The sequence below is a fragment of the Calypte anna genome, chromosome 1, assembly GCF_003957555.1.
Source record: "Calypte anna isolate BGI_N300 chromosome 1, bCalAnn1_v1.p, whole genome shotgun sequence".
NCBI lineage: Eukaryota > Metazoa > Chordata > Aves > Apodiformes > Trochilidae > Calypte > Calypte anna.
The window spans coordinates 52473767-52542715 of NC_044244.1; the positions used below are offsets into that span (position 1 = coordinate 52473767).

At 51.2% G+C, this 68949-nt stretch overlaps 3 protein-coding genes across 3 annotated transcripts in view; 2 read left to right on the forward strand and 1 right to left on the reverse strand.

Annotated features, from left to right (window-relative positions):
• CDC42EP1 (CDC42 effector protein 1) overlaps positions 1–2278 on the reverse strand; it is a 7902-nt gene extending 5624 nt beyond the window's left edge. Inside the window, exon 1 of the mRNA XM_008495919.2 lies at positions 2075–2278. The gene's annotated coding sequence lies outside the window, so the exon portion shown is untranslated. The remainder of the gene's footprint in view (positions 1–2074) is intronic.
• A 14387-nt stretch (positions 2279–16665) lies between these two features.
• CARD10 (caspase recruitment domain family member 10) lies at positions 16666–34557 on the forward strand. Its single transcript, XM_030446771.1, has 22 exons — positions 16666–16724; positions 16772–16860; positions 19305–19523; positions 19890–20027; positions 20340–20665; positions 22429–22614; positions 22945–23100; positions 23229–23354; positions 23528–23722; positions 23826–23963; positions 24713–24828; positions 25074–25114; positions 25775–25892; positions 26349–26529; positions 27321–27444; positions 27804–28044; positions 28316–28385; positions 28723–28822; positions 29468–29626; positions 32585–32706; positions 33350–33465; positions 33715–34557. The coding sequence occupies exons 1-22, from the start codon at positions 16666–16668 to the stop codon at positions 33920–33922; spliced, it is 3228 nt and encodes a 1075-aa protein (XP_030302631.1). The 3' UTR covers positions 33923–34557.
• Positions 34558–39163: 4606 nt separating this feature from the next.
• Positions 39164–49470, forward strand: MFNG (MFNG O-fucosylpeptide 3-beta-N-acetylglucosaminyltransferase). The gene is made up of 8 exons (XM_008495908.2): positions 39164–40028; positions 43729–43777; positions 44294–44396; positions 44492–44645; positions 45092–45177; positions 47672–47837; positions 48385–48470; positions 49288–49470. Exons 1-8 carry the CDS (start codon positions 39681–39683, stop codon positions 49352–49354), a joined length of 1059 nt encoding a protein of 352 aa, XP_008494130.2. The 5' UTR covers positions 39164–39680; the 3' UTR covers positions 49355–49470.
• The last annotated feature ends 19479 nt before the right edge of the window (positions 49471–68949 follow it).

Genomic DNA, 68949 nt, shown 5'->3' on the forward strand with positions numbered 1-68949 from the left:
GGAAGCCACCAGAGTGGGTCCTGCAGCACAGCAGGGGGCTTAGGACCACATGGAGAGAGATGCAACCCCATTTTTCAGCTGTCCCAGGGTCCCTCAGGTAGGCGTGTAACCCTGGCAGATGAGACGAGTTACAGCTCTCAAGTTTTCTTTTCCCTCTGCAAGTTGGAGCTGCTGAGAAACCCAAAGGGAGGACAGTGCCCTGCAGCAGTGGTGCTCACATGAGGTGGGGTAGGTGCTGCACTAGACAGGACTAACCTGAGGGGTGGGCCCCACACCTCAGGTCCCCCACACTGCCCTGTAGACCCCTCAGACCCCTTGGGAGCAAGTGGGGCTGGCATTACCCTGGGGATGGGAGGGAAGGGAGGCGAGAGAAATGGGGAGGCAGTCCCCATGTTCCCTGACTGGAGAATTATTGAGGTGGGAGCCAAGAGGAGGGAAGTGTTTTCCCTTCCTTGTCCCTTGACCACCATGGCAATATAAACCAGCACCTCCTGGCCCTGGCTCTCCCTGCCTGCTGGCAGGCAGCAGGCAGTGGGAGAGGAGGGAGGGAGGGAAAGGAGGCAGCTAGTGCCCAGCCCTACCTAGATGGCAGGTTTCTGGCAGGCCTGCTGGGCTTTTTTCTCCCTCCAGTCTCCTCCTTTTTTTCTCCTTCTCTCTGCCCCTGGTGCATTTCTGTGCTGGCTGTGCCCCTTTGAGCCCTCCCCTCCACCCAAGCAGACTCCTCCATGCTGGTAAAAACTCGTGATTCTGCAGGCAAAAGGTGACCTGTGTACTCTCCTTTCCTCCACTGGGCACGGGGACCCACTGTCTGGCCACCACTCTATTTGGATGCTGCTTCCGTCCGGCAGCCCGGCCATTCTGCAGCCTCTGGCACAGTGAGCCCACAGCCTCTCCTGACCTCCCCTTCCCCAGCAGCGTCTCCCCACACCTCCCTCCTCACCTCCTCTGGGAAACCCCCCGCCCTAAAACATCGACTGCCAGCATCTCCTCCTCCTCCCAGCCTGGCCTCCCCTGTTTCCCCCCCTAGCTCAGCTAGTTTCCACTGGTTTTCCACTCACTGGGAATGGCCAGAGCTGTTCTGCTTGCTGGGAAGAGCGGAAACCAGAAAGGGGGGGAAAAGAATCCAGATGTCTAGTTGGCTGGAGCTGCTGAAAGCAGCCTCTTCCCTCCTCCTCTTCTTACCCACCCCCACCTCCCCCCCTCCCTCAAAGGGGCATTCTCCAAAAGAGGACAAGGAGATATTTGGGGTGGTCTCAACAGGGGCAAGAGTGGCTGGAAGCAGGAGGCCAGGAAAGCTTCCCCAGCCTTCTGGAGTGCAGAAAAGCCTCCCTTTCCCTAGAGAAAGAGAGGCAAAGCCTCCCCTGTTGGGTAACTTTTTTCTGGGATGGGGAAAGCTGGCAGGGACAAGCCTTTAGGGAAGGGGAAAAGGGGTTCGGCTGGCTGTGGCTGGGCTGGGCCTCTTCCAGCTCCTCTGGAGCAGTGCCGGGCAGTAGGCGGACAAGCCTGAGTCTGACTCCTGCACTTCTGGCTGACATATATATATATATATATAACTATAAATATATATATAGTTAGATCTCTCTGTATAACAAGAATATTTTTCTAAGCAGACATGCTGGGATGTGGAGGGAGGCTGGGCCTCCAAAGGCAAGTGATTTCCAGCCATTGCCTCCCTGTCCCCTTGCCCAATATAACTCACTTTCTTCCTCCAAACCCCACAAACCAGGGTGCTGAGAGGCTGTGGAGCTTCTAGGGGTTACCAGCATAGCAAAGGGGAGGGGTGCTCTGCTGCTTTCTGCCATCCCTGGGACCCCCTCCTTGCCCCCTTTCTCTCTAGGCTCCCTCCCAGCCTGTCTCCCCCCTCCTTGCTCCCGCTTTCCTTCCTCCCGGTTTCCTGTTGCATTCCTGCCTTCTTCTCCCTTTCTTTATTGCCATCCGCCCCGTCTGCATCGCCTTGCCACCCCTCCCTCTTTTCCCCTCTCCTACCACCCTCTCCACCCTTTTTTTTTCTACTCCCAAACCTGCTTCCCACCCCATCTCTACAAACTGAGGAACCAAAACTTTCAGGATTTACCTCTTGTGAGCCGGGGTTATTATTTTTTTTTCCCTGTCCTCCGGTTGAAAAGTTGGGAGACTTTCTCCATGGGCCCCTCCAGCTTCCTCCGAGAGTTGCTGGCTCTGCGTCCTGAAGCAGGAGGGAAGAAAGGGGAGGTGTGGCCCCCCTCCCCTTTTTCCCACGGCTGTCCCCCCAAGGCTGTCTCTCCCAGGCTGACACCCCGATGCCACGGGAGAGAGGGAGGGAAAGCTGTCGGGGAGGGGACGTGGGAAGGAGGAGGGCGGGCTGCAGCACCGCTGAGCCAATCCTCGCTTCGACAAGGCGACCGGAGAAAATGAGATTTATTCCAACTATCCAGGACAGAAAACTTCAGGAACTTCTCTCCCTCACCCCCCACCCCCCACCCCCTACCCCCCCGCCTCCCGCTTCCCCAGTGCCATTTCCCGTCCTCTGGAGTTGGCTGCCTCACACTCCTGGGCGCCCACTTCACTGGATTTGGGGGAAGGGGGAAGCCCAGGTCAGTGGTTAGTGAAGTTAGGGGACCTTGGCTGAGGGGAAAAAGGAAAGGCTATTGCCCTCTGTGTGTGTGACCCCAAATGTATTAGATGGGTTCGCCCCATCCCATGTTGGATGGGAAGTCCCCAGTGCTCGCTGTGTAGTGTGGTCGACCAGGAATGAGGTCTGGGGGTTTGTGGTCATTCCAGAGTCTGTGGGTAGGGCTGGCTTGAATCCTAGCAGGATATCAGCCTCCCCAAAGGCCACGTGAGCCAAGTGGGCGTTCTGGGGTCAGGACAAGCGTAATAGGGTTAGATCAAGCGTCATATCATCAGCATGGTATCAGACCAAGGTGAGGGGGTGGCAGTGGGTGAATTTAAGGAGGTGCTCCTTGGTGACACCAGGGAGAGTCTCTTCCCACACTTGGGATGCCACATCCCTCTGGTATCATGCTCTGTTGCTTTGTCCCTTGATGGTCACAGGGTAGAAGATCGTATCAGTGCCAATGAGGGGCAACCTACTGGTGGGCACAGCATCACCAGCATCATGGTGAGCCTCATGGGCTCCAGGAGAGACTTGCTGGATTTGCTAGGGAGTACTTAGCTGGCCACAAGCACCAATTCAGGGCCCTGTGGAGGAGAAGGGAGGTGTCTCTGCTGAGGAAGGCGAGATGAGACTTGTTGGGGTTAAGCAGGGCCTGGCTGAAGGGATGACAAGATGTCTGCAGAGGAGATGTCAAAATGGCCTCTCTCCAGGCTCACATGGCCTGTGCTGGGGTGCCTGGGCAGGAGCACCATAATCATTGCTTAGAGGCTTGCTAAGCAGCAGTGGGATTTTGACACGGATCTCAGCCTCAGGATTCTCCTCCGTGAAATGGGATAGTTGGATGTTCAGCCTTCTGTGGAGGTCTTCTGCACTAGGGATTAAGAGCACATGGACTGTGCATGTTGGCAGTACTTGTAGTGGGTCTAGGTCTCAAAGGATGACAGGAGCTCAGGTCTGAGGAGGGATGAGCTGTGCCACTTGTGGGGAAAGGAGGGCAGATCCTGACCTGCATACTCTCTGCTTGACAGAGGTATGGTAGGCATCTCTTCCCACATGTCCTGCTAAAAAGGAAGCCAAGAGGGGTGGTGGGAGAGGCAGGGAAAGGTACTTTCTCTGTGTCTCCTCATTCTACACAGCCTACCAAGGCATCTCTCCTCCTGGCCACAGGGCCTCCCCCTCACTCCCCTCACCCTTTCCCCTTGCCCTGCAGTGGGGAGTGGAGCCCGGGCGACGGCAGCCGCCTCCGCTGGGGAATGCAGAACAAATCTCTTCCAGATGGGACAGGGGCCGTGCTCCACTCCTTGCGGGGTGGCTGGCTCTCCACCACCTCCTCCTCACCCCCGCTGCAAGCATCTCTGTGCTCTGGGCCAGGAGAGGCTCTATTTCCAGGAAAGCAGCTGGAAATCCCCCCTTCCTATTCAGCATCCCTCCCCAAGCCTTGTGGTCTTGCAGCCATGCCAGCCAGGCTATGACTTCTGTCCTTCCGGGGCTGGTGTTGAAGTGCTTTGGAGACTTCCAGAGTATGTGCCAGCCCTCGGACTCAGTGTGCATCCTAGATGTTTGCTGCCTGGATAAGAGCAGAGGTGGTGCAGCCCCCCCGGCTGTACTGCAGCAAGGGCTGCACCCTCCTGAAACCCCTTTCTTTTATGTACAGTTGCTTGGAAAGTGAATCCATACAATCCTGCCTCCCAATTTATTTATCTGCCTTGGCTGATACATGAGAGATGGCTCTGGGGCTGGATGGTGCTGCAGAGTCACTGTACCTATCCATAGGTGCCCTGGGCAGGAGCTAATGCATGGACCCCTCCCAGCCTCATCACCACAGACGCCTGGCTACCTAATTTACCTTCTGTCACCCAACCTTTCATTCCAACTGTAACCCTGTGCCCCAGGCAGTGGTACAAATCTCACCATTGCAAGAGAGACCGGCTAGTGGGCTTATCATGGGAGCAGACAAATGGCCCCACAGCCTTACCAGCTGAAGATTTGCTTTGATTCCTACAACATCAAAGATGGCGCTGTGCAAATTGCCCCTCTTCTTCTTCCCAATACTCATCCCTCTGGCACAGGGCCAAGGTCTTATGGATTTCTGAGTGTGACAGAGGTGGAGACAGGGAGGGAGGAAAATGCTGAGGGTGGGGTGGTGGGATGAGGTCTCTGCCCCAAACCTCTAGGTAGTCAGTCTGCCCTCCCACCTTGATTTGCATTCCCTGCTGCTTGCAGGCCAGATGCCTGAAGGAGACTGATTCAGGTCTCTCACTGGAGAAGAAAAACCCCTTTATCCCTTTCCCTGGAATCTGGATCTGGGAGGAGCTGAGGGAAGGTGATGGGGGCAGCCCAATTTGGGGATGGGTTGCTCAGCCCTGGGTTTCTATTCCTTGCTGTTTCTGTTTGCTGCCTTCCTGCTCGCCCGCCGTCCCTGGGAAATTTCCAGGGGAAGGAGGGCAGATTGGGGGCTCGGTGGGAAGGGGGTGCCTCACTCAGTGCACAAGAAGCAGATATCCTGTTGCTGCCCAGGGTCTCCGGCTCATATTTCCTCATTAACCAGGAGTGCTGCTCGCTTGCGGGTGACTTCCAGATGTTTCCATTCTCCTCATGGCAGCTGTGAGGGCACATACTATGCGGGTATGGAAATTACTGCCAGCGGTGGGGTGGGGCACAGACCCCTGGGGTCCATAGGGCCCTCTGCTCCACCACACATCCCAGCATGGCCTCATCCAGGTCCCCCGCACCCTAGTGTTCTCAGGTCCCTCCTCCCTGTGCTCAGCCCACAGCTCTCAATGCTGTCTCCAGCCTGTGTCTCACTGGGGATGAGCTGAAGGCAGAGCTGGTTTTAGGGTGAGCAAGCTGGAGTGGTGGCTGGAGGTGATACCTGAAGGTGAGGAGTAGGTGTGAGGCTCCCAGTGTCTGCCTACTGTATCCCTGGTCTGATGCTAGACCTGGTTTCATGGGCAGTGGATCCCTCATGTCCTATAATTTCTTCACCAAGATGACTTCTCCCCTAGCAGCACTCCAGGGATGTGCTGGACCAGGCTCAGCACACTTTTGGGGATGTGCTTTTGTGATAATTGGGGAGAGGGGTCAAACCAGTGCTGCACTGGCGAAGGAAAGTGAGTGGGTTTTGTGAGCACCACCAGGCAGGCAGCAGCACTGGATTTGACCCACTCATGCTAGAAGTGGGTGGACTGGATTCTGTAAAAACCCATTTCTGATTTCCCTGACTGATTCCTCCAGCTCCTCTCCCTGGAGTAGTGGAAGGCCAAAGGAATGGGACTGACCATGTTCAGATTATGGGCTTTGCAAAATGGGGGGGTGGCCAAAGGAATGGGACTGATCACGTTCAGACCTAGGGCTTTGCAAAGTGGGGGTTGGAGGGTGCTTTCCCCCTGGGAGATGGGCTGGGAACTCAAAGCCTTAGGGTTTGCCAAAGCCCAGGGGGAGGCAAGGATGAGTTCCCAGGCTTGTTGGCGGGCTTCTTCCCTCCCTCTGCTCATCTCTTCCTATCCTAATGTTTTAATCCTTCTTCCTCCTCCCACTTTCCAGGCTTCCTCCTCATATGCTCATCCTGTTTGTTGGCTGGGGATGAGGGGTGCTGTAGGGAGGTTGGGGGGTGTTGTGGGAGGCAGGATAGAGAGACAGAAGCTGGCACTTCCTCAGCTTTCTTTGTGATCTCCCTCAAACTTTGCCCCAGGCACAGAAGAGAGGGAAAGGGGGTGTTTGGGACATGGCTGGGACGGGAGGGAGGATGTTACATAAACCAGAAGCAATCCAGGAACAGCTAGCTGCCTGTGGCCTGGAAACACCTCTGTGATTCCGGGCACTGGCAAAGAAGATGTAAATATATGCATGCATTTATGTATGTACATTACTTCTCCCCAAAACAACCCCCCCCCCAACACCACTTGATCCTCCGGTTCGTTTTCACAGAATTTAAGGAGGGGCAAGAGGGACTGAGGGAGCTCAGATATTAACTTGCTGCTTTGAGAGGCAGCTCTCGGTTTGCAGGAGCATCTGAGGGGCTGTTTGCCCTCTCCCAGATGTTTTTCTTTGGCATGATAAGGAGGGCAAGCACAGTTGCAGGACCTTAAATCCTGTGCAGACTGGAGGGAGCTGGGATGCACGTTGCTGCAGTGGGGAGATGGCAAGGGCAGGAGGGGTGCAACAGGGAGGGAGGATGCATAGGGGTTGGGGGCTAGGAGCAGGAAACTGGGGAGGGGGGACACTGTGGGAAAAGAGTCTTTTGAAGTTGAATTGCATGAGGAGTTGGGGGAGGGTACTTTGGGGAAAGGAAGAGGTAGGGAGGGTGCTCAGGAGAAGGGAGTAGGCCCCCAGGGTTGGCGTGGCATGGAAGAGGGGACTGTCAAAGTATGTGGTATGCGCCCATGGAGCAGAGGGGGAGTGAGGGGCGGGGATGGGGAAGGGCATGATGTGCAGAGAGAGTATGTGGGGATATAGGGAACGAGGGATGTGGATGAAGAGATCAGTCATCCATGGGGTGGAGCAGAAGATCATTCCTGAGCAACCTGTCCTGGCCAAAGGGAAGAGGTGAAAGCCATTGGAGTGGTTAGACACAAGTCCTGGACAACTCTTTTATCCTAATGATTTTGCCTGCCCATCCAACCCGTGTATTTTTGGCCCAGGCACGGAAGGAAGGGGGTGGGGATGAGGAGGCAGCTAAAAATAAGGGAGTCCCTGCCCATTCCCCCCAAGGCGGGTATCCGTCTGCCTGCCTGCCTTTGCCTGTGGGGTTGCTGCAGGATCTGGAGGAGGGGAGAAGGCCCAGCCTCCTCCCCACAGCGTCTGGCTCTGCTTTTGTTTGTCTCGGAGCCCTACAGGGACAGGAAGAGGCCGTGGGGCTGGGGAACAATGGCTCATTCTCTAGGACTCCGGGCCTGCCGAGGAGCGATAGGGGACGCGGGACAGTGGCCAGAAGTTGGGCACAGCCTCCCCATACTGTTGCTGCCGGAGCTCATCTCTTCCAGGAGATGATGGGCTCCACTGGTGGGATGCATGGGGACCTTCCCCAGACCATCCTTCTTCCCCAGATCCTGAACCAGGCTCCTGGGCCTGGGCAGAGGGGATGAGGGGCGATGCAGAGTGGGTGAACTTCATGGGGGAGACAAGAGAGGGCAAGGCCAGCACCTCCAAGAGTGGTGGGAGGACATCTCTGACTGGCACCAAGGAAACCTGTTGTTTTGCAGCCTCTCCTTGAGCCTGTGAAAACTGCAGGAAGGCTGGATGGAGTTGGCATCCCCTAGTGGGAATGTCCCCAGCTGGGGCAAGGGAAGTATTTATTTGGGATCTATCGCGTCCCTCTCTGTCCTGGCCATTCACTTCACTTGCTGAGGCAGTGCCAGTACCACTCGTAGAAGCTCCCTCTATTTTCTGTTTTCTCTGCTGTCTGGGACATGGATAAGGGGTACGGATGGGTGTGCATGTCAGAAGGTGGTGGTGGTTAACCCTTTTATCCCACCTCTTCTTTGTCCAGACCCCCCTCTTTTCTTCTCATGATGCTATCTCTTCCAGTGGCAATTTCCTCCCAGGATGTTAGATCTGACAACTGGGTGCTGGAAACACCTCAGGGACAGTGTCTTCCCACTCTTCTCCAGACATGGTAGGGGTGACAAGAGTCAGTGTTAGCACCTGAGCTAGGGGAAAGGGTTGGAGATATTTTCAGGGGTTGAGCAAGGAGGGGACACAAGAGCCTCCTATCTACAGCCCCCTTTTTTTTTCAAGGTCTTGGATGCTTGGGGCTGAATGCGTGCCAGGGCTCCTCTTGTTTACTCAGCCGGGGAGCTGACACATCCAAGGTCTCTGCTGACTCCACTTTCCCACATGCTGCTGCCGGGCGCATTCCAGGGCAGAGTGGAGATCAGCACAGAGGCATGTCAGAGGTTTCCGTCCAGGATGCCATTCCCCCCTTCCCCAATCTCCATGGGCATCTGGCATCTCCTGCCAGGCTATGCAGAGCAGGCATCACATCTGGGCAGCAGCCTAGGCTTTTACAAGCCGAGTTGCACAGAGCCCAAGCATGGACCAGGCCCCCATGGATGGGGTTTTGTCTCTTAAGCTGAATGTCTGCAGCAAGGCTCAGCTTTTTTCCCTTCTCCCCTTCCGAGACCTCAGTCCTATTCCCCAGGATGACCCATGGGAGAACATGCAGAGGGGCAGAGGATGCATTTTTAGCTTACTTCCCCCTATAAGGACCAGGGCAAAGAGGTAACATTTCTTAGGAATTAGTCACCAGCTTTTTCATCTTAGGAGGTGTACCCTTGGAACTGATGAGCTTAAAGGTCTATTCCAGCCAAAACGATTCTATTCCTGCAGCTGGGTTTAGCTTGCTGAGGGTTAACAGCTCTGGGCTCTGCAAGGGCAGCAGCGTGAGCTTGAGGAGGAGCTGCACCCTTCTGCTGCAGGCACTCGCTCTGACTCTTTCTGGGCAGGAGCCCGGTCTTGGCGTGGCTGCCTTTGGTTTTAGGAGGGAAGGCCACAAAGCTTTTAAAAATAAGTGCTAGGAGATAAAGAAGGGTTCGGAGAGCTGGCTGCTGGTCAGGGCGGCGAGAACAGTCCTCACCCTGTCATTTCGGCTGGAGGCTCCCTGTCCCAGCCATGTTCCCACCTCTCCCGTGGCAGCTGGCATCTTTGCCTTCCTGGGCCTTGGGTTGCTGTCAAAGGATTGCCACGACCCTTCCTCCCCACTGTGAAGGCCCCCTTTACGCCCAGCCCCACCGTCTGGAAGAGGGGGCCTCGTCTCCCTCCTCGCCTGCCACAGGAAACGCGGAGCCTGGAGGTCAGGGGCCAGGCAGCAGCTCCTCCTGTGGAGGCCAAGCAGCCCAACACTGGGGGCTTGTATCACACCAGAGAGGAGGGGAGGAGGGAGGGTAGAAACGTGGAGGGCCAGGCTTTTCCTGTTTATTGTGACTACCAGACCCCAAGAAAGGGAAAGGACTTGGAAAGCTCATTGCTCTTGGGTGGGCTCCAGCTAGCGTCTGTCTGCGGGCTCTCAGGCCCCAGGATCACATCCCTGGGGTTAGGGTGTGACTCCTTCCCGAGGGAAATGGGCATCTATCTCCCAGGGGTAGGGCTAGGGTTATGTTCCTGGGGCTGGCAAAATTCTGGTTTAGTGAGGAAGCTGGGAGCTGGCTTCTGGGAAGGAAGGCACTGCTCCTGCTGCACCTCAGGCTTTGATTTCTCCCATGGTTGTGTCTGACTTTGGCTGCTGCTCATCTCTGCAGGATGGTCTGAAGGGCAAAGGGCCACGGGTGTCCAGCCGAGGAGGTAACTGGGTATCTTGGCTTTGGAACACAGGAATGGGGAGCTGTGGGAATGCCAAGCATGAAGGAGTGCTTAGGGGAAAGTTAGAAATCACACCATGTTCAGCCACAATGGCTCCAGAGGGCAAAGGGCTGCAAGACCTCCCACGTTATCTAGGGTTACATCCTGCAGGGCATCTGCTGTGGCCACAGTGGTATGTGGAGAAGGAAATGAGGTTCAAGATGTCGTGCTCTTACCCTCACCTCTGGCACCTAAGCACTCTGGCTGAGGTCACATCTGTATGCAGCCTGTCAGGTCTTAGCTTCGGTTTGTAGCCCTGGGCCCATGCTTAATGTGGGTTGAGGGGTCCTCTCTCCAGACCCTCCTTGTCCAGGCCTCTTGGAGACCACATCCCATTAGGCACCATAATGGGAGCAGAGGGGAGTTAGAGCCCCTTTGCTGCCCTACACGTACACCTGGGACTGGCTCAGGGCATCACTGATCCCCCAGCAGCTGCCTCAGGAGAATAGCTGGGCCCAGAGTAGATTAGGGCAGAGATGGAGAAGAATGGGTGGATCTTGGTGTGGGTCCAGCATCTTTGGAGTGGAAAGGCTTGGGAAGGGCCTCAGCAGTCAGGAGCAAGGAGTCCTGGCAAGTCTGTGTGGCAGGAACAGGCACAGCCCTTGGCTCTCCACAACCTTCCCTTTGCCAGGGCTCCAGCATAAGGCCACGCTGACCCAAAGCTTTGGGGCTTTGCCCATCCACCTACTTCCATAGGGGGTTGAACGGTAAGGTGGTGCCACCCTATGGTTCTCGAGCAGTGTTACAAGTGCTGGTGGCATTGGCTGTTCATAGCCCTCTCTTGAGAGACTTAGCCTCTTGTTAGCATGAGAGCAGCCTTTTTACCTCTCTGTGTCCTGGAAAGCCCAGAAAAGTCTCAGGCATGCCTTCCTCTCTTATATTTACACTGCCCTCCCTAGAGATGTCAGGTATTCCTGGGGTTAGAAGCCACCAGGCTGGGAGTTGTTACCCAAACCTGAAACTCAAAAGCCAGGAGGTGCACAGGTGAACTGGGATCTACCCTCTGACAGCTGCTGCTGGTGCAGTGTAGGCTGAAAAGTCAACAAGTCTTCCCGTGTGTGTCGCCAGCCCATGCCCTCAAAGACACAATGACCATAGCAGCAGACAGGTTTTTTGGGACTTAATTTATCTTGTGTGTTGCTTTATAGAGCAGATCTGGTGTTGGTCTGAGAGGACAGAATTTTCCTCTCCCTACACATGAACCCTTCCTTTCACATGGCATATGTTCAGTACCATGAATGTTATGGGATGGTATCATCCTCCTGCCTCTCCTCTATCATCATCTGGCCAGTTTTAGCCTGATAGTAACTCAGGGACTCTGTTTTCCAAAGGCTCTGGGCATGCTCAGGAGAGAAGCCATTTGGGACTTTGTTCATTTCAGGGAGGAGATTTGCCTTCTGGTCTGTCCTTGCTCCCATCCTAAACCAGAGCTCACATGAGGTAGTGGAAACATGCTTGGTCTGGGCAGCTGGCTAGGTTTGGGCAGAGGACCACAGGTAACCCTGTAGTGTAGTGGAGTCATCTTGGAGAAGATAACTTCTCTTGTCTAGGGAAACCTGACATCCCACAAGGCTGGAGATGAGGCTGGAACTCTGCGGGAGTCGGAACAGGAATGTTTTGTTTGCTCTGACTTAAGTAGGTGTCCACATTACTGATAAAGGAATTGGGAGTCTAGGATGGAAAGAGCTTCTCGGTGATGCTTGGAAGAAGTCTAGGGGAGGATATAGGTGAGATGAAGAGGAGAATGCAAGTGGTACATGTAGGAGTGCAGTGGAATGGCTGGCTGTTCACAAACTATCTGGAAGACATGTTGTTTTCTGTTCTGCACAGGGCTGTCTTCTTGGTCTGACTTCTAATACAGATTGATGACCCTGCTCATTTAACCCATTTCCCTTCCCCTGACATCAGGTCAGCCACCTGTTTTATTCAGCCAGCATAGAGCTGTGACGCTCTCATTCATGGAGACAGACCTTATTCCCCACGGAGCAAAAGTAGGAGTTGGGGTGAGGATAGATATCCCATTTCCACCTGTTGCTAACATCTGGGACATGGGGATATCTGGGACTGGTGAGAACACCTATGTGGTACTGAAACCAACAGGATGAGATATTCCTGGAGTGGCTGAAACACTTATGGGGTCCTGTAGGACAGGACTTCTGCAAGTGAGTGAACACATCCCAGTTCAGAGTGTTTGCAGGATGCCAGTGGGCCATGTTGTCATTCCCAAGCTCCTTTTCTCAGGATAGAGCTGAGGTCACATTGCGATTAGTGCTCTGAACGTTTATTTACATGCAGATCTATCCCAAAGCTATGTGGAAAACACTCCTTACTTCACGTTTCCGTTTGCTGTCCCATTTCAAAGGAGCTCTGGGAAGCAGCTGGTTGAGGTTGGTGTGGTCACATTGACCTCTGGTGGCTGCGCCTCAGCGTGCAAGGAGAGCACTAAGGAAAAGAGGGTGGGTTTGGTGCCTGCTGCAATGAAAATGCAGTTGCATTTGTTCCCTCCCTAGACTGCATCCCCCATCACCTTGCTTCCTGGACAGTCATTGCTTCACTGCCCGAAGCAGGTGGGATCTTCCCTTTCTCCCTGTGCACATCTTCAGTCCATGTGGTTCTCCTCCCTTAGAATCAAATTATGTTTTGCTCACACACGGGTAAAAAGAAAAGGTGGATCCTTTGTCAGAGACCTGAATTCATTCACGGTTTCTGACTAAAGTGGGTCATACCTGGAGAGAGCAGATACTGTTCCCCTGAATTCCCTGTAACCTCCGTACAATCAGTGCTTTGGACCTTTCTCATGCAGGGGAGGGCAGGCTTTAATAATTGCTTGCTTTGCTTGCAGACAAGCAAGTTGGATTCACCATGATCAGCAAGATGGACTCCTGGTTGGTGTATTTGCTGGAGAGAGGGAGGTGGGAAAAAAAGAAAATAGAAAAAAAAAAGCTGGGAATAATCCCAAGAGGGATAAGGCTTTAAGAATAAGGCAGCTGCAAGCAGGACTGAGATGGGAGCCAATGCATGAGGAGATTTCCAAGCTCGGCCCTTTCCCAGAGGCAGCTGGGCAGCTTTAGAGTGAGGAAGCTTATGCCAGTGACTCAAATCCCTTCAGCCTTCTCTAACTCAGGTCTTCCTTGCTACCCTCCACACCTCCATGCCCTAATGAGGATGGAGTTATGTGCCAGTACCTTACTAAAAGGCTCCCGCACACTTTTGCCTCCTGTAGCTCCAGGCAATGGGTGGGTGTGTGTGTGAGAGGAAGGAATGCTGAGAGAAATATTTGTTTGTTTTGCTATCTCCACAAAAGAGATACATGCATTTCCTTCCTGCCATGAAGGCCAATCTTCTTTTTATTTGGGGGGGTGCTTGTTCCTCCTTCCCTTCTGCAGTCATCACCACCACCCTGAAGGGAACAAACTACTGTCAGAGTACCAGAACAGTATCACATCTGCTATGAGAAGCATCAGGGAGATGAGCAGGTAGTCAAAGTCCTTGAAAAAGTAGTTAATGTAAACACTGAGTTTGATGAGTTCCATTACAAAAATAGAAGTGGGATTTTTTTTTCTTTTGTGTGTTAACTAATTCAGTGGGAATCAGTGTACGAGCAGATTAGGTCAGGATGGAGTTGATAATTCTGTTTTATGACCTTTTCCTCATTTTCAGTATTTGTTTTTGTTCCACAGAGGAACAAAAATCATGGAGAATTTTTTTATGACGCCAAATTGTTTTTGGAGAGCTATTGCAGGGTGGAAGTCACTATGAGAGTGGTTATTTCAAACTTTCTCCCTTGACTTTACTAGGGAGGTCACCCTGGACCTTAGCAAACCTCCCCCCTAAAACTTCACTGGAAGCTGTAGAACTTTGCAGATCAGTGGGATGCAGGAAGAATAGCATGCTTTGGTAGGAAAAAAGAGGGCCAAGCAAGAATTATATTACTGAAGATGATCTAAGCAGCTTACATTACTGACCCTGCTTGTGTAGGAGGTTTCAGGGGAGGTTTGTAATCATACTGCACTTCCCAAAACACAGGGCAGGACTTTACAAAGCATCGAAGCTCACCATTTGTAACTGCAGCTTGAGCTTTAGACTGATGGGCTTTTAGCCACATGATCAGGAATTTAAAGGGTTCCTTCCCAACCTCAGACCTTCCTAAAGCTCTTTTCAGGAGAGGGAAAACAATGCAGTGTTGTGACATACCCAGACCTGCTCCCCACAACATGAGGGATACCACCAAACTCTTTGCACCATTGGTTGGACCCCCACTGCAAGGTACTGCAGAAGACCCAGCTGCCTGTCATGCTTGTGTGCTAAGTGGTGGAAACAATGCTTGTCTCACTGTTTGCTGGCCTGTCATAGATTTCCTGTCTGAGCTGGTGTGGTTTGGAAAGTTATACCAATGTGATTATTTCAGTTAGGATTAAAAAAAAACAAAACAACACACACGCACAAAAAAAAGCCTCACTAAAACACCCCAGTGTCATTCCTAGTGTAAGCTTGAGTGAGCTGGCACAAAGGTAGCTGCTACCAGTGTGAGTTATTTTGGCAATATAATACCTGGCTGTGAGCATGTGCAGTCTGGTGGGACCATGCATCTCACACAAACTGTAGGTGTCTTGTAGGACTGAAGCTCCCCTCTGAAGGCCAAACTCTTCATCTCTGTGCTTCCGAACCCTGGCCAAAACCAGGGATGGGACATATCCTTCCTCTCAGGAACTGTCTGTCTGATCATTCATAGTATTGGCCACCCAGCCCAGAGTCTTCAAGGGTGGTCTGCTAGGCTCCTGCCATGCTCAGAGCTCCTCTGTGAAGGAAAGTGACTGATGATGCTTGATGTGGGACCTGATCTGTCTGATGTCTGTGTGTTCTGAGTCACAAAGCACTACAGTCATTCCCTGTGGGGTCAGGGCGGGTGGAGGGAGAGGTTTCCTTGACATCAGCCTTGAGATTGTTTCTCCTAGGTGAAGAGAGAAACCAACCCTTGTTTTGGGGCTTTTATCGAGAATGTGAAGATCTTATCTTTTATCACCACATAATATACTGATCAGGAAATCTTTTCACTGGAGAGAGAGCGAGCTGTGTTGTTTTCCAGAATAACCAGCAGGCAAAAATTGACATGGCTTGAGTCAGAACAGGTTCCCTGCAGACAGCCTTGCTTGTACTTGCTTTTAGATCGCTCAGCTGTGGGTCTCTGTCTGAAGGCTGGAGATGGGAGCTGTGTTGTGCTGACTGTGGTCCTGGGTCAGGATGTACCCTTTGGTAGGGAGCTGTGCAGTGCTGGGATTGCAAGGGAGGAGAGGACAGCTGAGACCCCTTGCAGGGAGGGTGAGTCAGCAGCAAATTCATATGCGCAGGGTGTCAACCAGTACTTGGTGGGATGAATGCCATGTGAGAAGAGGTGGTGCTTGCCAAAAGCACTGTGTGCATGAGTGTGCCGGGTGGTTGCTCAATACCTGTGTGCATTTTGTGATGAAAAAAAAGGCTATGTATCTGTGTGATGCACAGAAGTCCTGAAATTTTCCTCTGTGCATCACACAGACACAATATCAATTCCCAGATGGTGGTTGCACTTTATCTTAAAAGAACATAGAAACACCAGGGAAGGGTCTTGCTGAAGCCTCCCTTTCCTCAAACCACCTTGCTGAAGCTGGTACAGGAGCCCTGAGGGGACCAGAGAGGATGCATCTGCCATTGGCTTTGGAGGACAAACAAATGAAGATATTTATTTTGAGGTGCATGGGGAATACTTTAGGGCAGGGGGCTCAGTTCATTCCTGAAGATTGTTTCATATTGCCCCTCTTCAGTTTCTTCACTTATCTAAGAGGGAAAGGTTTCTATGAAGTGGTGGGGTCAAGAAGGTGCAGTGGTGGAAAAATGAGGGTGGGATCCTGAAGGTATCTCCCTTTTGGGAAGTATTGACAGGGGCAGGAATAATGTAAGGCTCCTTCATATTGTGTCTAGAACACTAATCTGGGCTACCCTGTGGGCTAACTCCAAGGGTGGAGGGAATCAGCTGAACTCCCATTTCTCCTATTGCATTGGGAAACTCTTGCACAGAGCCTGTGCTGTCATTCTGGTCACCGAGATCCGAGGCTTGACACAGCTGAGAGCCACAAATAAGTGTGAAATGGGGCTGCTAGACAAAATGAAAAACACCTTAACCTTGGTGTCCAGTTCCATCTCTTCCAGACCCCTCTTAGTCCCAGTGGTATGCACAGATCTGAGCAACTGAGTGCTTGCCAAGGGTAGAGGTTGCCCTGTGTGGGCTCTTTGGGATTCTGTATGGACACACAGGTCCACACCTGGAACTGCTTTGGCCACTCGGGATGGGGAAGGAGGAGGAATACTTCCCGGCATCTGCCCCTGGCCCAGGGGCTTGGTGCTTGGTCAAGGCAGGCTAGTGCAAGCTCCTGCATGATAGGGCTCACCCACACTTGCCCCGAGGGTGCCTCCACGCCCAGCTCCACCCCCAGATGATACTACTGAAGACAGAGGGGCAAAATTAAAGTTGTAGGGACCCTCCTTGGCCTGTATGGGGTTTCTTTCCACCACTCCTATTTTCTCCCTTTGATCGACTCCCCAGAACCAGCCCTTCTAATGGGGTGACCAGGCTATATATAATTTCTGGATCCCTTCAACCTAAAAAACTCCTCCTTGTGCATCACTTGTTTGCAAGCAGAACTGGGGAGGATGCGCCCTGCCTGGAGAGACTCCTCACACCCCTGCTCGGCCAGGGTCGCATGTGGGAGGCCACGCCAGACATCCCCTTCCCCACTGGTCTGTCTGGAGGTGAAGCCGGGTGCGTTTCGGAAGAGAAGTCACTGGCTAGCCACATCCTTCCGGAAGGCAGCTCCAGCCCGGGGCTGTGGGACGAGAGTGGGTGGGGGAGCAAGACGGGACGGACACCGAGAAAAACCTTTCCACGGCTCGCCCAGGTGAGGAGCAGCTGGAGGGTCTCAGACAGTGGGAGAGGCCTGGGGAAGGGGAATGCGGAGGTGGAGGAGGGGAGGTCGCCCCCGCCCCTCTGGTGAGAGCCACCGCGACTGCCGGGGGGGCGGGCAACGCCAGGCTGTCCATTGCCCGAGGGTTTGCTGGCTCCCTCCCAGCCTGCTGAAGGAAGGAGGGAGGGAAGGGAGGAAGGAAGGTGGGAGGGAAGGTGGAGCAGGGTGGGGAAAGCCCTGCAGACACACCTGCCGGGGCGGTGAGACGGGCGGCGGCGGCGCGGAACGACGCGGAGCGGGGATGGAGGGTAAGGGGAGAGTCCCGGCGGGGAGCGGGACACAGGGCGCTTCTCCCCGGGGCATTGTGCGGAAACCCCGGGCGCGGCTCAGCCCCTCTCTGACCCCTCTCTCACGGGGGCTGCTGCCGTGTCAGCCGGCATCGCCTCGGGGCGGCCGGGGGCGTGGGTTTCGCTCAGGCAGTGGACGGGGAGGGATGGAGGAGGGGGCGGGGGGGCTGGTGCGTGTGTGTTTGCGCCTCTGGTTCTCTTTCTCAGCCAGCTGCTCCGGGCTGGAAGCCGGCTCGTTCCTCCAAAAGCGCCTTAGAGCTGGCTGAAAGAGGAAGCACTGCACCACCCCCCCGAGCCCCCGGGCCCCCGGTCTGGAGGGAGCGAAGGGGCGCCCCGGGTGGTGGTAGAGGTACCCCGGGTAGGAGGAGGGGTAGCGTCTCCCCAAATCCCTTCGTGCTCTTGCTGCTGGGCTTGCCTACAGACGGCTTTTTTTTTTTTTTTTTTTTTTGAGAAACACTTTGATTTAAAGGCATAAATCTGCTGCTGAGGACTAGAGCTCAAACCAGCACAACTTCTGTGGCCTGCTGTTATGTCCTCTTTATGCATACTTGTGTCCCTGTGGCAAGCGAGCCTGTCCCAAATGAGAGTGATCAGTTTCTGTAAAAAACACAGTTTGTTTTCTTTATTCAACCCATGATCCAGATCTCTATCTGTATTTAGGCTTCTAAGCTCTTCGATGCTGGGAATCAGACACTCGAGGGTCTTTTTTGGTTATAATTCTCTCTTCCTGTTATCCTTCATCCAGCAGACCCTGAACCTTCCGTATTTTTATTTAGAGGATTAACTTCTGCACAGCCCTCTTGGCCATGATCCTTGCTGTGTTAGTTGGCTGTCTGAAATAGCATGATATCATTCTCACCACAAAAGGAAAAAAAAAAAAAGGAAAAAAAAACGAAAGAAGAGGAGGAGATTCCTTCCCTCTGCATTCATGCAACATGAACCTCTGCATTGCCTCTGGGAATGTTTGTTTGGCTGGGGTAGAAAAAAGCTGGACTTGATGCCAGCACCAGAGCAACAGGTAACAGTGCACCCTGGGGAGGAGAGGTGGCCTCTAAGTCTCAGAAGAGATTTGCTGTGTTTTGCCTTGCCAGCTGAAAGGATTTGTGCTGGCCTGTGAAGCAGGCCTTATTTCTCAAGTGAAAATAGATATGGTGGTTCAGTTCATACCAAATGGAAGAGAAATCATTTCACGACCTGCTCCATCACACCCTGTAGAAGGCTCTAAGTGTTTTTTGTCCACTGACTTCAGGAAGTCCCTTTTGCTTTATTTGATTGACAGAGGAATTCCTTTGTTGCTGTCTATTTCCAGGGTTCCACACCAATGTGTGGAAGGTATGTGGAAGTTAAGCTTCTGTGATTCCCCTTGGGCTGCAGTACTTGTATCTAAGCTGCTTCATGGAATGATGTCCTCAAGAACTTTGGTTTCGTCACCAATACTTGGAACATGCACAGGGAAAGTGAATCCCCAGGGACAGCCTCTCTAACTTCACTACAAGAGAGAATGTTCCAGGATTTGAAAACTCTTGGTCCTGACAGTGTTCTGTTCTCAGGAATGGGAGAAAGGAAAAATGTGTGATGGTCAGGGGGATATAAGAATGCTTCAGGTTTGAAGATGTCATCTTCTGTAGTCTTCCTACTTATGCTCCTAACTCCCTATTTCATCACTTGCTTTCTGCCTCTTGCATATTTGAGGTCTTAGGTGGACACTCAAGATCCTTCTCGACCAATTTTTATGTAAAATGGTTTCTGATGTATCTGAGTCCCACTTGCAAGGCTAACAAATCATCTGCAGGGTCATACCTTGACTCATGTATTCCTGTGCCTACTTGTGCCTCTTACATTGTGCTACTCCATCATTCATGGAATTAAAGAGTGGTTTGGGTTCAAAAGGACCTTAAAGATCACCCAGTCCCAACCCCCCTGCAATGGACAGGGAGACTTCCAACTAGACCAGGTTGCTTCAAGCCCAGTCCAATGTGGCCTTGAACACTGCCAGGATGGGGGCATCCACAGCTCCTCTGGGCAACCTGTGCCAGTGGCTCTGGCCATTGAGACATTTCTCAGACCTTTTCTTTCCTTTTATACACCCAGCCCTGGAGAATGCCCCTCTCCAAACCTGCACCCTCTTGGACCAGGAGGAGGAAGAAGACACCATCTGGGAGAAGATTGAGAGTGCACGGCACCAGCTGACCCGCTCCCTGAACCCTGCAAAACTCACCCCATACCTTCGCCAGTGCCGTGTGATAGATGAGCAGGATGAGGAGGAAGTGCTGAATTCATGCCGCTTCCCTTGCAAAAGCAACCAGACAGGTGGGAGAAAGCACAGATTTTCACTGAGCTGCCAAGTTTTGCCCAGCTGGTTTTGACATGCAGAGGATGCTAACCAGCACATGGTGTTGTGGCCTCCTTGTCACTCCTACTGCAGTGCTACCCCAGCTCTTGTTGTTCTTTGAGACCCTCTGCAGTCAGCCCTCCTGCTCATCCTCTGTGGGATTCCCCCTGGGTGCACACAGTCAAGGGAAACACTCCCAACCCATTCCCTCCTCTAGCCATTCCCAGCCTTGTGGATGGAAGTAGAACTGGTGGAGATGGTATTTCGTATCACAAAGCTGGTCTATGCTTTTTTTCTTTCCAGTTGGCAGGGTATTCATCCTTGCTCTTTATCCCTTCTTCTAGGTTACCTGATGGACATCCTCCGGCGCCGTGGGAAGCGAGGCTATGAAGCCTTCCTGGAGTCTTTAGAATTTTACTACCCAGAGCACTACACACGGCTGACAGGAAAGGAGCCAGTCCAGCGCTGCTCTATGATTCTGGGTAGGGGCAGGTGCTTCATCCCCCTTTCAGCTGGTGCTTGCATTGGAAGGACCATGCATAAACCTCTGTTTAATGCTACTGGTGTGCAAGGAACCCTGACACCTCTTTGATCTGGCAGGGAGGGAGCCAAATGTACACGTGTGATGGACTGTGGTGCTATAAGCCTAGGAAAAGAAGGGCTGGAATCCCACGAGGAGAGCTTGGCACTCCTTGGTGGAAAACAGTGCTGGGCCAATCTGTGGGTTGTTTTATTTTTTGATGTTGCTCCTCTCTTGGCACTGAGGAACTGATTCTCCCTTGTCTCCTCCCCAGATGAGGAAGGCCCTGAGGGACTAACTCAGTTCTTGATGATGGAGGTGAAGAAGGTGAGGGCCCAGCGGAAAGAGCACCTGCTGAAGGAGCACCAGCTCCAAGTGAAAAACCAGGCTTTGGAGCAAGAGCAGGCCAGGCTGGAGAAGCAGCTGCAGGAGCTCCTGAAGGTGCAGGAGCGTTGCCAGCGGCTGAGAGAGGAGTGGGACTCCAACAGCCTGGAGCTGCTCAGGCTGAAGGATGAGAACTACATGATGGCCATGCGCTATGCACAGCTCTGCGAGGAGAAGAACATGGCTGTGCTGCGGAGCCGGGACCTCCAGCTGGTGGTATGGACCCGGGGAGCACGGGAGGTGGTGGGGGTCTGGTGGCTGAGAGGGATGTGTGGAGGTGTCCGTGTGTGAGTGTGAGGGAGCTGATGGCTGGTGTGATGTGTGTTGGGGAGCATGTGGGGAAGAGCAGCCAAGTCATGGGGACAATGTGAGAGGCTCCCCCTGCCCTGAGGCAGCTGGAGGTACATCACCAGCTCCTGCTGCAGCTAGATGTATCACCTAGAGGAGACAGAAATAACTCCTCAGAGGACCTGTGAGAGCAATGTCTCTCCCAGCATCTCCTATAGCCTGGCTATAGGTACCATGAGATGTGCTGCCTGCTCTGCTGATGGGCACCTGCACCATGTTCAGGCAGCACGAGCAAGCAGCAGGCAGCTGATTCTGCCCAGCTGAGTGTTTGTATTTACTCTTCCTTGGGAAGGGGCTTGCATTTTCCTCTTTCTAGTGAGGATGGTGGCTGTCCTGCTGCCCAGAGCTGCCCAGGAGACTGCTCACAGGAGAGTGTTTTGGCCCAGATTCTGTCCCCTCCTCAGCCCCTGCTGCTCCCCACTCTCTCCTCGCCTCTCATGATGTTGGGGAGACTCATGCAGTGTACCTGAAGGAATTCATGACGCTGCACTCCAGCTGCCAAGCTCTCACCTCCAGCAAACACCCGCCCATTTCCTGCCTGGACAAGGACCAGACTTACCTTGAAGCTATTAATAACCTGGTTCTGCTGCCTCCTGGCATTCCCCCTACCAGTCTGGGCCTGGACCTCACTCACAGCCCCACACTTACCTTTCGTTCCTCATCCTGCTTTGCCAGCCCTGGCATCTTCCCTTAGCTTTTATCCAGTATTCCTGCCAGTGCCAGCTCCCCTGGACTGTCTCTGGAGCAATGAGGTGAATAACTTGTGGACTGACTGGAATGGAGATACCCACCTGAAGCAGTGTGGGATACAAGGTCCCAGCCTGCTTTCCACTCCTAGCTCCAAGGTCCAGAAGCAACAAGTCCTGGAAAGTCATTCTAAGTCTTCTGGGCAGATTTGAAGTAGTAATGCAGTTCCCAACTCCCTCCTTGGCAATTTTGGCAGTGTTGCTTAGGGGCTTTGATAGGTTTCCCTTCCCTCATTTGCTCTCAGACCCCCTGGTCTGAGAACCCTGGTTCTCTGATCAACCTCATAAGTCATTACAGGTCTTTGAGGACCTTCCTTACTCCTAAAAGTAACTGATCTCCCTGGTCTTGGAGGGAATTGTTAGGCCAGGGTGTGATGATGCATCTGTGGTACCCTGCAGCCTCCAGCAGTTTGAGCCTCAAATGGTTCTTGGGTCAGAGGTGTCCTCCCCACACTGAATAAACCTTCAGTGCGTTTTTCTGCTGCAAATGCATTCCTCAGCTATTCTGGAAGCCCTGAAGCCTTTGGAAGACTCTCAGCTGCTGGCCCTGGCAGTGCACCAGAGATCCCTGATCCACCTGTGGTCAAGGCCAGCTGCACTGAGGATGCCCCAAGGTAGTAAGACAAGTTGTTACAGCAAAAGAGGATCCTGAATGCACTGATGCAAGTGCATCTTCCTCCTTCCCCCTGCAGGGAAAAGCTTTTGTGTGTAACTGTGACAACCTTGGCCCAGCAAGGGGATAGTCCTTTCTGTGGGTGCCCATCCCTTGTTTTCCTCACCTCGAGACCCCTTTTTCTGTCCAGCATCCTCTCTGCTTCACTCTCCTGCTAAGGCAGAGGTGCAGGGCCACGTGTGTCAGACTCTTCTTTCTTCCCTGGGTTGGAGGTGGACCAGCTGAAGTGCAAAGTGACCAGCCTGGAGGAGGAGTGCAGCCTGCTGCGGAAACAGACATCTGCACCAGCCCAGCGAGAGGCAGAGGAGCGGGGCCAGCCTGACACAGCCATGTCTGACCTGTGGGCTGAGAACCAGCGGCTCACAGCATCGCTGCAGGAGCTGCAGGGCATATTGCAGGTACTTGATAGCGTGAAGCAGGCTCTAAGTTACCTCCTGCCCTGGTGCACCCCCAGTTCTGGTGAGATATGGGGAAATCACTGTTGCTTGCTCTGAGGATATTGCTTGGCTGTAGTGGCTGCCATTTCTTCTGGGTCTGGATGGTGATGGGCCCTTCTTTCTATCTCTTTGACTCTTGGTTGTTCTCATAAATGTGACTTTGTTCCTTGGAGCACCGAGTAGATGAATGCAGGAGTGATGATGGCAGTCATGCCAGTTTGCCTGTCACTGCCCTGGTTTGGTGATTCCTCGGTGCCCGTGGTGCAGTGACAGTACCTTCTCGCTTCCTAGACACCTGGAGAGGGCCCAGTGCCAGGATCTGAGAAGATCCTGTTGGATATCCTGGAGCATGACTGGAAGGAAGCCCAAGATGACCGGCAAGATCTCTGCCAGAAACTCAACTCCCTGCAGAACGAGCTGCAGTGGGCTGAAGAGCTGAGGGATAAGGTAGAGGATCCATCGCCACCCCCATCTCTGCATATTGAGCAGGGTCTGGAAGAGAAGGGAGGGAGAGGGCTGGGAAACCACAGCAGTTGCTTCCAGGGAGGCTGATGCTCTCTCTTTGCTCTTGCCAGTACCTCCAGGAGGTGGAAGATCTGCAGCTGAAATACCGGACACTGCAGAAGGACTGTGATCTCTACAAGCATCGTATGAACACAGTGCTGCTGCAGCTGGAGGAGATTGAGAAAGAGCGAGACCAGGTACATTTCACTCCACTTTACTCCTCCACTTTCCAGCAGGAACAGGCTTTTTGTCTCTGCTCTGGATGCCCCCTTCTTCTCCAGTGTGCCTTCTCTATCTCTGCCAGGGTGGGAGGCAGGGATTAGTAGTGCAGTTCTCTGCCTTTCCTCACTCTCAGCCTGGCTCCTTGCAGGCAATCCAGAGTCGTGATGGGGTTCAGCTCCAATACTCCCAGAGCCTGATTGAGAAGGACCAGTACCGCAAACGTGTGCGGGCCCTGGAGGAGGAGAGGGACGACCTCTTGAGCAAGCTGAGCCAGGCAGAAGGGCTGAACAGCACTCTGGAGGCACAGCTGCAGCGGTGCCAAGGCAGTCGCGGCCTGAGCAAGGTGAGGGTGGCTGGAAAAAAGGGAGAACAGGAGAAGGTAGAAGGGTCAGGAATGACTGATTTTGGAGAGATGCAGCAGAATGATGGAGTCCCTTCTCTCCCAGATGTGCAGCTCTTCCTACTCCCTTTACTCCAACCTCAGCAGTACCTGGAGCCTCATAGATGACCCCACAGCTGGACTTGTGGATGCGCTGGGGGATTCTTCTATCCCATTCCCAGGGGATTCAGCTGTTCAGAGCATGGTGAGTGATTGACCCTCAAGCTGAGGGCAGTGGGGAACCACACTGCACAAGAAGAGCACAGACATCGGAGTGGGCTCATCATGGGCCTGTGACATGGCAGAAAACTGGGCATGGGGTGATGTGTAAGGTTGGGCCAGATCTCAGGTGTGAAACTGTCTTCTCTGACAAACTGGTTAAGCTGACCCAAAGTGTGTAGCACTGAGCTGAGCTGGAAAGAGAGAGGCAAAACATTTTATCCCATAGGATACCTGTGGAGATCAGTATCTCCATGTGAGCTATCCCCAAAAAGCTATTTAATCTACATGTGCTGGGGGAGAAATCCTAGTTCTTTTGAAGCCTCTCGCGGTGTCATATTGTGTTCTATGGAGCCAAGTTCTTACCAATTTCCCTTTGACTCTTTGTGACCTTATCCTGGAGCACCCTGAAGTGGGTAATCCTGCATGTAATTCACACTTCTGTGTGTGCTGTGGTTAAAGTGAGATGCGATGATGAGGCTGGGTATTCCCTTCATCTGCTACTGCTCCCACCGCTTGTAAGTTGCAGAAAGATGGGGATGCAGTGTCACACATCATCATCCATGCTCTGCCTTGGGAAAACAAGATGCCCCTGGATGTTTGGAGGGATGATGTTTGGATGCTCCTTGAAGAGGAATGGGGTAACCTGTGGTCTGTTTGCGACCTAGCCTAAAGGGAAGGGAGAGGTGGTGGTGGGTGTTGTTGTTAGCAGGCATCTCTTTCACTCTGCCCAAGGAGGTGACTCCCGACAGTGAGAAGGATATCAACCGCCTTTCCACCTTCCCTTTCCCCCCTTGCATCGGTTCCATCCTCCGTCGGCAGCGGGAAGAGAGGTGTATGCCCTACAAAAGGTGATTACTGGGGGCTGCTTGAGTCTGTGTCTCTTCTGTGTGGGGTTGTTGGGGTCAGGGAAAGTAGGGTGGCAAGGGAGAGGAGAGCCTGGAATGGGGACTGGGAGTAGGAAGGCTGTCTGCAAGCTGCATGCTGTGTGGGGTGGAGGGTGGGCGAAGGCTGTAGGAGTGGGGTAGAGAACGGGATGCAAACAGGGTTTGAAAAAGCTGCTTCCTCACACCTTGCCTTTGTGACTCCTTTGTAGCTTGTCCTGCGGCTCCTTTAGCAGTATTGAAGATGCAACAGGTACCAGGGTGGGGGCTTTCATCAAAGGGTTTAGGTAAAAACAAATGGAGGCTGTGGGGTGAGGAGTTGGGCAACTGACCCTCCCTCACACCTTTGGTTTGTGCAGTTCACTGTGGGGGCTCTGAACCTTCAGCAGGGTGCTATGGACCCACACATCCCTGTGGCACTGCTATGCTAGGCACAGCAGCTGGAAAAGCTGGGTTTCTGTAGAGTGGGTAGCTATTCACATCAGCTTTGTTTAATTCACAGAGAGGAGAGTTAATGGAGAACTTGATGTTGAGTTGGAGGACTAGGTAACAGAAGAAGCAAATGCCTTCACTCTGGTGTTTTATTGGTTCTGGGTGATGGGTTGTAAATCTCCTGGTGCTGGCAGGTCCTGTTGTGGATGCTGGTGGCTGATCTCCAGGCACAACTAGGTGCCCCTGGCTGCTGCTGCCTTCTGACTGAAATACTGATGAAGGGAGAAGAGATTTGCTTGTTCTCAGGAGATATGGAGAGCCCTTTCCAGAAGGGTGACCATTCAAAGCCTCAGTTTCCCAGTCAGATATTAGAAAATGCCCAGAAGGGAGGGACAGATGTTTGCCACCCTGAGAACATGAGTTCCCTGTGACACTCGGAGAGATGATGTCCACTCTCTCTCCCTCTTGCTCTCTCTCCTAGGCAGTGGTTTTGCTAGTGCCTCGCTTGGGGCCCTCTCTTCTTCCAGCAGCACCTACACCAGGGTGAAGTCCGAGATCTGCTTGTCCAAGCTTCCCAGCCGTGAGGAGGTCACTAGGAGGTGACTTGTTCTTTAAGCTCAGATCTCTGAGCTTCTTGGGGGGATGTTTCTTGGTGCTGGGGGATCCCAATTGGGAGACCCTTCCTTTCTGCCTCCCCCTCGGTGGACTCTTTCTTGCTAGTGGGAGAGAAGAGTAGTGAAGATCCTATGGTCCTTGCTTCTTATCAGGACCCCATTTTTTTGTGCTGTCCCATATTTTGTGGGGATGTTGCCCTGGGCTGGACACACACCTGCCTGGGTAGGGAGAGGACTGAGGAGCCCAGCTTGGCTTTGATGTTGGGGCTGGTGGGATGAAATGGGTCATGTGTGCCCTGGTGATGGCTGTGAATCATGAGCTCTGCACTGCAGTGCTCAGCACAGTGAATGCCCTGTAGCTGGACGCAAGGCATGGGGTGGGCTGGTTCTTAGAAAAGGCAGCAAGTTTCAGGTGCTTGACTTGTAATTTCTCCTTGCCAGGTCACTGGTGGTGCAGCTCATGAATATGGGTCACCCTAGCAAACCCTCAACCCAGGAGAAGAAGCTCAGGGAAGACATCTCTATCCTTGGAGGGAACAGGACAGGGATTTACGTCCAGTGGGTCAAGCCAGGCTCACGGGTTGAGGATGCAGGACTCAGGGAAGGGTGCAGGCTCATTGAGGTGAGTCTGGGAATGGGTTGGCTTTGTGGGTTTGTAAGACAGCTGGGATGATGTAAGGAGTGTGAAGTGATCCCCAGGAATGTGAAGCGATACAAGCTGACCTCTACCCAATTTGAAGTTCACCTCCATCTCTCTTGTTTCTCTGGACTGCTCCCTGCCTAGAGCTTTATGGAACACAAATACCCATCCAGCTCTCATGGCACTCGAGTGTACTTGTGCATGTAAAAATACTGAGACTTTCTGAAACTCATCCTTCAGCTATGAAAGGGGAGAAAGAAAAGGGAGTCATGCAGATTAAAATGGCATGGTGGCTGTATGTGCCTGGGGTTGTCTGTCACCTCGTAGTATTTTAGAGCAGTTTGCATCCTGCACATGCCCGTTGTGAAGTGATCAATTCTGGAGCGAGATCTCTCAGACCTTTGTGACTCTCTTGAGCTATCGAGAATAATTGCTCTGAAGAAAGCTCCTGAAGGGAAGGAAAGAAATTTGTTTGGGCAGCAATGACACCGCTTGAAATACAGCTACACTACCTGAATTAATATCCCACCTGTAACTGAAAATAAAACAGCTCTCCCATCTCCACTCACACACACGTTGATGCACGCACATTTGCTTTCGCAGCAGCTCAGAGAGGCTGGAAGTGGGTATTTCAGAGGCAGAGGAGGGAACCAAAAGCAGACTGAGGATGTCTTGTCCTCTGGTAGAGCTTTTACTAGGCCTAGGTGGGTGAAGGAGCTGGGGAGAGCCTGCTGTTCCAGCATCTAGGTCTAATGGCATTGTGTCCTTGCTAGCTGAGGGTGCCGTCGCTGAAGGAAGAGGTGCTTTCTCTGGAGAACTGCACACAAGAGGTTGCCTACCTGAGCTTGCTGCATTGGGATGAGCCCTCCAGTCTTGTCTTTCAGCCTGACCTGGAAGGTAAGGCCCTGGCAGCTGGGTCTCCTTTGGTCCAGTGAGCTCTCTGCCTCTCTTTTCAGACCCTGAAGTAAATCTCTGGAAGTAAATCTCAGTTACTCTTTCTCCTCTCCCCTTTGGTCCTAGGCCACCATGTGTGACCCAGGGGTTGGCTGTAGCTCCGGTAGCTTTCTGTGTCTGGTGTGACATGTGAATCCTCTGAGTTACAGGATGGAGGTACAGACCTTCTGTCTGTTTGCCTCCTGTGCACCCCCCACCCCGATCTGTAACATCACAACTGTGCTGGGGACTTGTTAATTTTGTTGGCGATACATGTTGTCTCCCATGTCCCCACTGGTCACCTATGTCTCCTGCTGCTTCAGGATACCAGCCTCTGCGGGAAGCCCTGCAAGAAGGGAAGAAGTTTTCTGGAGACTCGTTCTACGTACGCACCAACCTGTCCCTGCTGGAGCCGTCAGACCCGTATGCGCTGTGTGTCAAGTGTCGGGAGATCCTCCATGTCACAGACACCATGCACAAAGGGAGGAAGGAGTGGTACTGTTCCCGCGTCGATCCCTTAACCATGAGGGACCTGGACAAGGGGACAGTGCCCAACTACAGCAGGTAACAAGGGGGAGGAGGAAGGTAAGAGGGTACTTGGGGTGCCTGCCCCATCTCTCTGTGGTGGGTGAGTCCTGAGGGGTGTGGACTCACCTCTTGATAGTTTGGTCTGCCCAAGCCTTGTATGGAGGAACAGTGGAGTGGTGTTTGGGTGCCCTTGAGAGACTGGGAGGTTGAGTGAGGTCTTTGACATGCTGATGACATGCAGCTCTCCATAGGGTTTGACAGAGAGGGCCTCTAGAATTGCTTAGTTGCAACCTCTCTGTCTTTTCAGGGCTTACCAGCTTTTGAAGATCCAGGAGAAGGGTCAGATGCCTGGGCAGCAGAGGGGGCACAGAAACAACGTAAGTCAAAGAAGCCACCTGTGAGAGTCATGTGTGTGCTTATGGCCACTCCACCACATAGGCTTGCAATCTGCTCCACTCTGTTGGTGAACCAGCTCATATAGAGGTGTCAGCTGGGTCAGCAAGCAGGGTAGGGGCTTACAGCCCAGGCAGTATTACAGCTTAGTGGCTGCCTTCCTACCCTCTCTTCTCTTCCCAGACTTAACCTGATGGGCCACAGACCCAGTCCCATGCTTTTTGTATGTGAGCTCCATTGCCCTTGCCAGCAGCCAGCTCCTTGTATGTGTGTGTGAAATGCTCTATACTCGGAGCCTTATGGCCCTCACTTTCTCCTCAGCTGAAGAAACGTGCCTTGGACCAGCTGCGCCTGGTGAAATCCAAACCACAGAGGAGCTCAGAACAGCCCCCTCAGCAGCTGTGGTTAGACCCCTGCTCAGGTGAGCTGTTACCCCTTCATCTGCCCCATCACTCTTGGAGAACAAGTTGTCTCATCTGAACACTGAAGGGACACTGGCATCTGGGATGTCTCAGTCTCTTTGCCCAGGATCCCTCTTACAAGCCTGCTAACAGGCTGCCTAGGGCAGTGGTGGAGTCACCATCCCTGAAGGTATTTAAAAGCCATGAGCACCATGTGGTGCTCAGGGACATGGTTAAGTGGTGAACTAGGCAGTGCTGAGTTAATGGTTGGGCTTGATGATCTTAAAGATCTTTTCCAAAAAAAAAAAAAAAAAAAAAAAGATTCTATGATTCTAATTGGATTTTGAGAAGTCCATGCTCCTTTTCCTAGGCTTTATGGGGTTTTCCATTGCTTTTGTGGTTCTTGGGGTCATCTAACTTTTTTTGGAGTATATGCTGGTGTGTAACTCAAGGGAGTCTCAGAAAATGGGCAAGGGGAGCTACAGCCAAAGTACCTGCCTGTAGATGAGTGTTGTAACCAGCATAGGATCTCTCCCTGGACACAGGGTGTTTCGTAGGTGCCTTGATGAGTCAGGATAGAGGGGATAGTACAGGAAGAACAGTATGGTCTTTGGGTTAGTGGTAGCCTTGTCTCCTGTGTTCTCTTCTTCATTCCTGCCATCCAGACCCAGAGGTGAGCCTGAAGCCATACAGCCTGGTGCGCCCCGTGGTGGTCAAGACACCTCGCCCTGTGGTGCTGTCCCCTAACTGCATTGCACCACGGCTCATCAGGAACCTGCTGGACTTGCCCACCTCTCGCTTGGACTTCCATGTGTGCCCAGCAGGTAGGCAGCAATGAGAGGGTGACATGTCCACAGCTGTTTTAGGAGCCTGTGGCTTAGTGAGGTAAAGTACACAAGTCTTCTCCTTCCCAAAGCTGCTTTCCTCTTTTGCTTTCCTCTTGCTGCTTCTGAGCCGTATGGTGGGAAGCCAGAATGTTGCTCAAGGAGGTCTCTTCTGCAGAAGCCTTGGTCAGCGAAGAGTTGCTCTTAGTCCTGGAATGATGAGATTTGGTCTCATTGGACACTCAGAGAGGACATGAGATGCCTCTGCAGTGTGGGGATCTCTGTCTTCCCAGGCAGTCCCTGTTGACAGGTCACCTTTTTGGGCTGTCTGCAAGACATTCCCTCCTATTTTTAAATGTGTCCTATCCATTTGGCAGACAGAGAAATGAGTCCTCCATTCTGGTTTTCTGGGACACTGGGATACTCTTCCATCAAGTGGTGACATTGCCTTGCTGTTCTGGGTGGCCCTTGCCAAAGATGAAGCCCCTAGCCGAGGTGGGATCTGCAGGTTCACAGAATCATAGGATGGTTTGGGTTGGAAGACACCTTACAGATCACCTAGTTCCAGCACCCTTGCATGGGCAGGGATTCTTCTCATTAGACCAGATTGACCAAAGCCCCATCCAACCGGGCCTTGAACACTTCCAGGGAGGGGGCAGCCACAACTTCCTTGGGCAGCATCTCACCACCTTCGGAGTAAAGAATTCATCCCCAGTATCTGTGGCTCTGTGTCCTTCTTATGGTGGGGGCCCAGAACTGGACAAAGTACTTCAGGTGAGGTCTCACTAGAGTGGAGCAGAGGGGGACTATCACCTGCCTTGACCTGCTGGCCATGCTTCTTTTGATTCAGCCTGGGAATATGGTTGGCTTTCTGGGCTGCAAGCACACAGGTTGAGCTCATACCAGCTTCTCCTCCTCAGGGATAATAGGATCCATAGAATCATAGAATCATAGAATTGGCTGGGTTGGAAGGGACCTCAGAGATCATCGAGTTCAACCCTTGAACCACCGTTGCGGTTGCTAGACTATGGCACTGAGTGCCACATCCAGTCTCTTTTTAAATATCTCCAGACACGGAGAATCCACTTCTTCCCTGGGCAGCCCATTCCAATGCTTGATCACTCTCTCCATAAAGAAATTCTTTCTAATATCCAACCTAAACTTCCCCTGGCACAACTTAAGACCATGCCCTCTTGTCTTGTTGAAAGTCGTCTGGCAAAAGAGACCAACCCCCACCTGGCTACCCCCTCCTTTCAGGGAGTTGTAGAGAGCGATGAGGTCTCCTCTGAGCCTCCTCTTCTTTAGGCTGAACAGTCCAGCCCCAGTGCTGTTGTCCTTTCCCTTCTGTCAGCATCATAAGGCTGACACACTGCTGCAGAGGCTGCTGGGGAAAGGGCTTTTCTCCCATAGGGAGTTTTGACAGAGGACATCTCTTTTCCTCCTTCCTTCTCCCTTCTCTAACTCTCTGTGCTTAGAGGTCTCACTTTGCCAACTGCAGGACTGAAAAATGAGTCTGTATGGGTTTTTTTGAGGGGGTGATGATGCAGGCAGGTAGTGAAAAATGTCTGCTTTGCTGCAGGATGGCTCTGCAAATGTTGGCTGCTGGGATTCTTATCTGGGTGACTTGGCCTTATTTCCTGCCCTACTGAGCCCTCTGCAGGGTCCTCCTCACATTGCATGGGGACTTACATCGAAGCCCTTATTGTGCTGGGGGAGTTTACACCAAGGGCAGAAATTCCATTCTCCCCTGCCAGTTCTGCTTTCTTGCAAGGGAAGGAAGGTGCTCCAGGAGCCCTGATCCATTTCTGTTTTCTGTTTTTTTCCCTTGGAGAACAGCCCATCCAGTGCAGAGTGAGTATAAGCCAGCCCAGCTTCCACAGGAGCCTGCTGCCTACAAGGACAGGGATGGCTTTGCAGGATACAGCTCCACAGTGGAAGTATTTGTGCCACTAGTAAGAGGTAGCAGAAGATGCCCAGCTAGCTGGGGGCTTGGGAGGGTTGTAACACACCCTGGATCTAATTCCAAACATGACTTCTCCTAAAGACATTACTTTAATTCACATTTAAGGGTGAGGAGCTCCTAAAAGCCTGGTTGAGTTAAGCTGTTAAAGCCCAGTGCCTGCTTCAGCCACATCAGGCTGCTGAGCCTGTGGCTACCAAATGAGGTCTCTTTGAGTGTGCATTGCATCACATCATCTTCTTTTGGGAGTTACCAGAGGTACCTCTTTGTTTAGACCTTACCAGACCTCACTGTCCTCCCAGCTCTGCCTCCAGGTCTCTGTCTCAGCATCACCTCTCTAGCTGGACTAGATGACCTTTAGAGGTCCTTCCAACAGCAATCATTCTATGATTCTGTTCTCTGCTGCTCTCCTTCTTGGTTTTGGCTTGGCTGCTGCTTGCTCTCCTTCTACCTCCGAGCAGGGGGAGGTGGCTCAGGCTGCCACCAACCAAAGGAGGTTCAGCTTGCCCCCACATCTTCCTCCCACACTGAGGTGCACACTTCTCTTGCTTAGGCAGCTCTGCTGCACCCTGGAGCCATCTACGAGCCCATGAAGTTCACAAACCCAGCACAAAACCTGCTTGGCAGAATAAAATCATTAGTTTTCTGCCATACTCTGTCAGGGAGGGGGTGGGACAGCGTGGCAGTGAGGAAGGGGCGGGGGGGAATGATGGCTCTTAGCTGGCTTAGGTGGCAGAGGTGCTGCAACACAAGTGCTCCTCTTGCCCTGCAAGGTGTCTTCAGCTGTGATATCATGCTTGTTCTGTACGCAGAAAAGCTGCAGGAGATCCATGCCAATGTGCAATGTTGTATAATTAGACTCTCTCCCCAGAATCCATAAACACTGAACTCGATAAGCATCAGAGCAGCAGCAAACGTGCGGGGTCTGAGGCAGAGAGTACGTGCAAGAGGGAGAAGGGGCTGATGTCTCCCTTTTCATGTCTCCTCTTGACTCACAGAGAAGCTGGCAGAAGGGGATCCCTGTGCAACCCACACTCAGGAGCACCCTGCGTCTAGAACTGCCCCCCAGAACCGGAGGGGGAGTGGGCGAATCCGCATGATCCGGGAGGCGATGGAGAAGGTGCTGATCTGTTTGGTGTGGTGGGAGAGAGGGCCAGGATGGGGAACCCCCTTCAGACTGGAGAAGAGGAGGGGACAGCTGAGCAGGGTAAAGGGAGGGTGATGTGCTGATAGAGAAGGAGCTGTTTGCTTGGTGGATGTGTAATTTGGAGAGTGTTTTAGGCTCAGGTGCTGTGGGGTTGAGAAGCAGCAGATATGAACTTTTCCCCCAGTCTCTACTGAGCCCAGGTAAAAGGAATGGCAACTGGTGATTCATGGGGGAGATGGTGGGAAATGCCATGTGCAGAAGTGAGTTCCCTGTTCTCCCATTCCTCATCTTTGCTAAAGCAGCAATAGCTTAGAGCAGACAGAGAAATGTGGGGCTGTGGGTGACAATGATGACAAAGGGGATGTGAATATGGGCTGTGGCTGAGCAAAGGGCCTGGTGGCCTTGTGGGTTGGGTTGGTGGTGATGGAGTGGATGACCCTGCTCGTTAATTCTCCCCTTCCATCTTGGCACTGTCTGAAAATTGCACTTTTAATGGAATTACTATTGGAAAAGCAATGATATTTCACAGTATGGGGTTTGATTTAATATAACTGTCAGGGGCTGGGGTTATTTTTTCTCCATTTAAATCAGTAAATCTGTTCAATTTCCCTTCCAGAATAAACACTGCCTGCTAGAACTGGGAGTTCAGGGTGTGAGGGATCTAATTAGAAGTGAAATATACCCCATTGTTATCCATGTCGAGGTCACCGAGAAGAATGTTAGAGGACTCAGGTAAGAGAAGACAGAGTGGCATGAATGAAAGGTTTCGTGGGAGGAGAGAGAAGCCCTTATCTCTGTTCAGAGGGAGAGACAAGGATCGGGTGAGAGCACTTGCTGTGTGTGTGTGTTTTGGGATTGGCTGCCATGAGGGGAAAAAGGGCAGGAAAATTGACTCTGTGTATGTGTGAGGGAGTTCCTGGCTGTTTTTGTCACCCCAGCTCTCTGTGCTGAAGGTAATATTCATCCTGGTGTTTTCCCCAGGAGTTTGCTGGGGAAGGCAGGCCAGCGGGACTCGGAGGTGCTGAAGGTGTGCCGTGGTGCAGAGCAGGCTCTCCACACACTGCCCTGCTCCTGGGCCAGGGTGGAGCCCCATGCCTGGAACCATGCTGAAGAGCTGCCCAAGGTGGTCCGGGGATGCATCTTCCAGGAGCAAAACCGCCCGCTGTGGATTGAGGAAGGCTATGACTGAGCTTGGGGGTGTCAGAATTGGCACTGCCAGCTACCATCCCCAAGAGATGTTCTCAGAGGTCCCAACCTCCCCAAGCTCTTCCAGGTAGCATGTCCTTCTCTCCCCAGGAGGATGCTGGTGGCAAAGGTCCCCCAGGGGTAGCCTTTCTGGTCCCCTCGAGGCCACCAAGAGCTGGGGAGTAACACATGCTGCCTCCCTCATCTGAGCTCTCTGTATTTGATTCGAGAGATGTCTTCCACTATTATGATGGAAGCCACCCTCATGGGCTCTTCCCCATCACCTTGGGCTGCCCTTGTCTCTGGTGTTGTCAGATTGCCAGATGGGGAACACAGGGGAATGGTGTGGTGTCAGGCTTGTATAGGAGCATCTCTCACACACCTTTGAAGCCCTTCTCCCACCATCTCTGTCTCCCCTGCCCTGCAGCACTGTTTGCTCTGGGTCTCCTTTTCCCCTGTCTACCTCACCTCTCGCCCCACATAGCAGGGAGCACAGCTCGTGTACCAACACCCTGCCATGGCTGGAATGACACTAAGCTTGCAAAAAACCCTCGTTTTATAGGAGCTGTACTCTTTATTGCTTGTAAATTATTAATGGAGCATTTTATTGGCAAACTGCATGTAAAGCAGAATTAAATACCATTCATAATGGGAATGGGTGGCAGGCTATGGGCTTGTGTGTTACTGGGAAGGTTTGAGTGATGCATGACGGGGTATTTTTCTCCTCCTTTAACTGAGACCCAGCTGCCCAGCCCTCCAGGGAAAGGAAGGAGCACTGCTTTTGCTGTTATTGGGCAGCAAGATGTGTGGGGAGAGGACTACCTGAGTGTGTCCCCTTTGTCCTTCTCCCCTGTCTCTTTCCCCTGTCCTTCTCCCAGTCTCCTGACTCTCCCCAGTGCTGTTTTTGGCCAGGTTGCTCTAGAAAAGTGGGGGGAAAACTCGATGTGTCTGGCTGAGGTCCCTAGAGCTTCACATCCCTTCATGCCCTGTTTTTTGTGAAGCAACAAGCCAGCTACCTCTGGGGTACCTCTGTTACCTTCTGGGGAACATCAGTGAAACAGCCCAGACCCACTGCCAGAAGAGTTGGGGCAGTGCCCCTTCAATGGGAACTGTTCTCACCCTGACATGGGGCCAACTGTATGTTCAGACCCTGACAGAGGGAAGGTGGAGGGCTTGGGTAGCCATGCTTACCCGCCCTAGCATAGTCCTGACTCCCAACCTACTGTCATTATCAGCCCTGCTATGGGAAAGGGGTGCCAGGAGAGGGCTTGGTTGTGGTACTAAGTGGTCTTTCTTGGGGCATGCAAAAGGAAAATGGAATCTGTGGCTCTGAGAGGCTCTGTGGGGCACGAAGTCAGGCAGAGGACTGAGCCCACTGATTCTGGGGTCAATGGGAGAAGATGGGCAACCAGCACCAGTGCCAGGTCCTCTCTGTATCTTACTTGCCCCAGTGATTTGGGCACTGCTAATGCTATGCACTTTTGAAGCTCTCAGCAAAGATTAACTTGCTGATCTTCACTGGTCCCCTGTGAGGTGTTATTTCAGGCTCTAAACCAGTTGCCTGTGTCTTTTATGAGGACGAGAGTGAAGGGGGAAGGAAAGAAAATGAAAAGATTTTAACCTGCAGTCACTAGAATGTAGAGCAAAGTCCCAGCTCTGCCCTGGAGCGTTGCAGCTCTCCTCCCAGGGAAGGGGGGGCTGGTGTAACACATGGCTCCAGATGAAAGCTCCCAAATGACATCCACACCAGGGGATGCAGCCTGAGCATCCTGGCACAGCCAGCCCCCTAGGAGGGTGCTTGCCCTGCAGGCAAACAAAGTGGGAGTCTTGTTGAGATGATGAGAAGACAAGTCCCAAAGCAAGCTCCCATCCACCCTGGCATGGATTTGAAGAAGTTTGTATTTTCACAGGGGAAAAGAAAAATTAGTGCTTGAGTAAGCAGGGGAAACGCACTGCATGAGGCGCTCTCATTCAAGGCTTGACAACTCCTCCAGTCTCTGCTGGTGCTGGGAACCATCTCTGGCACTATGGCCTAGGCTGAGGGTGGTCAAGAGCAAGACCCCCCTTTCTGGCAGTCACTGTGCTCCCTTCTTGGCACTTGCTAGCTCCCCCCACATAAACAGTTGTCCCCCAGCAGCCCCTGGGCCATCAGCTAGAGGGAAAGGAAGGTGAAGGAAGGTTGCTGGGAGGCAGGTTGGCACTGCCCAGCTCCCCAAGCAGCAGGCAGCCCTGCCTCACCTGCTCCCAAGCTTCTTCTAGGCCCTCTCTTTATCCATCGAGTCTCCCTTGAGGCTTTCAACATCCAGCTTCAACTTGTTCTGGACACGGGTGAGAAGCAGGACAGAATGCTGCAAGGCAAACCTAAATGATCCCCCCACTGCCCTGTGCACCTTCTTTATACCTCTGGGGGGGTGGCTGCCTGCTCTGCCCACAATGAGTCACGGGTGAGGCAACAGGCACAAAGAAATTAGCAGCCCTGGGCACTAATTACCAGCAGTAACAGCCTCGTGCTAACCCCTGTCACCAGGAGCAAAAATTTCTCCCTCCAGGGACAGAATCAGCAAGGCGGTGTGTGTGTGTCACCCTGGCATGTCACCAGCCCTTTCCAGGCTGCCTCCCTGCCCTGGCTGTGCTTGCAGAAGTTTGGGGTCTCTTTCTCCTTGATCAGCCAGCCCCATCCCAAGGCAGGATTGGGCACTGAATGGTCCCCCCCATCTCGGGCACCCCAGAAGAAAGAGCTGTCTCATAATGCAAGAAGCAAAGCTGTGCTCACCTCTAGCATCGGGCATGTTCTGCTTTGTATGTGGGGGGTCTGACTTCTTATGCTTCCCAGCACCATGCTCTGTACAAGGTAGGTTTGGATCGGATTTATGTGTCTTTTAGGGACATCACTAAAGATCCTCTGCCTCTCTCCCCCTTTCCCATCCCGAATGATTTCCTAGGCCAGGGCTGGGAGGTCCTGCAGGATGCCTGGGAGCCATGGAAGCTGCTTTACAGCTGCCTGGGGCTGAAGGACTTGGAGAGATTAATTTCTGGTTCAGGAGGAGTGGCTAGCCATGGGAGCAAGCCAGTATTTAGCACAGAGGCTGCAGATCAGTCATACCAGCTTCCCATCCCTGCAGTAATATAAGGCCTGAAGGTGAATGACTCCCCCCTCCCCTGCCCCAAATCAGTGTAAGAAAGCTTTGCTACTCAAAGAGATCTAAAAATAAAACCTGTAGGGACCCTCCAAAGGGATATAGGAGATGCTCTGGAGATGTTCTTGCTTCAGGGGAAGGGTAGGAGTCCTGGAGACTCAGCAAAATACATTAGAGGAGAGAGAAGTGAATTCAGTGGTTTCTGCATCACAAAATAAAAAAACTGTAGCCATGGATATGGCTGGGGTTAAACTGTGTGTGGCAAGGCCTGGGGAAACTGAGTACACATTGTTAGTCCTGCAGGGAAGTCTTCCTTGTGTGCCTGGAAGCTCTCTGTGTGTGGACACATGGTAGGAATGTGGAACAGAGGAATCCTAATCCCTGCCCTGACCCCCTTTTCTAAGGTCCCATGATCTGACATGTGCACTGAGGGGGCGGGATGGGCTTTGCCACATGGTGTCATGTCCCTTCCCGCCATTTCCCCTGGGTCCCCATCTTATTACTTTTTATTTTTTTTTTTTTTTTTTTGGTATGCTGAGATTGAATGCCCACAGCTCTCAGCTCCCTGAGGAGGCGCTCTGATTTCAGCAGCTTATGTAGAGCACTACCCTCCTGCTGTCCCCATGCTCAGTGCACAGGGAATCAGTGGTGGGGAGTGCAAGCATCATGCCCCCTCCCCAGCTGGTTGCCTCTCTGTACCCCACAGATGCTCTGTAAAGTGGCCTAGAGGGGTAGCATGACCTTCATGGTCACCCACCCCATATCCACCCGAACCAGCAACTGCAGACAGCAAGCTGGTGATGATCCCAAATTTTCCTGTCTGCTGTGGTCTTTGTCTTGGGGGGGATCTGACACTTTTTAAAGGTCTCTGATATCCCTCTCCTTAAGGAAAGTCTTCTCCATGCAGGACTTGCTTAGCTACTCTCAGCACATTTTGTGTCATGGCCCTAGACTGCCCTCCTGGCCTCGTTGGCCTTGTTGGGAGCTGGGAGATGTACAGAGTCATGCTCAAAGGTGGTGGGGTGGTGCTGGAGAAGGAGATGGAGCTGCCAGTTTGTTCTGTGCCTGCTGGGGTCTCTGGGGTTCTCCACAGAGGGAGAGGACACTCCCCTTCCTTGCCGGGAGAAGGGGAAAAGCAAGTATCATATTTAACAGCACAAGAGCCACAAGGGACAAGTGGCTGAGCTGCAGGGAATAAAGACTTGGGTGGGATGTAGGATCAGAGAATCATTAATGTTGGAAAAGACCTTCAAGATCACCGAGTCCAACTGTAATCCAACTACCACAACCACTAAACCATAAACCTAATGGTGATGTTGAGCCATGGACATTGAGAGGGAGGTGCTGGTGTGTTCTGTGACTGTCACTGGTTCCCCAGCCACCTGGGCAGCAGATTGTCCCTTGGCCCCCCCTAGCAGGGAAGTGAGATGGGGAGTGGGAGAGGGATGGTGTCTGGAGACAGAGGAAAGACCTTCTAGAGACAGAGTTCAGGGAGATGGGTGTCAGAAGTGGAGGTCAGACCTTAATTTGAGGCACTGGGGCTTATGAGGGAGTGGGAGAGCAATATAAGACACAGTCCTGTATTGGGGAGGCCAAGTGGGGTTAAGGGGCAGCAATTCAGAGCAGTGCCCATAGGAAAAGTCTGTGGCTGGGGGAATTCTTGGGGAAACATCGTTCTTCCCAAGCACAAAATGGGTCCCCCCGTGCTTTAACTTCACCCGAGCACCCCATCTCTGCCACCTCCCCCTGCCCCCTCCTGCAAGAGCACCGCAGAGATGGGGCTGAACTGGCACAGAGGAGAGGGAAAAAAATAAAACCAACAGTCAAGCAACAGGTTTGTCCTCTCTGATAAGCTGCTCGTCACCACAGAGATATCTCAGCCTGACCATGCACAGATGAGTCAAACCCACTGCCAGATGCCCAGCACCCCTCTCCTCACCGCCCACCCTCCTCCATCCTCTTCCTCCCCCGGGGTTGGCGCCCCGCCCCAAGTCCGGAGGCGGGACCGGGGCCGGGGCCGGGTCTGGGGCTGGCAGGGAGCGAGGGGCAGCTGCCGTGAGGGAGCAGGTGGGGAGGCAGTCTCGCCACACGCGTGGCACACAGCCCCTGCCCTGCAGCCCTACGCCAGCCCCTCTCCTCCTCCCCGCAGCCCCTGCCTTGGATCTGCGGGCTGGTGGCTTCTGAGGAACCGATGCTTTCGGTCCAGGCTTCCCACCGATGGCTCTGATCCCTTTTGCTGCACCCTCGACCCTCAGCCTGGGATCCTCGGCATCTCCTCTGCGAGTGGGGATGCTCGCCTTCTTCCTGGCAGGCTTTGCCAGCCACCTGCAAGTCGCCTTGGAGCATTTTCCCATCACGTGTCCCTGCCTCGCTGGGCCATCGAGCCTTCTGGCTCTGTGAATATTCCCCCCACTTCACCACTGTCCTCTGAGGCTGCTGCCTCTTTGGCTTTTGGGTCTTCACCCACCCTATTCCTTGGCCACATCTTAATCCGACCTCGTCATCGTCTTGTCCTGCCCCACTGGAGGCTTTGAGGAGGGTGGACAGCAACACGTGGAGGTTTGAGGAGAGCTCATCCTTTTCCTGACAGGATACTGGCTGCAGCAGGTGAATGAGTTGGGAGCCATGGGCCGCTGGCTCATCCGTGGTCTCTCTGGAGCCACAATCTTCCTTGTCAGCGTGGCTTTCCTCTCTGTGCGGCACCGTGGGGCTCAGGAAACATCTTGGTATCCAAGGCTCAGGGGGGGAATGTGGGAGAAGCCAGGGCAACGGAGCAATGTAAGCCCAGAGGATGTCACGGGAGGCCGTGGCAGAGGGCAGAAGGACCTACAAGTCAATCCTCCAGAGGGATACAGGACTGAGGGAAGCCTGACCCTTGGGGACATTTTTATAGCTGTGAAGACAACCAAGAGATTTCACCAGAGCAGGATGGAGCTGCTTCTGGACACGTGGATATCTCGAGCAAGAGAGCAGGTGAGCATGTGGATTTGAGCTAGAGAGGGGTTGTTTGGTAACAGCTTGGTTGTGGGGCATAAAGACCAGTGGAAGGGGAGACTGGGCACTGTAGTCCTACCCAATACTTTGCCTCACTTTCCCTAATTCACTCTTCTGTTCATGTTGAAATCTTGCTTTATAGCAAAATGTTTCTCTGGCAGCTGCCTCATGGGAAAGGCTGGCAAAGAGGATGAAGGGTTTATGTGGGCCCTTCCCATGGAGACTGGGAGAACAAGTGCTCTTAGCAGGCATCACTTGCCTCTAAGCTTGACTTTTGCAGCTTGAGGTGGAGAGGATTAAATTTCCCTTTTTAAATTCAGTCTCAAAAGGGGTTGCAGACTGCCTGGGCCACACCAGGCTGTGGCAAGAAGTGTCCAGGGTCTGTATGTAATGGTGGTTTCCTACCTCCTAGTGCAAGGTTTTGAGCTGCGTTACCGCCCCCGGCCCTCCATCAGGATTCCTGCTTTGTGCCTGGGCACCCTTCACACTGGGATGGTGTGGTGCAGCAGGCAGGGTATCAGTGCAGGAGGAGTGTTTGCAGCCCTGATTGTTCCCAAGTACCATCAGTGGTGTCCCGAAAAAATATCTGACATCATCAGCACAATCTATGCCTTGCTTTCTTGGGCAGTTTCCCCCCTGCCCCATGCTCATGATCTTGAAGTGATTTGACTTTTTAAATTTTTGGTTTTTTTTTTTCATCTGGGTGTCTGATATTTTCACCCTTTGCTAAAGCCGATTTTGGAGAGTTTCCTTCCTTTTAGAGGAACTGATGTGGGGCACCACGTTGGTGGTGCTGTGCAGACTTGGCTTACTGGTGGGCAGAAGTTCTCCCTGGAGCCCGGGTACTTCTCTCCATCCCTCGCAGAGCTGCTCCTCAAGAAAGAAGAAATCTTTTGGCTGCCCCTAAAGGATTTTTTGATTTTGCCTTCACTCATGTGTGATGGCTGCCTAGAAGACAATTTCAGTCCTCAGTGAGGAAGGGAGCTGGGGGTGGAGGTATTGGGTAGGAGGGTGCTTGAAGCAATGCAGGGTTTTCTGCGTAAGGGTGGTTTTCCACTCCATGGTGCTGCAACTGTTTGGTCTGCTGCAGCCCTCACAGGAAGCTGTGTCCTATTTTGAGCAAGCTTCCTCTCCCGTCCCTCTCAGTGAGTGACATGTGCTGCTTCCTCCTTCAGACACACTTCTCCTCTTCCTCTGACCTCATCCCAGAAACTCTTTGGAGGAACTGAACCCAACCGCATGGCTGCACTGTCACTGCCATATTGTCATGAGAGTGGGTTTTTGGAGTGGGCTTTTAAGGAGCAGCTCACCTTTCCCTCCTCCTGTGTTTGAGAAACAGATGCCTGGCCATTCTGCTGGTGACAGGAATTAGATACCAGTTCCCCAGACTCGTCTAACCGTCTCTGTTTGGCAGGCAAATGATGTCCAAAACCTGGGAAGAGGTATTGAATTTTCCATGCTGCTGCCAGCCTCTAGCTAAACTTCACAGACTGAGCAGGAAAATAGGAAGGAAAGGTAGAGCAGGAGCATCAGTCATTTCTAAACAGTGTTTTTTCATTGTTAGCAATTTTTTGTCGCAAACTCGGTGTTTCCCTCCCCCTGCCTCAATTTTCCATGTTTTTCTTCTGGTTTCTTTACTAAATGGCCTTGAGGGCAGGGCACAGGAGGCAGGGAGGGAGGTAAAGAGAAGTACATGAAATTCAAAAGCCTTTTTTAAATTTTATTTTATTTTTTATTTTTTTTTTAATATAATGCTCCCATAAGGGTTTTTTTGGAGGTAGGGAAAAGGGTTAGTTTTGAAAAATTGACAATCTCAAAGCCTCTTTTAGCAAAAAAAAATTAAAGAGACCTCTCAATTTGAAAAGGACATTTAATTGTTTTGGGGGCAGGAACAGGGCACCAGACCTCCTAATACTGAGCCTTTTATGGAGAGTCATAGGCTTCAAAAACCAGTTTTGGAGACATCCAGGTCCCAGAAGCCCTGATGTGCAGAGACTGCCCTCTCCAAGGGCTGACCCACTCTTTCGCTTGCCATCACTCAGGTCTGGAGACTGCTACAGTGGGTCTTTCTCTGCAGGTGGATAGTGAGGAAATTTTAGTATCTGGCAGTGCTGCTGATGCTGAGCCTGGTTTCAGAGCTTATTATCTGCATGGTGTCCTCCCAGAGGAAGCAACCCAGACCTCACAGGTCAGGTGTAGGTGACAGTAACAGGAGGCAGAAGCAGCTGTGGTTTTTATGGCTAGGACAGACTGTACAGGAGCCAAAATAAAAGTCCTCCATGTTGGACTCCATTGGGAGTAGACAGAAACATGGGTGTTTAAAAAAAATAATTTCACACCATGCATTAAGAAGAGAGTGGAAGCCTTTGAATATTTTCATGATTAGAAATCTGAGAAAAGATTCCTATTTGAAGTCAATCAGATGTGGTGTTTATTAAATACATGATTTCTAGTCAGTGTTATGTCAGTAGGCAAGTCATTTCCAGCAACAGCATTTCTTGTGTTTTTGAAAACGTCAGAAAGTTTCAGTAGTCTCAGAATTTTTTCCTGAAGATGAAATATTTGTCATAATGGAAATTTCTGTCTCTGAGATGCTGGAGAGGGAAATCCCATGCCACTGACAATCCCTACCTTGCCTGAAGGCTGTGCTACGGTCTCCTGACCCAGAGCGACTCCTTTACTTGAGACTTAGATAATTACTTCTTGTCCCATGATCACCTTGGAAGTAGTTTTAACTAAAAGCCTTTCCTGGTGAGGTAGGAATGTGTTTTCATGGCCTGTTGCTGCAGTTCAGCTGTTGGAAGGATTATTTGCTGAGCTACTGTAGCTTGCACATTTGAGATCATGAAAGCATCTTGCTGTCTTCTCCACAGCCAGGTGGTCTCTGAGGGTCCTTCACTGCCTTCTTTTCATGCACAGAACATTTCTATTGCCACATCCTCCTGATGAGGGGGCATATCCCCCAAGTGCTGGGTGTTTGTGAGGAGATGCAGGAACTCTTTGTCAGAGCCTTTGGGGACCAGTGATGGCTCCAGGAGCTGTTGCCTGCCTGCCTTCTCCCTTTTGTCCCTGCCCAGGTGCTGTGTTTAACCAGCCTGTGGGCAGCTGGTGGAAAGACTGTTTGTGGCTCGCGACTCCTTTTTCATTTCGTGAAAGCTCATTTTCTGCCTGAGGGAAGCTTTTCTCCACCAGCCCTGATCCCTGCCTGGCGCTGAAGAGGGGGAGATGTGCCACATAATGGCAGAGAGGGGGATTAGAGAGGCCTGGGGGCGAAGGAAGAGGAGGAGGAGGAGGCGGGAAGCAGCAGGGGGCTGTGCACACTTAACACACAAACAGATGTTCTCCTAACAAGAACATCATTCAACCACAGCACTTTCCTTTTCCTACTACTGACACCCAAGCCAGTGCTCCCTCAGCCCCTCGCTCTGTGTCATGGGTCCCCTTTTCCCTGTTCACAAAGTAGGGGGAAGGGGAAGTGAAGCCACAGAAGCACCGATGATTGTGCCATGCAGGAGGGGGGAGTTTGGCCATCCCTCTGCTTGGTGGCTGTGTGGGAGGGGGGCACAGCAGCAGAGGATGGAGTGGGGTGACCATGTTGGGTGTGTCCAGACAGGTATGGGTGGTCAGGAACAGCACCAGCTCCAGCCCTGAGAGTAACCTCCTTTCCTCATTTCCCCAGACCTACGTCTTCACTGATGAAGAAGATGATGCCCTGAAAAGGAGAATGGGTAACAATCTGTCTTATATCATCACCTCACCCAGGCCTTCAGCCTCTGAAGTGCCACGACCTTGGGAGAGGGTCCAGGATGAAGGCTGAGTCTCCTGAGCCAGCCCTGCCTCTTGAAGCACACCTCTTTCCATATCCTCTGGGAGGACCCCAAGCTGCAGTGGTTTTTGTTGGCATAGCCCAAGGAAAGCAGCCGACTGGTGCTCTCTGCTTTAAAGCATCCATGGATGGAAACATTCCATGAGAGAGACCTTCAGTCCTTACACTGGCTGGCAGTGGGCAGGGTGAAAGGGTGGTTGGTAGGTGCCCTACTCTTGGCCAAGATGCTTGGCTTTATCCAGGTTTCATCTTTGGGTAGAGGGGAAGATGGAGCCCATGTTACCATGGGCTCAGCTGCCTGTTTTGGGGAGTGTGAGGAGGTTGGTTGTGAATAAACCCCTTTCCTCCTGCCAAGAGGTCCTCCCTGTGACAGTGTGAAGTGGTCTGGCCTGAGCCACAGCTTTGTCTCTCCTGGCAGGCAACCATGCCATCTTCACCAACTGCTCTGCTGAGCACAGCCACCAGGCCCTCTCCTGCAAGATGGCCGCTGAGTTCGACGCCTTCCTGGCCAGTGGACGGAGGTGAGGGAGGGCTGCTGAGGGGGGGGTCCCTCTGAAAGGAAGAGGCACCCTCCTTACTGCAGATCTCTCGTGTCTTTGTTCTCATCTCCTCCCAGCTGGTTTTGCCATTTGGATGACGACAACTACCTGAATCCTAGGGCCCTCCTGAAGCTCTTGTCCTCCTACTCTGCAACATGGGACGTTTACCTGGGGAAACCCAGCCTCAATCGACCCATTTGGGCCTCTGAAACGCTGCCAAACAACCAGACGGTACAACCTATAGTGGTGGTGCAAGGACCAGTGGGTTGGTTTTAGTGTTCTGCATCATTGGCCATAGATGTAGCTCCCCCATGGACAGACAGGTCCCAGGAGCAACAGGCAACAGCTGTAAACTTGCCAGTCTTCTCTGGATGTGGTTGAAGATGTTGACTCAACCTGAGCTACCTAGGGGAAGAGTCTACATCTCTGCTGTGCCTTTGGGTGCCTTTGTCTGCCAGGAGATAAGCACCTGCTGCTGCCAGTGGGAACTTGGCCACTCTGAGTATGAGGAGGTCAAAATCCAGGCTGTACCACTGGCAAGTCCTTCTTCTGGGCAGCAGTTTGGGTTCTGGTGTATTTATCCTGGCATCAAAGCTGGATTTCCAGCATTCCCATCTCAGGGAGTTTGGTATCATATGAACCCCTGCCATTGTTTTTTCTCTGCTGTTTCTCTCCAGAAATCTGTGCGCTTCTGGTTTGCCACTGGAGGGGCTGGATTCTGCATCAGCCACAAGCTGGCAACCAAGATGGTGCCATGGGCCAGGTGAGCTGTGCAGCTGCTGAGTATGGGGCCCTTTGGGGATGAAGAACATGGTCCCATGCTAATTCCTGGCAGTATCAGGTCTGATTTTATAGATGTGGTGTTTGCAGGAGTGTTTGCAAGGGTGCAGAGGGCTGCATGCTACACAGCTGCAAGCACATGGGCCTGGAAGAAGGACGTAGTTGATGGGTCTGCCACCTGATTAAAAAGAGACAAGAGCAGGCATGTCAGCAAACAGAATCATAGAATGGTTTGGGTTGAAAAGGACCTTAAAGACCAACTAGTTCCAACTCCCCTGCCATATGCAGGGACACCTCCCACTAGACCAGGTTGCTCCAAGCCCCATCCAACCTGGCCTTGAACAATCACAGGATGACATACTCCACTCTCCTCAACTTTTTTAAGTTCTTGGTTGTTCCCCCACACTCCTTCCCATCCCTTTCAGCTTCTTCACACTTTTTTCTGAAGTGATTTCCCTGCCTGCCTGTTTTCTGCGCCCTTAATGTGCCTCTTTCCATCCTTCTCTACCTCCCTCCTGGGTTAGTTTCCCACTGCCCAACTCCTGAGTCTCTTTATCTTCTTACAGTGGCCACTGTCTTTTCCTCAGCTTGATGTAGTGAAATGAGGCAACCAGGTCCCACTAATTACCAGGTAGTGGGCATGAGCTTGTGTTAAGCCCACCTGTGCCTGATTAGGGTGGGCCCCAACTGTGCATGAGCAGGATTAGGGGGCGGCCAATAAAGGGTGAGGCTTGAAGCACAGGCTCAGCTCACTCCTGAGCAAGCCAGTGGAGAGCTTAGTTGAATCCAGAGTAGTACTGAGCCAGGCTGACCAGTCCTGAGGGCAAGAGACTCAGAGCACTATTTGTGCACTTCTGCTGGAACACCTGTTGGACCTCAGAGTGCCGTGTCCTAAAAGAGGTTCGTCTTGCAACAGCTGGGTGCATGGAGCACAGAGGTAGGCCCTGTGGTCTTGCGTTAGTCCAACCTAAGACAGGATGATGTTTTCCATGATGCCCTGGGTTATATCACAGACTATATGTATGCACACTGATAGGAAATGTCTTTGCCAGCCTTAACCAGACCTGTGCATGCCCAGAAAGATAGATTAGATCCACACCAGTCGGCTGGTTTAGCTGAAGTCCATGATGTATATTTTATGGTAGACCAAGACTGGAGGATGATCTGTGATCTAGGGTAAAATGAAAGTGGCATGGATAGAGAACACCTAGCCTGGCATAAAGTCTGCCACTGCAGTCTTAAAATGCTTAAAACACATTTGAAGAAGCCAGGGCGTGTCATAGTAGACTGTACATCACGCTGTGTGGCTAATTCCAGTTACAAGAAACTTAAAACTGGGTTTAGTCTCTTATCAAAGGATGGACAAGTGCACAGTGCTGTGTTACAGTGGATCCATAGATGGATTCGTCCAGCTGCAGGAAACTATCCTGTTTCTGATGTTTTCTGGTCAACAGCTGGCTGAATATAAGGCACAGTGTGTCCAGGTGACCAAGAAGGCCAACACCACCCCAGCTTGTATCAGGAACAGTGTGGCCAGCAGGACCAGGGCAGTGATTGTCCCCCTTACTCAGCGCTGGTGAGGCTGCATTTGTAGCACTGTGTTCAGCTCTGGGCCCCTCACTTCAAGTAGGACATTGAGGTGCTGGAGGGAGTCCAGAGAAGGGTAATGATGAAGGTGAAGGATCTAGAGCACTCTTGAGAGGAGTGTCTGAGGGAACTGGGGTTGTTCAGTTTGGAGGAAAGGAGGCTGAGGTGAGACCTTAGCACTCTTTACAACTACCTGACAGGAGGTTGTAGTGAGGTAGGGGCTGATCTCTTCTCCCAAGTTACAAGTGATAGGACAAGAGGAAATGGACTCAAGTTGTGCCAGGGAAGGTTTAGATTGGATATTAGTAACAATTTCATCACTGAAGGGGTTGTCAAGCACTGGAAGAGGCTGCCCAGGGAAGCGGTGGAGTCACCATCCCTGGAAGTATTTAAAAGCTGTGTATATGTGGTGCTCAGGGACATGGTTTAGTGGTGGACTTGGCAATGCTGGTTTAATGGTTGGACTTGATGATCTTAAAGGTCTTTTCCAACCAAACCAATTCTATGACTCTATGATTATTCCTTCTTGTGTTGGCTGTGTGGTCCCACTGGTTCTCATGTGCTGGCTTGTTGGATTCCTCAGAGGCTCAGTGCAGCTCACCAAAGAGGTGGAGAAGTGACTCAGCAAAGTCTGCAAGCTCTCTGCATAAGCTGACTGAGGAGCTGTATATGTGCTGGCGACCACACCAGGGAGTTGGGACAGCATGGCTGGGAATGGTGAAAGAGCAAACACATATGCAAATCTTTGCAGGTGGAATTTAGGGATTCCTTGCCTTGTTCTGGGTTTTACCCTGGTTTTCAGTGAAATCCCCTCTTAATCTCTCACCCAAGTGGATGCCTACACCCACCCCAACCCTTGTTTCAACCTATGCAATCTTACTTTCTTCCAGTGGCAGGAACTTCCTGAGCACTTCAGAGCTCATCCGCCTGCCAGACGACTGCACCGTGGGTTACATCATTGAGTGCAAAGTCGGTGGGAAGCTGCTGCCCAACACTCTCTTCCATTCCCACCTGGAGAACCTGCAGCTCATCCCCCACTCTCGGCTCACACAACAGGCAAGGAGGGGAAATGGAGCAAGAGGGAGGTGTGTGAGGAAGGAGAAGTGGAGGGGAGCTTATGGGCACATTGCTCTGTTGGTGGCACTGATGTGGACTGAATCAATCATTTCCTCTTTTGGGGAGGCTTTCCTGTCAAATGCTTCTTTGACATAAGGAGCAGATGTTGCTTGCAGCACAGATGCCACTCACAGAGCCCCTGGGGTCAGTGGTAGAGACACATGTATGGGCACTGATGGGAGAATTGAGGGCGTCCCTGGGGGAACATGACACAAGGACAAGCAGAAATGATGATTGACTGGGTAAGGCACTTTGTTATGGAGCCATGTTGGCCTTGTGTGAGGAGATAACAAGAGGTGTAGGCTTGGAGAGGCAGAGGACTAGCAGGGTGTACCATAATGGGAAGGAAGGCAGGAGAAACATGGAAGGCGGAGGCCAAGCCAGCAGAGAAGGAAGCAGAATGGGAGCTTCCATCACCCACAGCAAGTTCTTTGCTCTTGAACTCACCTCATCCTCTCTGCTCCTTTTTCACCACACCTTTTTGCAGGTGACCCTCAGCTACGGTGTCTTTGAGAACAAGCTCAATGTTATTGAACTCAGGGGCCCCTTCTCACCCCAAGAGGATCCCTCAAGGTACGGGGCATGGGTTCTCTGGGTGTCAGTGTGGTGTGAGCCCTCAGGCAGTGGGCTGGGAGGCAGAAGGTCCAGAGTGAGGGACATAAGCCCTGCAGTCACACAGCTTACTGGGTGAGGGGCACACCAGCAGTAAGCTGTTTGTGAAAGCTTACCAGAATTGCAAACCTTTTTTGGATGAGTGGGAAGAAAAGGAGTATCAGAATATTTTATTTGGACAGTTTCTGAGCCAAAAGTATTGCGGTTTATTTCACACTTTGAGACTGAACAAGCTAACCTTTTACCTCAGGGAGAGGATCAGAAATGTTCTTTTAAACTCAGGAAAGGAAATTCTGCTTGCTTTTTCATTTTTGTTTTGCTGAGAAAACTGGAGGGGAAAAAAAGAAAAAGGCTCACTTCAGGCTGACTGCAAACAAAAGTGCTCTTTGATTTACTTTTTCTGCTTTGAGTGAAAAAAAAACTAAAGTTGTTATTTGCCGAGCATGGGTAGGAGGCTTCTGGATGGAGATAGCAGGGGTGGGAAGCACACAGGCAATGAAAAGACCCATCAGCAGAATAATGTAGTGGCAGCTGGTGCAGTGCCCATCTCCCTTCCTGTGGTCACCATGGGCTTGGGCTACATGGACCAGAGCTGGATTATTCAGGTGTTGGAAGAGTGTTTGACTGCTTAGCTTTGCTGAAAAAAGACATCTTGAGGTCTATAGGACAGGATGGAGGCCTGATGTGGGATGGGCCATAAGAGGGATGTCTTCCATTCTCCAGCCGTGTGCTGGTGTAAAAACTGACACCTGACCTCCCTTTGCTTTCCTCCCAGCAGGTTTCGATCACTCCACTGTCATCTCTATCCCGACACCTCCTGGTGCTTGCAGGCTGTTGGCTGGTGATGCCTCATTCTCAACTGCAGTGGGTCCTGGTGACATCCATTCACCTTGTACATGTAGGGGATGGGACACTTGATGCTCTCAACCTTTTCCGTGGTGGTTGTGGGGCCATGTGTTGGCTTTTTTCATCTTTGCTGAGGGCCAGTGACACAGGACAAGAGACAAGATCTGTGATTAAGATGGATAAGATAGGCTGGACACATGGATGGGGTTCCTGTCTGTGGTGGGATAAGTGCAAGGAATGTGAGCACTATGCCTTCTTTGAGCAGATCAAGGAATGGGTAATGACTACTAGGCATCTGGGCAGAGATGGGGACTTGCTGCTGCTCCTTACTATGGATTTATCTTGCTGGACTTCGAGCTCCCTGGGTATGGGCAATCCCTGCCCAAGTGGGGATGGCTGATGTCATGGCTCCAGCCTCTTTGAGCAGGCCCTCATCCTCTATACCTGCTTGTGCTTTCCCCACTGGGCACTCTTCCCAGCCACATCCCCGTTGGCTGGGTCTCTGCTTAGTCAAGTTCTATACAGATGGAAAATGTGACCATTTCTGTGCTGTATGAGTGATAGAAAAGCACACATACTCTGTCTGGCAGAGGGCAGATGGGCAAGAAATACAAAGAATAAGGAATCCCATTCTACCAAGGAAGAGAGAAGGTGTGGGGTGGGGGAGTCAGGAGGAGATAGAGTTGGATGAGGATGGTTCCTTGCACTGAACACTGAAGGCTTGATCGTCTATGGTTCTGCATTATTCCTCTCTTTTTACTTTCTTGATATGGGGTCAGGATAATCTCTTGCCCTAATTACCAACCTGTCGTCTGAGATGAGAATCCAACTTCTACCTGTGAGGGGGGAGACATAAAGGATTAGGACTGGCTGAAAGAGAGGAGAAAGAAAGAGATGGAGAAGGAGTGCTCAGGAGCGGATTAAAGGTTACAGCTTTATAATCTTCTCTGTGCCCTGACGAAAAAAATTAAGTCATGAAGGAATGGAAACAGCAAGGCAAAGAGCTTTTTATCTTGGCATTTCTTTTCTCCAGATGCTAAGAGCAGCTTTCTGCCTTCCTGCTGTCCCTGCTGAGTGCAACAGGGGGGGAAGAGCAGAACCAAATAGGTTACAAGTTTCTGGCATGTTTGCGAAGACTCCTTTTCTCAGTGCAGAGCCTGTCATGAAAGCTGGGCAGTTCTGTTTGCTGAGGAGGGGACTTTGGTACCATTTGTCCTTCTACACACAGTTACGCAGCAGGGGGAGAGCATGGCAGGGAAGACTGGAAGGCACAGAGGCTGTTTTAACTGGCAGCTGCTGCCAAACAGGTATTTCTCATTTAAAGTGCCTTTCAAAACACACTGCTGGGATCTGTGAAAGATCCCTGTAATCTCCAGATGAAAGGACAAATGCCCTCTCTCCAAAGAGCTGCTCAGCTTTGATGCTGCTGATGTGACTAAGCCTGCTACTGGTGGGCTGGAAGAGCCATGGGCAGCTATCTCTGTGCCTCTACCATTTTGAAAAACTAGCCACCCTCTCGCCTCCACATACCCCCCCTGCCCCCAGCTCCAGAGCCTTCTGCACAACAGACATAAAGGAAAACTGTCAGAAAGACCTTTTACCACTGCAAAGGGGAATGTAGAAATGAATGAGCACTTTAATTTCCGGAGAAGCAGAAAACAGGAGCCTGTAGAACTTTTTTTTTTCCAGCCTGGTCATTCATCCTGGCATCCAACCAGCTTGTGAAGCAGCAGAAAACCCGGCTTGCTTCCTCTGTACAACATGCCTTTGACCTGGAAACTCATCCTGAGCAGGGACAGCGGCTAACTTATGCCAGTGACCATTCCTGAGTCATGCAAAGCACTTGGCTCACACAGCAACATGAACCTAGGGACCATGTGGACCAGAAAGACCTGGCATTGGAAGACAAGTGTGGCATGAAGAAGGTCTGCCCCACCAGGCAAATGGTTTGGTTTGAAGATGCAGAATGCTTCTGTGAGGAGAAATGAGTCTTCAAGTGAAATCAACACTGGTTGTGTTCTTTTTCCCCCATTCAGACTCCCACTTGCTTTGTTAATCCAGTCTTTGAGCTAAAAAGCCTATCCTGTCTGCAGATGCCCTGGTGTTAATACAAGCAAAATACAATTCATGTGCCCAGAGATGGAGAAGGAACTGCTAGAGTGAGCTCCTTTCCATGGGGAAAAGCAAGGCAGAGAAACTGGAAGCCTGCTTTGGATCCTGGTCTGAACTGGCCTGGGCTGGTGCCTTTTGCATGGCTGAAGATCAGATGTGAAATGGGTTGAGGCCTTGAGTGGCTGCATGAGGATCGGTTTCAGGTTGGGATTTGTTGCTGAAGCAATTAAGCTCTGCTCTGCAGGAAATGTCTTGTCTTATAAGGAAGCTGAGAACAGAGGAGAAGATGTCTGGGGCTGGGCATCTCTTGGGCCGTAGAGATGAACGACAGAAAAGTCTTGTTATGCCTGTGATGACAATGTGCTGGAAAGAAAATAGCTTCTCAGAGTCGACAAAAGAAACCAGGTTTTCTCTAAGAACAGAGAGACAGCTTAAGGGGACATTCACCACATGAAATCTGATCAACGTTAAAACCCGAGTTAAAATTAGTTTCAGGAATGGTTCCTGCCCCTGGGGCTTGCTGTCAGATGTTGTGGTTTTACAGTCTCATTTTCCTAGTTTATTAAAATGTTTAGCTGCTTGGGAAAATGAGAAACAACCTCACGTGAAACTTTTCAGAGAACTGTCTTTTTTTATTCTCCTTCATGGTTTTCTGATGTAACTGTTAAACTTTTTGGAAAGGTTCCACTGGGTCTATTTTTTTTCCCTTTTAACTTTTTTTTTTTAATTTCTTTTAATCTCCCTCTCCTCTCTCTCTTACACTCCCTCTTCTCATTGCAAGGGGAAAAAAAACAAACAAAAAACCCCTGTCCCAAGAACAGATGAGAGAAGTGCTCTTTTTATTTTACTGGGAAAAATGGGGTCAAATTTGTTGGCATGACCCTGCTGTTGTACAACATTAAGTGTAGCTCAAGGTTTCAAGTAGAGAGACCTCCACCTGCCCAGCACCATAGCAACCAATACCATTAATGATGGTTAAACTGTGTACTGAAGATAGAGAAAAAGGAGAAGGAGGGGGGAAAAAAGGAGCTACAGGATTTGGAATGTAAAGCATTGAGTGAGTCTTTCATGTTAACAATATCCTTTCTCTGCTTTCCCCTTAGCTGGGAAGAATTTTTATAAGGAACCCCTTATTTGACAGTGCAAAAAAAATGCAAATGACAATCCTTTCTTTAGGGGGAAAAGAGAAGTTAGCTGAAATAGGTGGGAAACTGCAGTTGTTGCTAAAGGCTTGAAGGGAAGACAGGAGAGTAGCAATGCTAGACAATGCTTCTGTCCCCGGTGCCAACTCCTCTTAACAACTCTGCTGCCAAAGAAAAAGAGTTTGCTAAACCACTGTGGATTGGCCCAACTCATACTGAGATTACAGCCTTCAGCCCTCACCTCAGGCCTCTTGCTGAAGACACAGCCTTCAAAAGACAAGCAGTTTATTAAAAAGAAGCCGAAAGGTGAGAAATAGGAACAGGAAGGAAGGAGACTGGGAGGAAAGAAACCACCAAGTGTGTCATTGGAGGAGGGCAGTGGAATCTCAGCTGTTCCTTGAAAGTGCTGTTTGGGAACAGCAACAGTGGGAAAAGGGGTGTTGCCCATACTCCCAGCTCTGGATGTTTTTGTGGTCAGGGCATTTAATTAATTTCATTTAGTTTAATTTCTTTTGTTTTCAATCCCTGAAAAGCCCTGCCAGATAGCTGGCTTGTCCTTTTGCAACACTGGCCACCAGGGTTGTACACACCTGGGCATTCTTCTGGAGTGGATGCAAAGGTGAAGGAGGGCACCTGACTCCTTCATTTGGTAACTGTATGGGCACAGAGAGGCATGGATCATCCTGCTCTTCTTCCTTAGGGCACTTGCTAGCACCTGGTGCCAGAGATGGGATCTCATACTAACTGTGACTTTCTTTTGTCCTAAATACTGCTGGGCTTATGGCTCTACTGAAGAGGATGCATTACCACAGACAGAAACACTCAATGCTGGCCTGTGGCTTCTCACTCATGACTGCCCCGGTAGCACAGAAAGAGATGTGGGACTTAGAAAGAGCATCAACCTCTACTCTGTGCTGTGTATCTTCTGCCTGGAGAGATTACACATATCTTGGCTTCCATGAACACCCAGAGAAGCAGCAGAATTGGGCAGTGAGCAGGATGGGTGTGCTGAAAAGACTCTGTCCCTTCCTCACTGCCTCCCCCTTCCCCACATTAGCATCAGCTTTGGCTGGACCCAAGCTGACTGCAGAAGTTGGCCAAACTCTCTCTGCTTCTGTTGGTGTTTTATCCAGTGTGCAGGGAAGAACACTTCCCGCCCCGTTCTTGAACACACCTGTTTCCCAAAGGCATAGTGTGGATTGCTGGCAGACGAGGTCTTGGTGCAGCTGGTAGGGAGAGCAGGGCCCCTGCTACCCCCCTCCCTTTCCCCCAGCATTCAGCTAGTGTTGGATGGTGTCTGTTTTTAGAAAAACTCACAGAATCAACAGCTGAACTGATTTTCCAAAGGGACATATAAACTAAGCAGTCTGCCATCTGCTCTATTGTCCTGGAATAGCGGCTTGGAGGGTGGGGGAGAGGGAAGGAGGAGAATGAGGGTAATGAGAAATGGAGGTTGGGGGGAGAGGGTGAGAAGGACAGGGAGCAGAAATGAGGAAAAGGTTTGAAGAGGAAGCAGGGAGGTCAGGGGAGGGGCTAGGAGGAGGCAGAGGAAGGTGAACGTGGAGGCTGAGAGATAAAGAAGGAGGTAAAGAAAAGGAGACCTGCCTGAAAAGTGGGGATGTGATGAGGGGAGAGAACCAGAGACAGGCACAGGGGCAAAAAGAGTTTGCTTGGGATCTTCCTGTCTGGATCCCTGTCAGTGCTGCAAGCCACAGGGGCAGGCACTTCCAGCACCCCTGTACTTGAGGGCCCAGAGCCTGTCTGCAAAAGAAACAAACTGGACGTAGTGGCCTGGATAATCACTCCCACCTACACAGCCCTGCCTGCTTGCCTGCTGCACATCCCTCTCTACACATCATTTTTTATTGAGTGCTGCAGGGCAGGGACTGAAATACAGGTTTGGCAGCAGAGTAAATAGCACCAACGTTGGCCTCTCCAGCCTGGAAGGGAGGAGGGCTGGTTTTAATCAAAGGTAAATAACAGTCGGTATTCTCTGACCCTTAATCCAATTTCCTAGAACTGGAGAATAATGTTCCACTTAGACACGTGACACTGGTCCACAGAAAGGGGACAGCTACTTAGCCAGCAAGCTGCTGGGCACAGCACGGCTGAGGAGAACAGAAGTGGGGGAGATGGCACTAGGAAGGTTCATCTCAGCTGGTCTTGGACTGTGCTGTTATATTCTTACTCTTCCTCATACATTTTCCTTGCTTCAGTCATCCCAAAAGATGGGGCTGGCATGCTGGCAGGCATTGCATCCCCATGAAATGTGGGTCCCTGATCTGCTGACAGGAAAGCTGTGGCTCAGCTGCTACCTACCTCTGCCTCTGTGAAGGGCATTTTGCCTTCCATGGTGACCTGGAGAGTGGTGATTATGAAGTTGTGTTTGCTGTTCTATGGTTGTTGCAGAAATCACTGGGGACTCCTGCTACATGTCAAGTGTGAGCAAGATTTCAGTGCTGGAAAGAAGCGTTTGTGTTGTTACTGGTCTGATAGCACAGGGGGTTGTGTAATTGGAGAGCTTGCCCTCTGACTTGGTCGTGGTCAGAGAGTTAAGAACATGATGTTATTGAGCTATTGGGAGATTATCTAGTCCTGCAGCAGGGCTGGCCACCTTACACTCCTTCTGTCAGATGTTTTTCCAACTGGCTCTTAAAACACGTTGATCTGATCCAGACTATTGTCATCAGATTGGAAAACCAGGTTGCTAGTAACAAAGCATTGGTACCAGGTTGATGTTTGAAACATAAGTTTGTACTGCAGCGCTGTGCTAAAACCAGATTGTAGATGCCCATGGAGCAACTCTGTCAGACTATTGGGCACTGCTTTCTCCTCTGCAAAGCAGATGATTTGCAATTCTCTGGAACAAAAATGGCCTGGTGAGGCCAGGATGTGTTTGGAAAGAGGCAGAGATACATACTAGAGCTGAGAACAGAGGAGGCTCTCCTTTTCATCCATTTGATCTTGCAAAATGATCTGGCAGTCCACAACAGGGGCTTGAGCTGCTTTGGAGACAAAGCACCTGCCCACCCTTTGGGTGGACCAGAGTTTTAACACCACTTTTTCAGACTATGCCTTCTGTTAGCCTCAAAGCTAACCCTAACCCTTATCCATCATGGCCTGACCCTCACCATCTTCTCACCAGAAGCTTCCAGCGCACACAGCACTTGTGTGACTGCCAATTCCTGGTCACACAGTCTGGACAGATTAAGGGACAGCCGAGTCCATCCTCCCATCTCAATCTCTCCACTTCCAGCAGGGATGCTGAGAGCCTGGGATCCAGCAGCAATGAGGACAGAGACCACCCAGGCAGCACACCGGGGGCAACACAGGCAAGGAATCTAGTTGCCAAATATCTAATCGAGCGTGTGTGTGCTTCATTCCCCCTCTCTTTGCTGACTCCCGGGCACGCACCGCTCCTGCAACCGAAGTCGCCGCAGTGTCCCCTGCGGCACTGGTGGGAGGGGCGGGGGCTGCCGGGCCGGGGGGCGGTGAGATCCGATCAGCACCATGGACAGGGACGGACCCGCCAAACCGCCTCTTGCTGCCCTGCTTGTCCCCCCCCCCAACTCCTTCCCTTCCCCTGCATACCCCTGTCTTTCCCTCCCTTCCCCTGCTTTTTCCTTTCCCTGACTTCTCTTGACTTTTCCTGCCTTTCTCTGACTTCTCCTCCTTTGCCTTGCCTTCCCTTCTCCTGCCTTTCATTGCGGTCCTCTATCTTGCCATGCTTTCTCCTCTTTTCCTCATCCTGCCTTCCTCTGCCTTGCCTTGTATTTCCTTCCCTTTTCTTCCTTTTGTCTTGGTCCAGCCTGGCAGGCAGCCTCCTGGTATGACAGGATCTTTCTTTGGCTTGGAACCAGCACCAGGCCTTTTTTTGCTCTTGCTTAGGAAGGAATACATAGTGCTGTGGCTCTGCATGCAGCTGCTCTGAAGCTGTGGCTTAGATCTGGGTTATTTTTTGCAGATAAATCCTCTTTTCTATCAGATTTGACATCAGGCAATCCCTCCAGATCTCCCTTTCTCCCTGTCTGACTACCCCCTTCTCTGCCCTCTGTTCTCTTTCTTTGCATCTGTGCCCTTCCTTCTCTCTATATTTCCTTATATATATCCCTTCTCTTTTCTTTCCTTATAGCCAGCTCTCTGTGAATATCAGTGAATATCATTTCACCTGCTCACTTTCTGCAGCTCTGCATCTCCACATTACACTTTGTGTCTCCACTGTCCCCAAATGTATGTATTTCACTGCTTTCTTTTCTGGAGTTCTGCATGTTGAGGTCAGGTACCAAAATATCTGGTAGATGCTTTTTTTTTTTTTTGGGGGGAGGGGGGGGAAAGGCTGAGGGAAGGAGTGGACCATGCTACAGCTGATGGAGCTTTGCATCTTCTTCAAGGGAGTTACTGGGTTCACACACTGCCCCTTGCCATCTAGCTGATATAAGGAGAAACTTCCAGAATGGTGGAGGAAGGAGGCAATCACAGAGAAGGAGTTAAAGCTAAAGGCAGCCTGGAAGAGAGTTGGAGTCTCTGGCTGCTGGGTGGCAAGAAGGCCAAGGAGACCTGGAGGGAAAGCAGCAGCTCACACAAAGCTGTAGTCAGGGCACTTCTCGGAAATCCAGTGTAGATTACTCTCTTTCCACTCTTTTCCTCAGAGTCCAGCCTGGGTGGCACAGGAATTATCCCTGGCTTCCCTCTGGGACCTTTACAAACCCTGAGATGCACCTGCAGGACACCAGTAATGTGCATTGACTTGGTTGGTTGGATTTGGTACCTAGCGGGCAAGAAAACAGGCTCTGGTCCCTGGTGCTACGTGGAAGTGATTCAGTTTGGGATAATGGGATCTCATTTTCATTTGTAGAAAATAATTTTCATTTGTAGGACCCCAGGCAACTCCCAGACTGACACTACTTTGGCTGGGACTTAGCCAGGGGATGATGGTGAGTGGGATCCCTGCCAACACCTTAGGCATCTGGATTTGATTAGTGAGGAGAAAGGAAGGAGATCTTGGCTAACTTTCACTTTTCTTATGTGCCTTTTGAAACAGGAACCCTCGTGGCAGTGACAGGCCCATCCACAGGTAAATGGACTGCAGCAGCTGGAGTAGATAAATGGGTCTGGAAAAACAGCACTTGTGTTCCACTTTGCTTGCTCACCAAGCCACGCAGCATGGCATACAGAAGAGTTCACAAACCATTAGGAAGAGGCAATGGATTTTCTGTCAAAGTGGAGTTGTCCTCTGTAAAGTGATATTTACGTTTTTACCAGACAAAATTTTTCTGGCCTGTGGTTCTCCCAGCACTTTGGGTTAATAGGAGCAGAGGCTGGCTCTGCATTGTTTGTGGCTCGACATTTAGATAACTGTCCGAGGGGGAGAAAGGGCAGTGGTTTCATCAGTGTTTAGTGAAAAGCTGAGGGAGAGTAAAGCTCTTGCTCCACCTCAGTTGCTGTTTACTTTTTACATTACTTTGACCAAGGTCACTGAAGAACAAAATCCATTCATAGCTCCTTCACTGGCAGAGAGCTCTCATGCGTGGCCTTTCAACACCAAAACCAACCCCCAGCAAGGGTGGCAACACCTTGTGTCACTCCTATGCTTGAACTGCATGTCTAGGCAGTTCCAGATACTGGAATTGGAGGACACAGCCCTGTTCCATTTGCTGGGGCTGTAGGAAACCTTTGTTTGCTCCCTTAAAAACAAACTGTTTGCCTTGCATATGTTGGGTTTTTTTGTTTGTTTGCTTATTTTGTTGGCGGTTGCTGGTTTTTTTCTGTTACTGTTTTATAACATTTACAAAAGGCAGCTCCTGATGGAAATGCTCGAAGGGCTCAGCTGCTTACCCATGACACATGAGAGGAAATTTCTCTTCAGGACTATTAGAGGACTCAACTGGGACTCGTCACTGCTCCACCAGGCCCCTCCGCCCCAGTACTGGCATGTCCAGCACCTCACTGCATCTCTCCTTCCTTAGGCCCCCAAATACAGCACCCCAGTCTCAAACCCAAGTCATCTCTCTGGCTAATCCAGTTTCCAGTACCTCTTGCCAACTAAAAACTGAACAGTAACTAGGCCTGATATTCTGCATTTCTGCAGCACTTGAGCTTGGAAGGAGCCTGAAGAGAGCACTGCTAATTAGCTCACATCGTATCTGTCAGGTCAGTGTTCTGCCTGCTTGAATGACTTAGATACTGTAGCACAAAGTGACCAGCTCCACAGAAGGACCTGAGCCCCTCAGGCTGTAATCTCACTCTCTCTTTCTCTGCTGATACCAATAGAAGGGTCAGCTCTGTAGTTCTGGAGCCCAGGGTCAGTGTTTTCTACTGGTGTAAATCAGCAGAGATTCTCAGGGACCTCTGCCCCTCACTCTGTGTGCACAGTCTTGGGATATCACTAAGCACAATCCACTGGCAGGTCTGAACCTGGGTGTCCTGGGTCCAGGCAGAATGAACCCAGCCTTCTATGCTGGTTTCACTACGGCAGATTTGGACTGTCAAAACACAGGGAGCTCTGGGGGAAAATTCAGGATGGAGAATGAAGGTGTGCACATAGCATTGTGATGAGAGGCTCACAGGGCAGGTGAATGGCCAGGATGTCTTGCACCAGCTCTGTGAAATCATCAGATCACTTAGGTTAGAAAGAACCTATATGATAACCCTCTTGAAGTGTCCAGACCATCCTCTCCCATCCCAGGGTCAGCCATCTGAATGGCACCAAGCCTCAAGGGAGAGACTGTGCTCCTCCTTAACCCCTTTCACCACCGCCTTTATTTTCTTTCCTCTTGGAGCAAAGGAGCAGGTGGTGGATGTCTCCTCCTGTAGAACTGGGTATGTATCAAAAAAACCCCCTGTGAATCCATGTCACACCTCTAGATCAACACTGGGTAGGGGTGAGAGCAATGCCTGCACCTCACACTCACCCACCCACATACACAGAGCCAAACTGACTAACAATCTTTTCTGTCTTGGCCACCCCATCACCCTGGCTCCCCTGAGGCTGTCACCAAGCAATGACTGGACTCTGTGCTGCTTCTGGGCTGGCTCGTATTGCAGCTGGAGCAATGCCCATCATATCGGGGCTGTCAAGGTCTGGCAAGAGCAAGCTGAGACTCACCTTTCTGGGGGGGTCCTTGGGGTGTGCAAGGCTTGGACAGTCCAACTAGTCCAGAAATGGGGCCAGCAGAGGGCACTGCGGTACCACCGCTCACCCACTGGACCGAGCCCTCAGTTGGGGAACGGGGCCACCCCCAAAGCCCTACAGCCCTGCTGTGGGATACACCGGGGATGAAGGCCCTGCTTCCTTCACTGGGAAGGGGAAGAAGAACATGGGTGAGGAAGCTGCAAGGGAGAGGTGTCCCAGGAATCTCCCTGCCAGCCGGATCTGCCTCCATCAGGTCACAGCAGTCCCACTGCTCAGACACTGATGGTGGATGAAGTTCATACAGCCCTGGGTGTCCCCCTCTGAGGTGAAGTCCTTGGAAGGACCACTGAGCCTCAGGCTCAAAAGCAGCGTTCCCATCAGTCCCTGATGTCTAATGCTGGCACGTTCCTTTCCCATCTGCCTGTCCTGGTGATGTCCCTGTCACTCAGACAGACCAGCTCTAGGCATATCCCAGCTGTCCTCACCTTGCAGGCAACCTCCATGAGTGTCACCAGGATTGGCTTGAAGATGGATGATAGTCGAGGCTGGTGCCTTGGCAGAGGAGAGGACCTTTATGGAGAGGCCCAAAACCATTTCAGCACTGCTGCTCATGGCATTTGGTGGCCATGGCAATGGAGAGGGACCAAATGAAGCCCTGATGGGCTAAAACATTCTCGTGAGAGGTGCCTGGCAGCAGACTCTTCTGGAGAAGAGATTTGTGTAGGCCTCGGCTCAGCAAAGCCTTTCAAGAGACTTGCTGGCAAACCCCACAGGAAGCTGAGGATGGCTGCATCAAGCCCTCTCCTGCTTCCTTAACACCTGGGAGTTCTTTGCAAACAGCTCCAGGGGTGCCACATGCCAGTGCAGGAGGGATCACTAAAGCTGTGCTCACAGCAAAAGGGAGCAGCATGATGCCCCACGGACATCACTGGGATGCAGCTATAAAATCAGAGGTGCCTGAAAGCTGCTTAAGCTCTGGACACCTTCCCCATCCTAAAGTATCATGACAGCTATGTGGGAAACCTGGATTCCTTGGAGCTCTTGGGGGGCAGGGAAGTCTCCCTGGCTCCTCTGCAGAGGTGGCAGGAGCAGAGCACCTTGCTACGTGCTCGGAGAGCCTGAGCGCCTTGCGTCTTCGCTGCAATAAATCTGGAGCAGCTATAAATCTGGAGCAGCTGGCTTAAGTTCCTCCAGGGTTCAGAAGAAAACACATCCAGCCTGATGTGTTTTGTTTGCCTACTCACTGTGTTTCTAATTGGAATGTTTGTAGCTTGGGAAATTGCTTCTTTAGACTACAGTACCCACAGTCCTTCGCTGGCAGCTTGGTGTAGCCTGTTAGGGTAGAGCAAAACCCAGGCTTCTAAACAGGGTCTTTTCTTTCCTGGCCCATGCAGGCAGCTGGAGGTCTTCAGTCAAGCCTGTCCTACCATCAGGTGCACTTACTCGGTTCACTGAGAAAGGACTGGAGAGATCAGTGAGTGAGAAATGCAGTTCCCTACCTTCTCCCAGAGGCCATTTCCAGACCCTGGTCATTGCAAGGTGGGTCTCCTGAGCGTGTTTTCTGCAAAACGCCATCCAGAACTTCTAAATGAACTCTGAAGTCCAGTTTGGGAGAGATCACAAGGCAGAAACAACAAGCATAATGAACCATATTTAAAATGATATTTTTTCTGCCTTTGGAGTTTGGTTAATTTATAATCTATAAAAGTCTCTGCATAATTGTGTCTTGATTAAAATGGTATAATTAGGCGCTCTGGATCTCTCTCCCCTTTCCCTAAGATTATTTCTGTCTAATTGCTTTAATCTGTGTTTTCATGCACCCACTAGAAAATCAAAGCATGCTCCCATGAGGATGCGGGTGAGAGTGAATAAAGCTGACGACTCATTAAGTGCAGCAGAGAGAGGAAACTGCATCTAAATCACCACTACATTAACGAGGTAAGATAAAAAAATCGAAACGAATAAATAACAAAGAGATAGAGGATTAAAAAAAAAAAAGAAAAAAACCCCCACAACCCAAAAACTACAACAAAACAACCTGACATAGATTTTATTATTAATTAGGAAAATATTGAAGAGCAAATTGTCTGTTGCAAAAGTCAACTTCCACCATTGTTGATGAATAGCAAAAGTTTTGGGAAACTGAATTCTTCAAATCTGGGAATGTTTTGTGTAGGGGGCAACTTGTGCAGAATACAGCCCTATAGGGACAGAATAAAGCTCACCGAGCAGAGACTGAAGGGACTGGGTAGGAAGGATGTCAGTCCAGTACAGCCCTGTCCAGTCCAGCAGTTCAAGAGCAGTGTCACAATTAAACTGGAATGAAAGAGAGAGAACTGGATGAAGCTCTGGGGAGACCAACACTTGCAGTGGTCTTGGCTCTCAAGAGTAACTCAACTTTGTCCCCTACCCTGAAACCAGAAAAACTTCATTACTCCCTTCCAGGTGACTTTCTTATCAATGTCTTATCAATGTTCAGGCTAAGGTCTCTACCAGATAGCCCCAGTAACCTACAAACAGGTCATTTATTTGCCCCTCAAGTGAGAAATCAGGAGAACAAGATAATTTAAAAACCCTTCTGGCTATTTGTATGGTTTGTTAATGTCTGCTCCAGCCTTCTGATGAGAAGACCAAGGCAGTGCTGTCCTCTCTTATTGCAGGGGATGCTCACCATACTGTTTGCTACTTCCTTAGCTAAAGTAAAAATTCCCACACAATACTGTCAGTATTATCATTTTTACCCTAGATATGACTGAAAAACCTTGCCACCAAGATGTGTGCAGCACGGTTTATTTCCAGCAGTGCTGGGCAGCCCAGGCAGGGCACTGCATTCTGGAGCTCTGCAGTGTGTGGTACAGTTGTGGTTCATGGTAGGGTTGGTGATCCAGATGCCAAGAGCACAGGTGGACACCATCTGCAGTGATCAGTGATGGCATGATTTGCCATTAACCTGTCCATTCCCACTTCATTAGTATGCGATTTGTGGAAATGTGTATTCACCTGTGGTTCTGCAAATGTCCTCAGCCAATCATCTCGGCCAAAAATTGGTTGGTCTTGGTCTCTTCATGACTTTCTAACTCATTGCTATACTCCAGTTTACATTTTTTCTTGCCAGGGATGTATGTGTTTTGGAAAGTGATGGCAAAAGACATGTGAATACAGCAAAGAAAGCTAGGAAGAAGAGCACTGCTTGATCCTTGGATGAGAACTGTTGTCTCAGCACAAAGCTTGTCCCTGATGCATTCTCTGGTCCCTGGTTTGTAGGGCAGGCTCTGAAGCTTCACCCTGACTGAGACAACACTTTGCCCCTGCTCCATCAAGTGGGGACTTCAGTGCAGATTTAGGGGCATGTATTTAAAGGCTCTGCGGGGTTACAGCCAGGCAAGAGCTCTTGGTCCCCCAGGGTTTCCTGGTCAGCATCCCATGGGGACCAAGCACAGAGGGAGGCTTGATGGTCACATCAGCATGGCAGCTGACAGGATAATACTGAGAAAGAAAAGAGGATCAGCTGCTTGCAGCCCTTGAGTTCAAGAAGAACCTAATCTAATTAAGTGGAGACCACTATCAAATTACCAGCTCCCTTTAAACGTAGTCATTTTAAGTGGTTTGGTGTATTTATAGTAGGCAAGTTAGGGAGGGCTTTTCTCTCTTGAGGTTATCCTTGTGTGTAAGGGAGAGATGCATAACATTCAGAATCCTGCTTTGAATTACTTCCCATCCCCAGCCTGGAAAACATTTTGCCCAAATTTTAAGATACAAAAATCTCATCCCAGCTATCCTTTGCCTTTGCCTAGGGAGTGTCAGCCTGAGTTGCTTCTGAATCTTTCCCTCAGCCAGAAGCACAGAAGTTTCCTTTTGGGATTAAGCTTTCCTTAAAGCAAATGTATCTTGTGCAACACTCAGTTCAGTCGACAGCCTCGAAAGGGCAAGAGGAGGGGCTGGCTTGCAATAGCCAGGAATCAGCAGCCAATTTTCTGCTGAACTTTGATGGGAGTGGGATGGACCTGTCACTCTTGGTTAGAGAGTGAGTGGAGAGGCTCTCAGCCCCACAGCCTGGCCTGGGCTGCTGGCTGATAGGGTACCCCTCAATTTGTGTTCCCCCAATTAGTGTCTCCAGCAGCCTGCAGCTCTTACCATTACTCTTTGTAATTCCATCTCTGGGGGAGTTCCTATGTAGTGGGATCTGTGTCAGATGATCCCCCAGGCTCGAAGGAGGGAGGAGGTGGGAAATGCTTGTTAGGAGCTGTTTCCATGCATGACAACAGTAATAATCCTTAGCCCTTTATCTAAAGCTTTTACAAATGTTAATTCATTAACCTCTCGAAATCACCCTCTGAGGTAAGGATTATTATCCACAGGACTGGACAGATGGGGGAAGCTGAGATGTGGAGCACCCAGCCTGAGGCTGTGGGATGAGGCAGTCAGTGCCAACAGGTCAACTTGTCTCTACTCTCTTGGTGAGAGGTGGGCTGGCTTCTTCAGGTCACTCTGTCTTTGACCTTGCTGGAAAAGTTTGCTGTTCATGTCTGGCTTGAAAGAGCCTTTCAAGACAAGTTGAGGCACTGAGCCTTGCGTCTCTGTGCCACCACAGGCTGTCACTATGGGACAGCTCAACCTGCATCTCTCAGAGGCCGTGGCACTGCCCTTTCTCCAGGTACTGAGGCCTCTGTTGTGTTTCTGTGTTGGTCAAGTCACTATATGACTGCTTGTAAACAGAGGAAAAAAGAAGGAGGAGAGAAAGATGTAGAGAAAGGGAACAAGGCAGAAGACCTAGAAATTAGACCTTTCTGTCTCCTTCACCATCCCCATCTCCCTTCCAACTGGGATTTCTTCTACTCATAATGATGTGCCTCATTCCTGATGTGAAAGATTAAAAAGCAAGAGATTAAAAGATCAGAGAAAGTGGATAAGATTGACTTGCTGCCCTCCTCTTTCTTGCTGGGACAGACCTCCAGTAAACCTCTCTCTCCTGCTTTCCCCATCTTCCTTCCTTTCCTTTCCCATCCCACTCCTTGATCTTTACAAAGGCCCTTGCCTTCTGATAGTTTGATGCATTCTGGCCATCTTCAAGGCCAGACTCTGATCCTTGCACAGGGGCAGGTGGAGAGAGAAAGGATTCACATGAGTTCAAGGGAGCTGCTGGCATAACATCCTAGCTGTCCATCTCCATTAACTCTAGCATTTCTCCTCTGAGGAACCTGCCTTCCCCAGCCAGGCTATATTGCTGGAGAGCCCTGTGACAAGGCAGGAAAAAGCTCCAAGGAATCATGAAACACATCCTGATACCTCTTGGGATGTGAGCACATGGTGCTAGGTTCCTTTGGCTGTTCCTCCTTGTGCAGGGAAGGTGCCAACACAAGTTAGGGAGCCCCTGGGTAGATCTTCAGCTCTGACAAAAGGATTTTCAGCATCAAGTCTGATAAAGCAGATATTTGCTCCTGTTAACTCCCAAGGTGTTGGGCTTCTGGAGAGAAACATGTCTGTTGCTCTTGGTGTTCATCCCCCTGTTCTCTGCTCTTACTCAGGTCACCAGTTGCTGCAGGCTGCCTTCTGCTAATGAAAAATTTGAGGGCTTGAACTGCTTCACAGTAGTTCCAGAACAGGGCTGGAAAACCCAACAACTTTCTGCCCTTTAATTTCACTGCTCCCTCCTTGGCTGAGTTCACTGTTGCTCTTCTTGGTGGCACAATAGCAAACAGAGTTAGGACTCAGCCTGACTCCCCCTGGGCAACGTCTACGATATCCACAGTCAGGAGAGGGAAGAAGGTCCATTCCATGCCTGAAGGTGTAAACTTATCCCAGGAGAACCTTCAGGCTGTGGAATGCTTGGAGACCACTAAGCCTGATGGAATACAACAGTGTACAGCCCTTGTCCTCTCCTCTAGGTTCCCAGCTATTAGGGGAGAACCTGGAAGTGCTTCCACCCTAGAGGCTGCCAGCATGTTGATGCCTAATGGATGCACGATCCAAACATGCTGCCCCTTGTAATGAAAAATGGGTCCCGCTCCATTCTGCAAAGAATGAGGCATCAGCACAACAGTGCAGGAACCGTTCGTGCACTTATGCAGTGCTTGCTGTCTCCCACAGCTGTGATAATGTGCAGCTACCCATGTAGAAGGAGCCTCATGTCTTTACTTCTGACAGCTGTCAGTCCTTGGAAAACAAGCCCTTCCCTCCCTCCTCCCAGAGGAGTCCCAGAGCCAAGCTGGGAGGTTGGGAGCACACGAGCAGGGAAGGAAATCTGCCAACTTCATCTTTCTCTCTCCTCTCTCTTCAGCTGCCTGCGAAGGAAGTTGCAGGAAAATAATAAAATAAAAGCCAAGGCCCAGAGAAAGCTGATTCATCCACAGCCCAGGGCCAGCGGCCGGCTCCAAGCAGAGCTGTAAAATCAATCTGTCACTGCTCACCGCAGTATAGATCAGGGGAGAGATTCTGACTGCAGCGAGGGCAGAGCTCAGCCTCCTCCCAGCACCCCTTTTCCCCAGCTGTGGGACCTCAGTTATACCCCTCCCTGGGGGAGATGGGCAGGGGGAAGAGGCATAGAGGGAGAAGGGTTGATCCATTGTCTCCACGAGCTGGAAATCCTCCCAGCCAGCCTCCCTTCCCTGGCAGCACACACCACAGGCAGTGCAGTCAGGCTGCCTCCCCTGCCTGGCTCTTTCCCTCTCATGCAGGCAAATGGCACAAGGGTCAGGTGATGGAGGTACCACCCACACTGAATGTTACCTCCAGTATCCCCCCAGTCTAGGCACAGAGGGTTAAAAATCAGTTGTATCATCACCTTTGTGACTCCCAGATTCTAGGCTATTCTGGGATTCAGCAGCTCCCCGGCATATGTTGGAATAACACTAGGGAATTGCTCTAATAAGGTCAGCTCCCCTGTTCGTCCCTAGGAGTATTTGCAGTCTTAGAGGATGTAGCAGACCAACAGAACAGCAGCTGAGCAGAAAGGTGTAAATCAAGGCTGTTCTCAGGGATGTTTCCAGCCCTGCTCAGGTTGCAGAGAGGTCAGTCCTGGCTTGAGGGTGGTGGACTCAGAGATATTGGCACAAAAGAAACAGAAGGTGTTTCTTCTCCTGTAGTGTTACACACAGAGAATGAGGCACCTCTGCAGCTGACTTAAAGTAGCTGTGACGTCCTTCGGAGGTTTTTTTTTCTTGGTGAAGTTGTTTTTTTTTTTTCCTTGTGAAATAACAAACAACAGAACCTTTCCAGGGTGTTTGACAAGGTCAGAGCCTCTGCAAACTAAACATGGGGGTGAGCTTCTGTACCCTCTAGATGATCATCTGCAGGGGGCAGAGGGGAGGGCTGGCTTCGAGTAAGATCAAGGATTCAAATGTCCCACACCACTGAAGATGTGGTGCTTGCTTCTGCCTGTCCCTCAGGGCTGTTCTGTTCTGCTGGATTTAAGTATTGTTCCTGGGACACTGGGAGTATGAGCAGATACTGTTCGACCCCCCATGGGCCCTGGCAGCACAAGGATCCTGCCCCAGCACTTCTGAGTCCAGGATGGATCTGTGCCAGCAGGAGAATCTCTGGGAGACTCACCCCAAACAGACTGCAAGATGATCCTGGAGGAACTCGAGCAGGAACAAATCCTGCATTCATTTGGATTTGGAAACCTTTTCTCTGACTTCAACACTCCCCAAGATTAGACAGTATCTTTCCTTGGAGGAGGTAGATGGAAGCAAATCTCTTTTCCTTTAGCTTTTAGTTTCAAAAAATCTTGAAATAAAAACCCCATGGCCACAACCCTCCAAAGTGATAAAGACAAGGAAATGAAAGTCTTTAGTTGCCAAGACAAGCTGCCTCCTTTCATCTCAGGTGGAGTGAGTAGCTTTGGCATTTAATCCACTGGGAACAGACACCTACAGATGGTTCAGAGAACATCCAGAAGTGTCTTCAGGGCTGCTCACTTCTTGTCTCTCTGAGTGTGTATGTGGCTGTGTGTTTTTTCCCACTTGGATTTGCAGGTTTGGAGTAAAAGAGGGTACATCAAGGTGTACATCAAGCTTCCTACGTATAATTTTCAACAGGGCTGATGACCTTGTGTGTTTGGATCTGGTGGACACCCTTGTCTTTGTGCCATCTCGGTGGTGCACGTGATGCCTGGGGCTAGTTTTGCAGATGGGTTCTTTGCACTTGTTGCTTGTGCTATGAAGGACGTAACTCATTCCTGGAGGGCTGCTGATTGTTTGGCCCCTACCTCCCCCCCCCCCCCCATACGGGCAAGTTACATTTCCCCATCCACCCTGTGGGGTTGGATTCCTGTCTCTGAGGCTGTTGGATGCATATGAGAGGGCTAGGGGCAGTCCCTTACTTGCTGAATTTGGACCTGCATGAGCTTAGTTCTCTCCCAACACAGAGAAAAATGTACAGTGGGGTCACACACAAACACACACATACACACACACCCTGCATAGATCTGCATTGCTCTGGAGTTAGTAACTAGCAGGAAGGGGAGGGAGGTGTGCCATGGGTGAGCTTCTTTGGATGCAACTGATCATCACAGTATAATGTGCTCAATAATAGTGCTGCTTGCAGTGGAGTGTGACTGGCAGTGTAATTCCTCTATGGTTCTTGGGCTGTATGGAGAAAGTAATGAATTTTCCAAGAGAGGTTGTAGGTGTTGGTAGGTTTGCACCCGTGGGCATGTGAGTGCTGCGGGTGGCAGGGTTAGGTGTGTGTTCTCCTAGAAGCTGTTGTGAGTATGTTGATATTTATGCTGAGAGGGGTGTCTTCACCCAGCTGTTGCATGTGTGGATGTTTGCATGAGACAAGGGTGCAGATGGTGCCTGTTCAGCTGCAGGTGGAAGCTTCAGAGCATTTCCATTTGTTGATGCCACTTCTCTGTGTGCCCATTTGAAGGACGCAACCAACTGGCACTGGAAGATGCAGGTGTGAATTTGTCATGAGCAAAGGTAGGTGTTGGGTCAGGTTTCTAACATCAGAGCAGCCAGGGGCCAGAACAGCCTCTGAGAAGTGAGTGTAGTCTCACTGCGCTAGGATGGACCTTGAGACATTTCTGAGCTAGATTTTATTATGGGTTTGCCTGGAACAACAGGAATCTGGATTGCAGATCCAAGGAAGACAGCTCCCATCCAATGTCCTATGTTCCTAAGTTTCTTTGCAGCTGTTGCATGTCTGTGTGTGTCCCAGTGAGACCCAGCAGCCCCTCTGCAGCTGCAGTGAGTGCAAGGGATGCATT

What these genes read in the sequence shown, in the direction of transcription:
- CARD10 (XM_030446771.1), top strand. Translation starts at nt 16,666, where the DNA reads ATGTGGGAGGCCACGCCAGACATCCCCTTCCCCACTGGTCTGTCTGGA. An exon ending in TTGCAAAAGCAACCAGACAG is followed by an intron (nt 19,524 to 19,889) that starts GTGGGAGAAAGC and finishes CCCTTCTTCTAG; the next exon opens with GTTACCTGATGGACATCCTC. An exon ending in CAGTATTGAAGATGCAACAG is followed by an intron (nt 25,115 to 25,774) that starts GTACCAGGGTGG and finishes TCTCTCTCCTAG; the next exon opens with GCAGTGGTTTTGCTAGTGCC.
- MFNG (XM_008495908.2), top strand. Translation starts at nt 39,681, where the DNA reads ATGGGCCGCTGGCTCATCCGTGGTCTCTCTGGAGCCACAATCTTCCTT. An exon ending in TTCCTGGCCAGTGGACGGAG is followed by an intron (nt 44,397 to 44,491) that starts GTGAGGGAGGGC and finishes ATCTCCTCCCAG; the next exon opens with CTGGTTTTGCCATTTGGATG. An exon ending in CCCCAAGAGGATCCCTCAAG is followed by an intron (nt 48,471 to 49,287) that starts GTACGGGGCATG and finishes TCCTCCCAGCAG; the next exon opens with GTTTCGATCACTCCACTGTC.